Here is a 72,089-nt window from a genome sequence, read left to right as displayed (position 1 = left end):
AAAAATTTCCTTACTATTACCCATCATCATACTGAATTTGTTGAAAAAGGGACACATTCAAGTCAGTATGAGTCCTTGTGCAGTACTAGCTTTGCTAACACCTAAGAAGGATGGTAGTTGGAGAATGTGTGTCGGCAGTAGGGCTATTAACAAAATTACTATTGGATACAAATTCCCCATTCCTAGGCTGGACGACATGCTAGATCAGCTTAATGGAGCTGTGCTTTTCTCAAAAATTGATCTTAGTAGTGGATACCATCAGATCAGAATCTGCCCCGGAGATAAATGGAAGACAACCTTCAAGACTAGAGATGGCCTGTTCGAATGGTTAGTCATGCCCTTTGGACTAACCAACGCACCAGCACATTCATGAGGCTGATGAACCAGGTACTGCGTTCCTTTACTAGTAAATTTGTTGTGGTATATTTTGATGATATTTTAATTTACAACAAATCTATCACTGAGCATATGTGACATATTAGGGAGGTCTTAAAAGCATTAAGGGAAAATAAATTATATGCTAATTTGAAGAAATGCACTTTTATGAGTGATAATTTATTATTCCTGGGATTCATTGTGAGCAAGGAAGGAATTAAAGTAGATGAAGAAAAGGTGAAAGCCATTAGGGAGTGGCCGACCCCATCAAATGTCACAGATGTGAGATGCTTCCATGGGTTAGCAACTTTCTACATGCGATTTATTAAACATTTTAGCAATATTGTAGCTCCCATCACTGAATGTTTGAAAAAGGGAAAATTTCAATGGGAAGAAGAACAAGAGCAAAGTTTTGCTCTCATAAAAGAAAAGTTATGTACTGCTCCTGTCCTTGCTTTACCAGATTTTGATAAATTATTTGAAGTTGAATGTGACGCCAGTGGAGTTGGCATAGGGGTTGTGTTGTCCCAAGAAAAGAGACCAATTGCTTTCTTCAGTGAAAAATTATGTGAAGCCAGGAGAAAGTGGTCCACTTATGACAAAGAGTTCTATGTTGTGGTAAGAGCCTTGAAAACATGGGAACACTATTTAATTGCAAAGGAATTTGTTCTTTACACTGACCACCAGGCCCTAAAGTATCTCAGGGGGCAAAAACAATTAAGGAGTGATTTGCATGCTAGATGGTCTGCTTTTCTTGACAAATTCCCATACAAAATTGTGTACAAGGCTGGACAACAGAATAAAGTGGCCGATGCCCTTAGCAGACGCGTAGCCCTCATCAAGACCCTCAGTATTGAGATTGTGGGTTTTGAGTGCCTAAAAGACCTATACGCCCAGGATGAGGACTTCCAACAAGTGTGGGAGAAATGTGTGAATCAACAGCCAACAGATGATTTCTACATTTATGATGGGTTTCTTATGAAAGGGGAACAACCGTGCATCCCTTGCACCTCCCTTCGCGAAAAGATCATCAGGGATCTGCATGGGGGTGGATTAGCAGGACACCTGGGAAGGGATAAGACAATTGAAGCAGTTAAGGGGTGTTATTACTGGCCAAAATTAAGAAGGGATGTGTCCACCATTGTGAGTAGATGTTATATTTGTCAGACAACTAAGGGACAAACCCAAAATACTGGTCTCTACATGCCCCTACCCGTTCCTACTGCTATTTGGGAAGACCTGTCCATGGATTTTGTGCTAGGCTTGCCAAAAACCCAAAGAATCATGGACTCCGTCTTCGTGGTGGTTGACAGGTTCTCTAAAATGACTCACTTCCTCCCATGCAAGAAAACAAAAGATGCATCAACGACAACCAAATTATTTTTCAGGGAGATTGTCCATCTTCATGGGGTACCCAAGACTATTACATCAGATCGAGACACAAGGTTCTTAAGTCACTTTTGGATGACTCTGTGGAGGTTATTTGACTCATCACTAAATTTCAGCAGCACAGCCCATCCGCAGACAGACAGACAGACGGAGGTGGTAAACCGGGCCCTTGGTAATTTGATTCGTAGTATATGTCGGGAGAGACCGAAACAATGGGATTTTGTCATTGCACAGGCTGAGTTCACCTATAATAATGTAGTACACAGCTCTACAGGTAGATCTCCATTCTCCATTGTCTACATGAAGGTTCCAAATCATGCACTGGACCTAGTAAAGCTACCCAGAGTACCCGGTGTCAGTGCCTCTACAGAACAGATGGCGGACCAGATCCAATCCGTCCAAGAAGCTGTGAAGCAGAAGCTAGAACAAACCAATGCCAAGTACAAGTTGGCAGTAGACAAACATCGTCGACACCAAGTATTTGACGTCGGTGACGAAGTTATGGTATTCTTGAGGAAGGAAAGGATTCTAGTAGGAAAATACAAGTTGTAGCCTCGGAAGTACGATCCTTACAAGATCGTGAAGAAAATCAACGATAATGCATATGTCGTGGACCTACCAGATCATATGGGTATCTTTAAGACATTCAATGTTGCTGACCTTCATCGCTACCTGCCAAAGATTGACACTTGCATATCCTAGTCACGACTCGGGGTCGAGTTCTTCCCAAGTGGGGGAGAATGATGGAGGCCCATCCCAAGTTCCACCTCACCATAAGGGCGGCAGCTCATAGGATAAGGATAAGGGCAAGGATAATTCAAGAAAGGATTCAAGATTCATCAAGAATTCCAGAGATCAAGATAATCCAAAATTCCAAAGATCAAGATAATCCAAGATTTCCATGATTCATGGGAAAGATCCAAGAAGATCGGACGGTGAAGATCAAGGCAAAGAGTTCGATCCTATCAAGACCAACATCGGATGTTTGATATCTATCTTAGTTGTTCTTTCCTAGTTCTTCTACAATTTCCAGATGTACTATAAATATTGCTCTTTCCAAGCTAATAGATACCTCAGATTTACACTTCAATTTTTGCCACCTTTTCTCTTTCCTCTAGAGATTTTCGTTTTTGCTTCGCTAGAAGCTTGTGTCCGCCCGGTGCTTGCATAGCCAGTCCGGTTTATTGCTTCCACGCTGCGTCATCGGGGGTCATTCGGGATATGCTAAGACCTTGGCAAGACTGCGCACCTGTTTCTATTGGCCTACAATGACTAAGGATACTAAGGCATTCGTGGCTAAATGCCCAATCTGTCTTGAGAACAAGTATGAAACCACAACCCCTAAAGGATTACTGCAACCTCTTCCCATTCCATCTCAGGTCTGGGAAGACATAGTAATGGATTTTATTCAAGGGCTGCCTCCTTCTCAAGGTAAGACTGCAATCTGGGTGGTGGTAGACCGCCTCACAATATATGCCCATTTTGTGCTCTTCCTTCCTCTATTTCCGCATCACAGCTGGCTGAACTGTTTGTGCAAGAGATTTCTAGACTTCATAGGTTCCCTAGATCAATTGTGAGTGATAGAGACAAGACCTTAGTTTGTTCTGGCGGGAGCTTTTCAAATTACAAGGCACCTCACTCAAGTTCAGTAGTGCTTACCATCCTCAAACGAATGGCCAAACTGAGGTTTTGAATCGTTGCTTGGAAACATATTTATGCTGCTTCGTGAGTGATCAACCAAAATTATGGCTTAAATTTCTTCCTTGGGCAGAGAACTGGTACAACACATCAATTCACTCCTCTATTGGCATGACGCCCTTCCAAGATCTGTACGGCAGGAAACCGCCCTCTCTGCTTGATTTTGTATTTGAGAGAATTTCTGTGGTAACATTGAACGAGCAGTTAGAGCAGCACAACACTATACTCCTACAATTGAAGGAACACTTGCAGCGCACAAGGCTTTGCATGAAAAATCAGCTTGATAAGCATTGGCATGACAAGGAGTTCCCTGTAGGTGCATGGGTCTATGTCAAACTCCAACCTTATAGGCAGTCTTCGGTGGCTACTCGAGCTTCTCAGAAACTTTCCAAACGTTATTTTGGTCCCTTCTTGATAATAGAGAGAATTGGCCCTGTGGCATATCGGTTACAATTACCTGCTTTAGCAAGAATTCACCCAGTATTTCATATCTCTGTGCTTAAATGGTGCCCTGATCCTGCCATTGCTACCTCTATGCCTCTTCCACCATTGCCGGATGATGCTTATCCCCTTTATACTCCCGAAGAAGTCTTGGATTTCCGTCACATCAGGATCAACCATCACTGGCAGCCCCAAGTCTTGATCAAGTAGGCCACTTTGCCCTTGGAAGAAGCAACCTGGGAACCACTACATCACTTCCGCAAGCATTTTCCAAGTTTTGAACTTGAGGACAAGGTCCAACTGGTAGGAGATGGCAGTGATGGAAATGAAGAGGCTGGTCAGCCAATACTGCAACTATTGAATAGTGCTTCAAACTTTGAGTTAGTGGACCATGTTTACCCACTTTCTAGTTTAATTGCTTATTTTTATCTAAGATTAGTTTTGTTGTAAGTCTATTTATTTGGACCCCTGACGTTGCTTTTTATGCGAATAGAATTGGTAGTGGCTTTGTTTTCAACATAAAAGATTTCAATTTCCCAACAATTTCTTTGGTATCAGAGACAGTGTTGGGTCTTTATTTGGGAAAAGGGTAAAGTAAGAGAGAAAAAGAGTGAGAGAATCCCAATTGAGTGAAACATAGTGAGGCAAACATAAAACTGAGAAGAGAGAAATTCCGCCATGGCAAGCAATGGAACCAATTCATCAGCTCTTCCCCTAATTCCAGTCTTTAAAGGGGAAAATTATCACTTCTAGAGTCTCAAAATGAAGACCATGTTCAAGTCTCAAGAGTTGTGGGACTTGGTGGAGATGGGATTTGAAGACACAAATCCGGCCGAGCCCGATCAATGGTTGCGAGAAACCCGTAAGAAGGATGCAAAGGCTCTGTTCCTCATTCAACAAGCCCTTGATGAAGAAAATTTTCCAAGAATTGCAGCAGCTAGCACCTCCACTCAAGCATGGGAGATTCTAAACCAAGAATTTTTGGGCGACAAGAAGGTAATTACTGTAAAATTACAGACCCTTTGTTGTGATTTTGAAACATTGACCATGAAAGAAAAAGAATCTGTGCAAGTATTTTTATCTAAGGTGTCTGGGGTTGTTAATCATATGAAGTCATATGGTGAGAGTGTTAGTAATGAAACTGTTGTGAGTAATGTTTTGAGGAGCTTAACCTCAAAATTCGATCATGTAGTTGCTGCAATTGAAGAGTCTAAGGACTTGCCTACTTATACTTTTGATGAATTAATGAGTTCTCTGTTAGCCCATGAAGTTAGGCTAAGTAGATCCTATGAAAAGGTTGAGGAGAAGGCTTTTCATGTTAAGGGGGAATCTTCTTACAAGGGAAAGTCAGAAAATTTAGGTGGTCGGGGACAGAGCAGAGGTGGTTTTTGTGGTCGAGGTCGCGGTGGCGGTAGAGGAAGAGGACAATTTGGTGATCAACGCCAACACAAAAGCACCATCCAATGCCGATATTGCAAGAAATTGGATTACAAAGAAGTAGATTGTTGGACCAAGCAGAGAGATGTGCAGAAACAAACCAATTTTATAGAGAAAGTTGAAGAGGAGAGCAAGCTATTCATGGCTCATTCTCCTATTGATAATGCTTCTAATGGAGTGTGGTTTCTGGGTAGTGGATGCTCCAACTATATGTCCGAAACAAAGTCTCCTTTTAAAGAACTTGACGAGTCACAAAAAATCGAAGTTCGACTCGAAGACAACAAGCAGATGCAAGTTGAAGAGAAAGGTACAATTGCCATCAAAACCTCACAACGTAATGTAAAACTCCTCCATGATGTGCAATATGTTCCTAATTTAGCTCATAATTTGTTGAGTGTTGGGCAATTGATGGATGGTGGATACTCTATTTTGTTTGATGATGGTTGTTGTTTTGTCCACGATAAGAAAACAGGGCATATAATATTTAGCATTCCTATGGCACAAAATAAAATGTTTCCGTTAGAAGTCTCTGAAGTAAGAAATTGTGCCTTGATTGCTAGAGCTAGTGATGCAAAAATATGGCATTTGCGTTATGGGCATTTAAATGTAAAAGGGCTGAAATTGTTGGCTAAAAAAAATATGGTTGTTGGGTTGCCGAAAATTGATGGTCTTGATTTTTGTGAAGGTTGTGTCTATGGGAAACAAAGTAGAAATTCATTTTCTATAGACAAGTCATGGAGGGCTTCTGATTGTCTTGAATTGGTACATGCTGATATGTGTGGTCCAATGAGTATTGAATCATTTGGTGGAAGCAGATATTTTTTGTTATTTACTGATGATTATAGCCGCATGAGTTGGGTGTATTTCTTGAAATTCAAATCAGAAACTTTTGAAACTTTCAAGAAATTCAAAGCATTAGTGGAGAAGCAAAGTGGGCGTTGTATAAAGGTGCTCTGTTCCGATAGGGGTGGTGCATTTACCTCTAATGAATTTAATGTTTTCTGTGAGGAAAATGGCATTCACAGGGAGTTGACGACACCATACACACCGGAGCAAAATGGTGTGGCTGAGCAGAAGAATCGAACGATGGTTGAAATGGCAAGAAGCATGATGAAAGCAAGTGGTGTTCCTAATCAGTTATGGGCAGAAGCAACGGCAACAACAGTATACCTTCTCAATATCTCACCTACAAAGGCTGTCATGAACCGGACCCCATATGAAACTTGGAAGGGCAGGAAGCCGCGGGTAAGCCACTTAAAAATTTTTGGTTGTATAGCCTATGCCTTGGTTACTTCTCCAACCTACAACAAACTTGATGAAAAATAAAAAAAAAAACATTTTTGTTGGCTATCCCTCAATCCAAAGCATATAGGTTGTATAACCCTATGAGTGGCAAAGTAATTATAAGCAGGGATGTTAAGTTCAACGAAGAAGAAACTTGGGCCTGGAACAACGACAATGCAACACCTACAACACCTCAAGTTACAGAAGATGCTAGTATAACCCCTATGATAAAACCTCCAGAACCAACTAGTCCATATGCTGGTAGCAGTAGTTCAACCATTCACTCATCTCCCTCCAGCAACAGTAGCGCATCTACTCCAGCAAGCTTGCAATCCTCATCTTCAAGTTCTTCTAGTGAAACACCTCCAAGAAAATTCCGATCATTGAGGGATATTTATGCTTCATGTAGCTTTGCTTTGTATGTTTCTGACCCCACTTTTTATGATGAAGTTGCAGAAAGTCAAGTTTGGCAGGATGCAATGAAAGAAGAGATGTCGGCTATTAAAAGAAATGAAACTTGGGAGTTGATCAATCTATCGGAAGGCAAGAATGTTATTGGGCTCAAATGGGTGCATAGAACAAAGTATCATATTGACGGTACTATACAGAAACATAAAGCTCGGATGGTGGCGAAAGGGTACTCTCAGCAGCAAGGTGTTGACTTCGAAGAAAACTTTTCTTCAGTTGCTTGCTTTGAAACGGTGAGAACCTTTCTAGCCTTGGCTGCACAATTAAATTGGGTTGTGTACCAGTTTGATGTTAAATCTACCTTTTTGAATGGAGAACTAGATGAAGAGGTGTATGTTTCTCAACTTGAAGGTTTTGTTAGTGGCGATGACAACAAAGTTTATAGGTTAAAGAAGGCTTTATATTGCCTAAAGCAAGCCCCGCGAGCTTGGCATAGCAAGATCGACTCCTACTTTCAGGAGAATGGATTTGAAAGGAGTAAAAATGAGCCAACGCTTTATGTGAAGAAGCGAGGTAACTCTGAATTTTTGGTGGTGTGTCTTTATGTTGATGACAAAATTTATATGGGGTCTTGTGAGTCTCTTGTTGAGGAATTTAAGTCTTGCATGATGAAAAAATTTGAGATGTCAGATTTGGGTTTGTTGCATTATTTTCTTGGTTTGGAGGTGAACCAAAGTGCAGATGGGATTTTTACTTCTCAAAGAAAATATGCTAATGATTTGTTGAAAAGGTTCAATATGTTAAACTGTAAAACAACTCCAACTCCTATGAATGTGAATGAGACACTTGTAGCTAATGATGGCACTGGAATGGCGAGTGCGAGGTATTTTAGAAGTATGGTTGGCGGTTTGAACTACTTGTCTCACACAAGGCCTGATATAGCATTCCCTGTCAACGTTGTTTCTAGATTTATGCATAGCCCAACAATGCATCACCTCGAGGCAGCAAAGAGGATCCTTCGTTATGTTGCTGGAACTATTGATTTTGGAATTTGATACTCAAAAGTATTAGATTTCAAACTTTTGGGTTTTACTGGCAGTGACTGGGCAGGTTGTTTGGATGATAGAAAAAGCACTTCCGGCTATGTTTTCTCCCTTGGTTCGGGTGCTATTTCATGGAGTTCAAAGAAGCAAGAGATCGTGGCCTTGTCATCATCAGAAGTGGAATATGTCACTGCAACGGCATCAGTTTGTCAAGCAGTTTGCCTAAGGAGATTGTTAGTTGATTTTTGCCAAGTTCAAGAAGGTGCAACTCAAGTGTTTTGCGACAACAAGGCAACAATCACTATCATCCAGCTTTCCACAGCAGAACAAAGCACATTGACATCCGCTATCATTTCATCCAAAATCTGGTTGCTGAAGGAACAATAGCAATGAAGCATTGTGGGACCAATGAGCAAGTAGCTGATGTTCGTACCAAGTCATTGTCGCGTGCCAAGCACGAGTACTTCAAACTGCAGATGGGAGTAACAAGTTTTGAAGCAAGGGGGAGTGTGAATAGTGCTTCAAACTTAGTGGATACTTACTGGGTGATTTACTTCCTAATTGTTAGGCATTATTTTGAGTTAGTGGACCATATTTACCCACTTTCTAGTTTAATTGCTTATTTTTAGCTAAGGTTAGCTTTGTTGTAAGTCTATTTATTTGGACCCCTGAAATTGCTTTTTATGCGAATAGAATTGGTAGTGGCTTTGTTTTCAACATAAAAATTTTCAATTTGTCCAACAACAACAACCCAAGAGAGCAATCATCAAACCTGCACGATTCAAAGGATAATCTCTTAGTGGTCTGTCATAAGCCGCTATAGTTTGTTAGGAGTTTGTTGAGATTTGTCCTTTCTGTTAGTTGTAGCTAAATTTGGTTGAGACTCTATTATAAGTAGAGGGTACAACCGTACAAGGGAAGTATGAAAACAAGAAGAAATTTACTCACTCTCTCTTTTCTTCCTCATTTTTTCTGGAGCTCACCTCATGCTCGAAGTGGGGAAAATACTGATCATATCACCTTACCAATGTCGCCCAGTATGCAGAGCCTAGTGGTTGCAACGCTTTTGAGCAGAAGGGTATACTTATGGTGAAATTGTGTCGTGGGCAAGAGCTGAGAGTGAGGTGAGAGTGATAGTTGGGAAGGGGATAGGAAAAGACCATGAAAAGTGATCACTTGCACCCACTGTAACTTTCATGTATTAACTAGATATTCATATTAGTGAAGATTTTATGGGATCACTATCACTTTAACAAAAAAGAGATTGGATTGAGAGTATCCCAACAAGGCTTTTGACATTGATCCCAATACTCAACAGGTTGTATTGGTAGACCCTAATACACTTACGGCGATGAGGTGATAACGAAAGCAGAGCATTGGTGAAGCCAAGACTTATTGAGATATATGCTAAAGAAGATAGTTTCATTTTCATTGTTGAATCTATTGGTGCCATTAAGGCTGAGTTTGGAAGGAGTACAAATGCAAATATGTAGAGTGCAAAACCTTATATTTTGTATGTATTTATACTGTACATATTTGCATTTGTACTGCTTCCAAACTAAGCCTAAAGCTTTATAGATGGTGATCAATGCAATAGAAGTGCTTAAACAAAAATTGGATGTAATCAAGCTATCAGAGGAAACTAAAGACACTAATGATCAGTTTGGTGAATTGAGTGCACACATGTGTGGAGGATGATTGTTTTGATCACTTAAGGCAATATTAGATATAGAATAAACATGTTCAAGGGTTAGGTACCCCAATGGGCCGGCCTGGCCTAGCCAGTTCTAGGTCGGGCTTGGACATGATTTAGGCCTGTGGGTTTGGGCTCAGGCCTAAAGCTTCAAGCCTAATGTTTTCTCAGGCCGGGTTTGGGCTTTGTCTAAAAAGTTCAACCCGAGCCCGAGCCCGACTTGATAATATATATTATGTATTGAAAAACATATTTTATTTAATATATATATATATATATATATATATATATATGATAATTTTTTTCTTTGTTCCTCTTCTCTTTTTTCAAGTAATAGTGAGATATTTTATTATTTTTGAGTTTTGAGGGTTTTTAATATAAATAAAATACTTTTTATTAAATAAGAAAAGAAAAAAAATGTTTTCAAATTTTTGGCTGGAATTAGGCTCAGGCATGGGCTTCGGGCTTTATATAAGGGTTGGGTTTAGACTCAAGACCTAGGTCCGATGGTTCGGCTGGGCTTAGGCTCATGCCTGAATGTATTCTGTTGATACATAAACAAAGCCTGGCCTGGCCCGGCCTGTGAACATGTCTAATATAGAAGAAAAGTTGATATCTTTTTTGTTAAAACTAGGCATTCATATTGAGGATAAAAGTAATGGGATTAAATGACCAAAAAACCCATCTAAATAGAACATTTTCCCTTTCCTTAAAAGAAAAGGAGCTAGATACCATTGTTCAAAGCATCTTATACATTTTGGCTGCCACCATTACCACCTACTATTATATTTTATATTGTTCATGGGTATTGGAGTTTAAACTTCTTCTTATTTATTTGATAGAGTGAGTCCCTTCAAAGCTTTAACTTCCCAAGTTGTAGTTTCGCTATAAGTACAACTATTTTCAATTTTAGAAGAGTAAGAAAAGACTGTTAAAATAATTTAGTTGTTGATGTTAGGGTCTGTTTGGCTAGCTAAAGTGTTTCTTTTATTTCATTTTTTCTTTCTATTATGTCTGTTATTGTACTCAGGGGCACAAGGGTCTTTTACCTTGTTATTTCTTCCGCCCTATATATATTATAATAAAGGTTGGCGCTGCCAGCACTATTACATTGCAAACCCCTTCTCTCTTCTCTTCCTCTTATTTCTGGCCGGCCATACTGTCAAGATAGTATCAGAGCGGGAATGCTGATTAAAGAGAGCAGATCGAACAACCTTTACTGAGAGAACAGATCGAACAGACTTGCTGAACCTAGACTGAGAAAAACAACTCTTCAACTGGTACATATCTCTTGTTTTCTCTTCTTTACCCTCCTTGGTCGTGTACCGAGTGAAAACCAAATGAATCTGGGCTGTTGAATGCTTTCGGATCTGTATACCCCTGTTTTTGTTGGATCGTGTAATCCTGTTCATGTGTTAAGACAACTGTAGGTCAAGGATGACCTGTCATCTCAATAATTCGATTTGATTATAAGTGATAAGGATCTCTCCTGCTGATTAATGACTTTTAGACATTCTGGAATTCTAGTAGGTTGGGACTGTTAAAACTGTACAGGTCTGAAATCTGCCGAATATTACCTCTGTTTTGTCCTGAATTTGGTACTATTTGTGCTCAACTTGGTTTTTTAAACCCAAGTGTGTGGGTGTGGATTGAGTGGAGCATTGTTTTGTGGAGTAAGGAAGGGTCCTAAGTCCGGTGTTTGGGACTGATTATCTGTTTGACCATGTCGTCTGAGAATTCTGCTACTTCAGAGATTTCAGGGAGCGACAATGGAGTGAGTGGGGGAATGGATATGAGCTTTCCCATGGCTGTTATTCCCTTTGATGGTCTGAATTACCTTGAGTGGTCTAGGGGAATAAAACTCTACATCACTGCTAGGGGGAAAATAGGATACATCAATGGGAGAGTGAAGGAACCGAAGTATGGAAGTGCTGAATATGATAGGTGGAACCAAGAGAATAGTATGGTGATGTCTTGGCTCTTGGTTTCAATGCTGCCACAAGTAAGGAAGACTTTTATGTGAGCTGAAACTGCTTGTGAGATATGGGAACAAGCAAAGTCCACATATTCAGAGTAGAGACACTATGCCAAGATATATCAATTGCAAACTGAATCCTCTACTTGCAAGCAGGGGGAGAGGAGTCTCTCGATGTACTATTATGATTTGACATCAATATGGAAAGAACTTGATCACTGCCTGAATGTGAATTGAAAGTGTGATGAAGATGCAAAGGCATATAAGTCACTTGTATCTCAGCAACGAGTTCTTGCCTTCCTCCTAGGGCTGAATCCTTCGTATGAGTCCATCAGGGTGCAGATCTTGGGTAGTAAAGACTTGCCATCAGTTCAGGAGGTGTATGCCTTGGTGCAGTCAGAAGAAAGTAGAAGAAGTGTGATGAATGGTGTAGAAGGGGAGTCAGTTGCCCTAACTGTCCGGGGAAATTCAGATACAAATGTCAGAGGTGGTTTTAAAAAGGGTGACACTCAGAAAAAAAATAGATGATAAGAGCAAACTTTGGTGCACTCACTACCAGAAGACACGACACACGAGAGATACATGTTGGGATCTCCATGAAAAACCTAAATGGGCACAGGATTTGGGTAAGAAGTCAACACCTGATCAGGGCAAGAATCTCGGCCAATAGAATCAAAAAAGGTATAACTCAGCTAATATGGCATCGACAGAGACTAGTCCTTTGGTAACTCAGGAGAGGCATCTCAGTTTTGACCCTAAGGAAGATATTATCAACTCCTTTCGTGAGCATTTGGAATTGTATGGTAGGACTCTCCGCCAGATGGATTCTGGTCATACTCCCTCTACCTCGTTTGCATTTACATCAGGTAATGCTGCCATAGCCTTCCATGTGTCATCTCATACTACTGATTCTCCTTGGATTATTGACTCCGGAGCCTCAAACCACATGACCGGTAAGTCAAATTTGTTACAGACATATAACCTTATCTCTGGGAGAGATAAGGTAAGACTACCTGATGGTTCTTTTTCTACCATAGCTGGCCGAGGTACCATACCTCTCCCACTTGGCCTTACCCTTCCTAATGTACTGTATGTTCTGAAATTACCTATTAATTTGCTGTCCATTAATACTCTAACTCACTCCTTGAATTGCTCAGTCACTTTTTTTTTCCATCTTCATGTGTGTTTCAGGATTTGGCCTCGGGGAAGATGATTGGTAGAGAAAGCATGGTGGATGGTCTCTACGTGTTGGAGAATAATGTTGGTCTTGTGGCGACAGAGTCCATGATTTCGTCAAGTGAGAGTCATGCCTATTTATGGCATAGTCGTCTAGGTCATCTTTCTTTTGAGTCGTTAAAAGTTATGTTTCCAAAGTTGTTTGAGTCCTTGTCGGTGAGTCAGTTATAGTGTCAAACTTGTCAATTGAATAAGCATTGTAGAAGTTCTTTACCTTTGAGAAATAAAAGATTTGAATTTCCATTTCATATTGTTTATTCTGATGTTTGGGGCCCTGTTACTCTACCTACTGAGGCTGGCTATAAGTATTTCATTACCTTGATTGATGATTATTCTAGATACACTTGGGTCTACCCTATGCGATCTTGAGATGAAGTGCCACAAATTGTGAAAGATTTTCAACACATGGTGTTCACTCAGTTCCAAACGGAAATCCATATCTTCCAGTCGGACAATGCGAAGGAATATTTCCATAGTGATCTCACAGAGTTTTTTGCTTCGAGTGGGTCACTTCAGCGAAGCTTTTGTGTCAGGACACCGCAACAAAATGGTGTGGCTGAACGGAAGAACCGCCACCTTCTCGAAGTCGTTCGTGGCTTATTAATTCATATGAATGTGCCAAAACGGTTTTGGATGGATGTAGTCTTGTGTGCTACATATATCATCAATCGCATTCCCTCTCAGCTACTAGAGTATAAGGCCCAACATCAGCTTTTGTTCCCTACAGCCCCGTTGTCCACCATTCTGATGCATGATTTTTAGTGTTGTTGCTTTGTCTATAACCTGTCCCCTACTCGTGGTAAGCTTGATCCTCGGGCTATTCTTTGTGTTTTTCTTTGTTACTCATTATCTCAAAAGGGGTATCGCTGCTATGATCCCATTTCTCGCAAGTACTATGTTTCCATTGATGTCTCATTCTTTGAGAATCAACTTTTCTTCTCGGTTTCTCCTCAGGGGGAGAGTAGGGTTGAGGAGAAATAGGCGACGACTCAAACTCAACTACCTCCTTTACCCGATCCTCCTTCATTCCGGGTTTTTCATCATCGCCATAAGATCCAGTAGAGTTCAAGAGCCGTGGAACCTAACACTATGCAACCAACATCATCGGATTCACCCAAGGCAGATCCGTCTCATCAGCGAGGTACACTTGCTCCTATTGATATGTCTGTTCCTCTAAATGTTGATTCATCTGTCATCAATGATCTTGATATTCCTATTGCTAAGAGAAAAGGTGTTAGGTCTTGTACCACTGATCATCCTATCTCTAATTTTGTGTCTTATGAGCATGTTTCTCCTTCATACCGTGCCTTCCTATCTTCTGTGGACAGTGTTCCCGTTCCTAAGATTGTGGTAGAAGCTTTGTCTAAACCTGAATGGACAGACACAATGCAAGAAGAAATTGATGCTTTACACAAAAATGGCACTTGGGAGTTGGTAGACCTTCCTGAAGGGAAGGAATCAGTGGGTTACAAGTGGGTGTTCACAGTGAAACACGAGGCTGATGGAACTTTTGAAAGGTACAAGGCTAGACTGGTAGCAAGAGGCTTTACACAAGTATATGGAGTGGACTATGTAGAGACTTTTGCTCCAGTAGCCAAGATGAACTCTATCAGGGTTCTTCTTTCATTGGCAGTAAATCTTGACTGGGAACTTCACCAGTTGGACATCAAAAATGCTTTCTTGAATAGTGACTTGGAAGAGGAAGTGTACATGACCCAACCCCCAGGGTTCTGTGCCAAAGGCAGTGAACAAAAGGTGTGCAGGTTAAAAAAAATCTCTATATGGGTTGAAACAATCACCTCGGGCTTGGTTCAGTAAGTTTCATTTAGCAGTTCAACAGATGGGGTTCAAACAATGCCAATCAGATCATACTCTATTTGTGAAAAGAGGTGAAGGTAAAATTGCAACTCTTATTGTGTATGTGGATGACATAGTGATCACAGAAGATTGGGAGGTTGAAATACGGAGACTAAAAAAATTCTTAGCCACTCAATTTGAGGTGAAGGATCTTGGCCCCTTACGTTACTTCCTTGGAATTGAAGTTGCCCGCTCTCACAAGGGCATCTTTATTTCCCAACGAAAATATGTACTAGATCTACTAGAAGATACAGGCAAGTTGGGGATAAAACTAATTGATTCACCAATTGAACCTAATCATCATCGTTAAGGGTTGATGTGGAAACCCATTTAATATATTGCAAAATTTCTTTTGACACAAAGACATGCCACAAAAGGGTAGACTGGCCAAAATTGTGATTACACAATTTTAATCGTTAAGGATTGTAATGGTGGCTCTGGTGATTAGATGGGCACCGTCTTTTCTGGGTGGATGTTGTAGCATGTTTCATGGATTGTAGAATTGGTCTCGAGACTTAGACATGCTAGAAAAGCCATGCCAACCGGAAATACAATTTCACAATTATGACCATTAAGGATCATTATAGTAGTTCTAAAAACTGGTTGCACAATATATTTTATAGCTGAATGTGGTAACCTTTTAATAGATGATGGAATTGGCCTCAAGACCTAGACACATTAGGTGGAGTTGGGCTAGCCAAAACTATGATTTCATGATTTTGATAATTAAAGACCACTATGGTGGTTATGACAGCCAGTTAGGCATCGTATTTTATGGGTGGATAAGGTTACCTGTTTAACAGATGGTGAAATTAGTATTGAGACCTAGACACACCAAGAAGGGTTGAGCCAACTGAAATTGCAATTTCACAGTTTCAAACATTAAAGATCATTATGGTAGTTTCAAGGGTCAGATGGGCATCGTCTTTTAGGGGTGGATGTAGAAAACTATTTAACGTATGACAAATCTGGTTTCGATACTTGGACATGCTGAACAAGGCCTAAGCAGCTAAAATTATGTTTTTGTAGTTTTAACTATTAAAGACCACTATGGTGGTTCTACTGGTTAGATGGTCAACATTATTACGAGTGGATGTGGAAACCCATTTAATAGATTGTTGAATTAGACTTAACACTTGGAGACATTAAGCAGGGTCAGGTTGGCCAAAATTGCGATTTCACAAATTTGACTGTTAAGAACTATTATGAGGGTTCTAATGACTGGTTGGGCACTGTATATTATGGTTGGATTTATCTGACAAATTAATTAAATCAGACCAACGAATATGAGAATCCAATTGGACCCAAATACAAAAATATATTATACACTCTTTCCATGTCAATTTAAGATTAAAAAAGTTATCATCACACTCCTCGAAAGTTGTTAGGATTTCTCCTAGGTGCTTCAATCTCAATATAAGCTTATCGTGCTTGATGTAGATGCACACCAGTCTAACTATGCTCACCCTGGACCAAACCCATAGATCATCAAATGCTAAATAACTCATAATAAGTCTCTCTCTCTCTCTCTCATTTGGTGATCTTGAGTGACCAGTACTGTCTCTTAATTAGCTTCTCACCAGAGGATGCATATATTGATAACTGGGCTCCCTAGGCAAGTACTTCCTTCTTTTCTGAAAAGCATGTATCAGCTACAACTCTTGATGATTTAAGTGTTGCAACTCCTCTTAGACCTGGTAGTGGTAGCACCAATGTTGCTCAGGTAAGCAACAGCTATATATAACAAATCATGTTGCTTTGGTTATTATTAATTTGGGGAAAATTAAAAGAACAACTGTGTACTACTCGCATGCATTAATTCAAAGGAGATGATCATCAGTTCCTTTAAGCATTGCCCATATGTCAATCAACAGAGCCTGAACCTGAACTACTACTGATTATTGTACCGTGACTACCCTAATTTCAAAACTTCAAATAGTTGGCCTTTTGACATCTTGTGTGCATGCAAGCATTCTATTGGTTCTAGTAGTGATTGATGTGAATATCTCAAAGCATAACTATGTCAGACTCAACACACTTAAAAACAATTAAATCCAAATGTCCCAACTTAGGAAATACCAAAAACAAAACATATAATTGCCTCTTCAGAGAAGTTACTAATTGACCATTTGCACAATAATAGTTAAGTAGGATTGGCTTCATGCTGTGCTTATCTAAAGGTACCCTCCAAAGCTAAACAACTTTCTGGCTTTGATCATTCTAGAAAAGAAAATGTAGCTCAACAATGGTATAACATTGTCTTCTTTTCACTTTTAACAAAATAATTGGAGTCTACCTCAAATTCAGGATTGCAGCAATTCAGAATTCAGTCATTCCAAATCAGGACTGCATAACTTCAAAATAGAGCTACTGCCTCAATGGGTCAACTCTCCAAATCATTAATCATATGAGCAAAGTGATGGAGAACAACTAGACTACTCCCCACCATTAGGCTTCACTAAACATATCAGTAACCTTCAGAGCAAATTTCAGTATAGATTGTACAAGAACTCATGATGACTTCTAGATACAGCCCTGTTTTTAGTTTCTGTTGCTTCTTTTGCATAAATTAACATCTAACAACCAATGGAGATGTTAGAGGATCGCAGAACTTGTCTGTTGTCCATCTAATGATACTAAAGCAGAGAACCAGTCAGTCATAAATTGCTTCCAAGATTGTAACACTAAGTGTGCTAGGCACTTTGGCAGGCTCGGGTTACGGTTTTGTTAAACTTAAATGGGCCACGCCAGATGCAGTATTCCAATCTGCATTAGAAATAAAATTGAATTAAATAAAAGCATCCAATGATAGCTTTTACCATTGGATGGATTTAATTATGCTCAATTTCTAATTAAATGAGAGAGAGAGAGTTTTATACTTGGTAATTAAATGACATGAATTGTCTAATAATCTTTGTACTTGTCATATATATTAAGAATAATGGAGATAATTTTTCAATACGGCAGTGGTTGAAGTATGACCGAACTTTGAAGAAATCATTGAAGTTTGATATCTGAAGCCAATCACATGCTTCACCATTGTTGGGCATTTGGTCTTTTTCTCTCTAACCCATATGAGTTCAGCACAGTTTCAGCTTAATTACAACCGGATCAGAAATTTTATTAGGTTATAATCCTAATCATTTTAACCAGGATACGAACCTCCATGAGCTTGACTTGTTTATAAAGAAATTATCTGAAATCTCTCTTGAAATTCTGCCAAGGTCTAAAAATTCCCAATGCATCTTTTACATACCTCCAAGTTTTTGTTATTTGGGTTCAGCATCCCATTTTTTTTAGTTGGGTTGGGGGGGGGGGGTTTCCTTTTACTTATTTGGGTCACCTTATTGGGGACATGACTACCAGCTGCATTACTAGCCACCTGGATGTATGTTCTGTAGAGGATTATTTACAAAGTCATCAAAAGGCAACACAAGTCATTGAGAAGGCTATTTTGGCTTGCTAATGGTATAATACATCTGTTGTTATCTTGGTAATTTGTGTGTGCATGAGAGTAAGAGAGAGAACAAACCTGTGACATAACAACTATTTTTTAGCATGTTCTCATTTCCAAACACATTATTGCAAGAAACCAAAAATAATGAGACTCCAAAAATCATAATAAAAGGACTATTGAACACTCCAGAAAAGCAACATAAAATGATAGGATTAAGTAAAGAAAATTACACCAGTATATTCTACTCGTGTTCTACTAAAAAATCAAGGTTCAAAGTATTGACATGTATCGGCTCATATCAGCCGATACGTATTGTGCCAATGGGTTCCTGATATGCCCCTCCAACAACACAAGTTCTAGTTTCATGTCTTTAGATAAATGAGTAAATAGTGTCAGATTTGGGTGACCTTGGCATTGTTGGATTTAGAATTATGGGCTCTACACACCTATGGTGTTGTATTTATGATTTGATGTTAGATAAGGTTCAGGTTTAAAATGATCCTAATCGATCGATTGGAATCAATTCTGGCTTTAGTTCTTAAGATGGAGTAAACTGTGTTGGATTTGGGTGATCTTGGAGTCATTGGATTTGGAATTTTGGGATCTATGTGCATATGGTGTTGGATATATGATTTGGCATGGTTCAGGATCAAAATGATCCCAATTAAATAATTGAAATCAGTTCTGTCTTCGGGTCTTAAGATGGAGGGGTAAACAATATTGGATTTAGATGATCTTAGTGTCATCAGATTTAGATTTTTTGGGACCTATGCACATATGGTGTTGGATCCTAAAGGTCCAAGCTTTTGTGAAATTCCAAAAGTGCCCCATGTCGGCTAAGAGGTTAGCTGAATCATGCTTGAAGCTTGAGGCACTATAGAAATACTAAAGTGCATAAAAATGGGGTATCTATAGAACTATTGTAGAAGAATGTTGCATGCCAGGATTCGGGTTTTAAGATGATGGGGTAAACGATGTCGGATTTGGGTGATCTTAATGTAACCGGATTTGGATTGTTGGGCTCTACGTACCTATGATGTTGAATTTTTTATTTGACATGAGATAAGGTTCAAGACCAAAATGATCCCAATTGGATGATTGAAATCATTTCTGACTTCGAGTCTTAAGAAAGAGCAAAAGGTGTTAGATTTGTGTGATCTTGGTGTCATTGGATTTGGATTTTTGGGCTCTATATTCAAATCAAAATGGTGTTGATTGGATGATCAGAATTGATTTTAGCTTCGGGTCTTAAGATGAAGGGGTAAACAGTGTTGGATTTGGGTGTCATCGGATTTGGATTTTTGGGCTTTATGTGGTATTGGATTTCTGATTTGATGTGAGATAAGGTTCAAGATCAAAATGATCTCAATCAAATAATTGAAATCAATTCCGGCTTCAGGTCTTAAGATGAAGGGTAAACAATATCGGATTTGGGTGATCTTAGTGTCATAGGACTTAGATTTTTGGTCTCTACGTACCTATGATTTCGAATCATAGAGGTCCAAACCTTTATAGATTTCCAAAAATGCCCATGGGTCAGTTAAGAGGTTAGCTGAAGTATGCTTAAAGCTTAAAGCATTATAGAAAGACTAAAGGGCACAAAAATGTGGTGCCTATAGAATTAGTATAGGAGAATATTGCACATCAAGCTGCTCTTAGATGGAACACGCGGTCGATGGATTGAATGCAAATAAGAAGATTTTGACATTGATAGTTTCAAACTCAACTAGTAAGAGTAGAAACTTATTGAACTTCTATTGGTCTGTCCCCATTTTAACATTTGCTACAGTGACAAGGGTGAATCATAAAAGGAGGAGGAAAAAGAAAGAAAGAAAGGAAGGTACATATTCAACAATGGTGACTAGTTTAGTTGCAACAACGGTTGGCAATGGAAAAATATGGGACAAGAGAGAGAGAGAGGGAGAGAGACGGTGGTCAGGTGAATTGCAATGGCAAAGAACAAAGGAGGAGGGGTAGAAGAAAGAAAGAAAAGAAAAGAAAATGAAGAAAAAAAAAGAGGATAGAGGATAAAGAGAAAACTGGGTAAGACCTCGATTGTTATTGTTGGGTTTGACGTTTACTACTGCTAGGGAAGAGAGTGAAGAACATTTATTCTCCCCAATTAATGTCAATGAAAAACTTTAGGATGATTTTATATTAAGGAAAAGGTCATTTTAGTAAATTTTGAAGTTCTTAGGGGTACTTTGGTAATTTCATAGGGTAAAAGGGGAATGGGATGTATAATGTCTCAAGAGATTAGGCTAATGAAATTGCCCCAAATGGAATCTTCTTAGTTCAGATGGTAATTGGGGGTATTTTGGGTAAAATTTGACATGGTGGGATTTTTAAGTGTTCCAAATCTAATGGAAGGGTTTGATTGATTCAGATGTGCTTGGATAAAAGGGTTTAGAGGATAAATGAATCAGCTAATGAGAATTCTTGAAAAAAATCTTTATTTGATGGAGGGGCTAATAGCTGAGTTTGAGGTTGAAATTTGAATGGGTGAGTTTTATGGGTTTTAAATTGACTAGTGGGATTTGATTGGTCTAGAAGTGTTATGATTAAGGGGTATGGAGTATAGGTGTTTTGGCCCATGAGAAGACTCAAAATGGATTATTTGTTTGATGGAGGGGTGGATGGAGGTATTTGAGGTTGAAATTGGTGGTTAGGTGTCTTGAGAGGTCTAGATGTCATTAATGGTGCCTAATGAGTCCAGAGTTCGGTTAGGTGAGTAGATTTGAGTTTTGACCAATGAGGAGTACTGAAATGGAATTTAGGTCTGATGGTAATTTAAATGTTGGAGATCAAAAGTGAGATTTTGTGTACTGGTGTTTAGAGATATCAAGGATCTAATGTAAAAAATGGCTCAGAGTATTAAGGGTTAAGTTGTGTTTGCCAATTATATAGGAATCTTGAAATGGAATCTAAGTTGATTTAAGGGTTGAATGAGGGAGTTTTTGTGTGAAATTTGGTAAGGTGGTAAAGGGAGAGCTTTTGGGATGAAAGGTAGGGCTTAATTGGTTCAATGACATGTGGTTGGGCAATTTTAAGTCTTGAAGGAGCCAGTTAATCAAAAACATTGAAATTGAATCTTTAATGGTATTTTTGGATTTTGGATCGGGTGGTTGGATTTTGAATCTAGGGGATTTTGGGCTAATGTTGGGACTTTTAGTTTTTTTTTAGGGAAATAAGGTGGTTTGGAGTTTTGGGGGTATTTTGATGAGTTTTTTGACAAATGTTTTTGTTTTTGAGATAATTTTCGTTTTTTTTAGGTTTCTCAAGAGAGTGTAAAGGGGAATAAGGCAAAAATTGGGTGATGATAATAGGGTAGGTTGCATTTCCAAAAATCTAGAGTTGACCCTTACAAGCGAGGTTCTAGGTTTTTCCTTTAAATCAATCCTAATCACCCACACTCACCCCTATTTCTTATACATGCTTAAATTTGAAAGAAATGTGGTGACATGTCCCACATATGTGGGGCTTGTGAATTCTCAAGTGGGGCCCATCGTTTGCCATGTGAGGCCCATTAGTTTTCATGTTGGGTCACCAATTTCTCATATGAGGCTCACCAATTCATATGTGGGACCCATTAGTTCTTATGTAGAGGCTCACAAATTAAGTTCAAATTTCTTATGTGAGACCCACCAATGTAGCTTTGGATTTAAATACATAATACATCCAAACAAGTAAAACAAATGAGAAATATTTTGACCAACTTTTGAACCAAATGCATTTCTCAAAATTCATTTATTTATTTTATAGAGTTTTTGTTTTCTTGATTAATTAAATCAAACAACATTCTTTATTTCTTCTAAATTGTTTCTTTCCTTCTTATTTTTTTTATTAGAATCAATTTTTGTTTCCAAAAAGAAATATTAGGGCATGACAAAACTTGGAAATGGACCAAACTGACCTTAAAGGTATTGTTTAAAAGAATTTTTTCCCAATAGGATATGTTCAAAAGAAATGAAAAAAAAAAGTAAAGGGGAGTTTTAGATAATATAATATATAGGGTAAAAGACTTAAAAACTCACACACACCGAGTTCTTAGAAATTGATTTAAAGATACAGTGTAGTTTTAAAATGGACTTAAACATACCTTGTAACTCTTTTATCCTTCATTTTCTTCCAAATTTTTAAAAGGTAGTAAAAGAATTGTTGAAAGCAAATTGCTTTACATGCATGGCATCTATTTGAGTTGGGTTGTTGGTGGTTGAGTTCAGAATTATTTCTGCTCTTCTGAAATAAATCCGTGTTCTAACCAAAGTAGGAGAAAACAAAGTAGAAGAAATGCTGAAAGTAAGTTGATTCGTATTCAAATCAACTTGAACACAAATTTGTGTTCAAATTTATTTGGCAGTGTATTCCAATCCAGAATACAAGGATTGGAGGATTACACAAACAAACAAACAATGATATTCCAAATCCAAACAATGATATTCCAAATCCAAATAGGGCATAGAGGGTTGGATGGGGGCTACCTTGTCTTCATGTAGTCATCATGTTTCAGTTTGATGAGTCAGTCAATCAGTTTAGTCCTACAAATTTATTTTAGGTGATGAAAGTGAGGTGATTTATTTTAACAACTCTTTTGGTCTTACAAATTTATTTTAGCAATTCATTTGGCTGCATTTGGAAATGATGCAAATAAGTGTGAATGCAAATATTTAGAGTGTAAATCGGTCCATATAAATTGCAAAGTTGGGTTAGTTTTGCACTGACAAATTTATCTTCTTACCAAACAAACTTTTAGTTGTAATGGATGCAAACACGAATTCTAATAAAGCGTATGCCTTTTTTTTAATCAAAAGCCCACTTGAATGCAAATTTACTTCTTTTTTATTGATGTACTCTTACATCTTATTATCAATGTAAACATGCATTGGTCTATCATTTGTCAATGCATAAATGTAATATTACCAAACACAGGCAAAAGTGAACCAGAGTGCAAATTTACCCTGAACCGGGATTTACACTCCATTTGCATCGTTTCCAAATGTAGCCTTTCGGTTTATTGTAATACTTATTATTCGTTTGAGCTAAGTTTGGTGGTTTCACCTTGGTTAAATACTCTTATATTGACTGTTCGACCTATTGGGAAATTTATATGGAAAACTATATTACAATAGGGATTTCTAGGCCATGGCACCCCTAGGTCCCCTTGGGCTCCACCCCTGATTTAGAAACTATCATTAAAAGTAAGTTAGGAAAAGGACTCAAACTTCTCATAGACCATAATTACAAAAACACTCATAGATAACTTTTAGTTTTTTTTTTCTTTTTAATTTTGAAGGGCTTAGTAAAACACTTCAAACACTTAACAAAGGTCCTGTAATCGATATAGTGCAACTACTCTTGATAGGCAAGGAGTATCCTTCAATGCAAGAGCAGTTTACACTTTCAAACCTCAACAAAACAATTGATAAATCTAATGGTAGTGCAAAGTATTATGTTTTCAAGTGTACGACAATATCATTGTGATGTTGACACATAATTAGTATGATGCCTTATGATTTTCATTGGCACTCTTTGGGGATAAGGGAAGGAAAATGTGAAAGGTCATCTTTCAGCACCCGATTTTTGCTCGATACCTCTCCAAAATTCCCTAGGAAATCAAATCTTAACTCAAATATGTTGTTAAATATACAAGATTCCCTTTCGATGATCACGATTACACCACATTACTATTAGACAGTTATGCCCTTAGCTCCAATTAGATTGATGTACCTTTTAACATTTATTGTAAATGAATAAAGTACATAATTGATTCATGTCATTGTGGTGTGTTTCTGTGTAATACCCTTAAACTGGACACTTATGAAAATCGTGTTAGTTTAGAATCTTCACAACCGTTGGATAGATTTAGGGAGATTTATCCTACTAAAGCTGACATTGATGTACCACCAAGTTGTTTGGGGTGGCTTGTCTCAGCTGCCAAGGTGAGACCTGAGGTACATGCAGTGTGAGTTTTCTTGAAACCTTGAACCGGACCAAAATTCCGGTATTGCCCTGGACCTTGGAGATAGATGGGCAAAACTGTTGTTACACCTCACCCCTAGACTCGATTATGGTTCTGCACTAGGTGCCGGATCGGGCTGTCTTTGACTTGCTAATCAGTGAGATCCTTAGAGGGGTCAAAACCTGGGTATGTTGGGACAGTCTGAGAATTCCTCTGAGTGGGTGATCATAGTGACAGGATCAGCCCCTTTGTTAGACAAAGTGAACGATCGGGGATGCACTCTCTCTGATGGAAACCTAAATTGCCGGTAGTTGATTTCAACCGTTGAAATTTGTTTTGCAAAATATTATGGTTTCAAAATGTTTGCAAAATGTTTTAATTCACAGGATCCATGTGAGTAGAGAGTGCAGCACTGTTCCTTGCAGTTGAGGGAGAGGTCCTTTCTTGTCGGGCAGTGTTTGATCATTATGGGCTGAGAGGTTAAGTGTAAGACCATTGAGGGTAATACCTGATGGGCTAATCTTGCATCTACCCACAGTCCTTGGGTTTTCATAAGGTGGCTGGACCCAAGGACCATCTAGTGTAAATGTTGGGCCATTAAGAGCCCATGGTAATGGACTCAGGGGTTCACTGTCTCGTACAGTGACCTCGGCCAGGCCTTGTAACAAAGACTGGGCTGAACCCATGTGCCTAATGTGTAAATCAATGTTTGGGTTCCACGCCATACAAGGATAGCCAACTGGGCAGTAGGTTAAGAGGGTAAGTGAGCACATAAACTTAATGGTCCTAAAGCCCAATTCGAGCTGGGTTAATTAGATTAATTAAATAGGGGCAAATTTGGGTTTGGATCAGTAGATAAAGATAAGAGGATAAGTATTATCCACTTAAAGAGTACATATCCAAATAAAGATTTGGATCAGGAAACTCCTAATTTGGTTAGGATAAAACTGATCTTAAACTACAGATAAGATAAGGGATTATCCTTATCACTTAAAGAGTCCAGAACCAAATAAAGATTTGGATCAGGAAACTCGTAATTAGATTAGGAGGTTATCTCTTTAAGGCTATAAATAAGAGAGTAGGGCGGACATGCAAAAGACACAACAAACATTACAACAGTTTGTAGTGTTCTTCCCTGTTCTTGTAGCCCCTACCCAGTTCGATCTCCACTTGTGGGAGAGATCAAGAGTTGTTTTTGATATTGCTTCTTGGTAGAAGAATCAATCTGAAGTCGTGGTCACCATCCCTCTACCCCATTCTTGCTGAAGAGTCGTCCCGTTGATTCTGCTTCACCTCACACTGTGTCATCTTCAGTGGAAGCAGTTTTTGGTTTTCTCCTTGGGCTTGAACACCTTCATTAGGAGTTACTGTTACTCTGTATCAGGTATATCCCTCTCCTCCCTATTGGTTTCAGATCTGGTACGATTTGGTTCAAGATTGATCATTGAAAATGTAGTTTTCTAAAATAGGGAATGCGATTCCTAGATGAGAGAGAAATTTTTTGAAATTTCGCCCAACCTTCCTGTAAGGTTCGGCCATCCATATGATGGATCTCTCATCCCTTCAGTGGTATCAGAGCCAGGTTTCAAATCTTGAACCAAATTAAACTAGATCTGGATCTACGCAAATGGGCAGGAGTCTTTCTACCCGATTTGCGCAATTAATGTTTTTCTGGGAAATCGGTTCCTAGTTTTTGGGAGAATGGTCTAAAATTAAATCTTTATTAATCTGATTTATATATAGGAATTTTCTATATATTTTTCTTGGATTTTGGGTTGTTCGTATGGTAGAGTTGGCGCAAGAAATCTGTGCACCTACTGATTTATTCTATTCATTCTTGGTCTTAATTAATTTTATTTTATTTTTATTTTTAGACGGAATGTAAAGGAATTCGAATCTGATGTAATATTAATAGAAAAATGAGGTTTTCTATTTTTATTTCATTCGAAGATGAAGCAGAAAGCGCAAAGGAGAGAATTTCGCAGGTTCCGGTTCAGCGATCTACGATTTGCAGTTTTGGAAACTGCACACTACGAACTAATCTTTGTTTTGCAGGGTTGCAGTCTTACGAACAACCCTCTTACTGATTCTTGATTGTCATGTACCAGTTGTTTAATTTCAGATCATCTTCTTGAATTGAATCTTGAATTGAACATCAAACCCTAGACCCATTCGAACCAGATTGGACCAAACTGGTTGGACCGAATCTATGGTTTGATGGGGGCTGTTCTTAGCCCTAAAATTTCCTATATGGGTTGAGGGATTGATGGTTAATTGCAAGATACAATTTGGCCCACATCTGTAAAACCCAACTTTAATCTGTTAAAACTACTTTAGCCCAATTCAACATAATGCTATATGGGCTGAACTGCTCTTTGTAGTTCAACCCATATATCTAGATAATATTAATTGGTAATATTATGAAATTAATTGGGCTTTACATATGGGTGGGGATGCACCATAAAATTTAGCTATCTATCTGCTAATGCAGTTGGCTGGATTGCTTCATGAGATGATAGGGGCGTCATAAACCGATGTGGGAGAGGCCTATCCTAAAATGGAAGACTCTCTCATGGTACCTTGGTGTTCATGAACACGATGGGTGGGCACTTACTAGATAGAAAGGTTTAACCTAAAATGGCTATGAACCTTATCTAACAGAGGCAAAAGGGAAAGCTTGTAAGATAGTGGATGAGATCCTTCATAGAAGGTGGTGGGGTTTTGTAGCTGAAATAGTTGGCTCCATGCACCCTATGTGGTTTTCCACATTTCCAGAGACACAACTGTCTCTGTCACTGAGGTTGGAGGAAATCTCAGAGATGCCCAAAATGGAAATGGAACATAGATTAAAAGTCATATCTATGTGATGACATGAATCAATTAGGTTGTGGACTTACAAATCTGCCTTGCCTTTACTACAAATGGCAAACGGAAACTTCACCAAATTGTTGGATGATAACAAACTCAAGGGCCCTAATTATGCTGACTGGTTCTGAAACCTTATGTTGGTTTTAACGTTTGAGAAATTGGACAAAATTGCTAAGATCCCTGCTCCGGATCGTTCGGGTGACAAGGCTTCTGAGGCCCGAAGAAGAGAGTACCAAGAATGGGAAGAGAAAAACTCTCTTGCCCGATTTTATATTATAGCCTCTTTGGATAATCCGATACAATGACAATTCGATAAGATCGAAGTGTCCAAGGATATATTGGATAGTCTGAAGACTATGTATGAAGAGTAGAACCGTTCTACTCGACAGAAGGTCTTAAAATTGCTTATGACCGCACAGATGATCGAGAACCAACAAGTTCATGACCATTGTCTAAAGATGATGGGTTACATCAATGAACTAGAGGCTCTCGGGTCAGGGCTAGATCATGACACTAAAATTGATGTTGTCCTCAATTCCTTACCTCCGTCCTTCAATCAGTTTATCATGAATTACAACATGAATAAGCTAAATGTTAACCATCAGGAACTCAGCAATATGTTGCAAAGGGCTGAAGAACTGATTAAGAAGGATAAGACGATAGCTATGCTTGTTAAAGGTGGCAAATCGGGCAAGAAAAAGTGGAAGGCTAAAAGGAAGGCTCAGAAGAAGGGTAGCAAAACTAAAAAGCAGAAGAAAGATAGAGCATCGGATGCCTGTCACTTCTGCAAACAATCCGGCCATTGGAAGAGGAATTGTCCTCAATATCTGGAGTCTAAGAAGCAAGGTAATTTCAATATCTGGGGCTTCAACTCATGTGTGTAACTCACTGCAGGGGTTCAAGATAAGCAGAAGACTGAGTGATGGAGAAGTGACACTCTACTTGGGGACTTCTGCAATAGTTGAAGCTATGACCATAGGAACTGTAGAACTAGTTTTCAGAGAAGGAACAACTGTACTTAAAGATTGTCTTTTCGTACCTAGTTTAAGAAGAAATTTGATTTCTGTCTCAAAATTGTGCATGGATGGTCATTGTATCTTATTTAGTAATATGATTACTATTAAACAGAATAAAAAATTCCTCACATATGTAGAACTTGAGAATGGTTTCTATGTTCTCCATCCTTCTCTAGAAACAAACATTACTGAAACTATGTCAGAAATAATCCCCAAGAAGAGGATTCGTGATACAGTTAATCCCACGTGCCTATGGCATTACCGACTTGGCCACATTAACATAGATCGTATCACAATGTTGGTAAATGATGGTCATTTGGATTTTCTAACCGTAGAAGATCTTCCAACCTGTGAACCTTGCCTTCAGGGTAAGATGACGAAACGGCCATTTACGGGAAAGCCTGAAAGATCTACAAGCACACTTGACCTTATACATATTGATGTATATGGTCCCCTGAATGTTAGGACACGTAACCAGCATGTTTATTTTATAACCTCTACCGATGATTACTCATAGTATGGTTATGTGTACCTAATGAGACATAAGTCTAATCTTTTGAAAAGTTCAAAGAATTCAGACAAGAAGTCGAGAAACAATTAGGGAGAGAAATTAAGACCCTTCGATCAAATCGAGGCGGCGAGTATCTCTCTGACGAATTCAGGGACTACTTGAAGGACAATGGGATAGTATCACAACTAGCTCCTCCTGCTACACCACAGTTAAATGGTGTGTCAAAAAGGAGGAACCGGACTTTATTGGATATGGTCCAATCACTTCTCGTACAGTCGGAACTACTCACATCCTTTTGCGGTTACGCATTAGAGACTGCGATATACGTGCTGAACCGGGTTCCAACCAAATCTGTTCTGAAGACTCCCTATGAGCTTTAGACCGGTAAGAAACCAAGTTTGAGACACTTAAAAATTTGGGGTTGTCTGACACATGTTAAAAGAACTAGTGCTGAAAATTTGGAATCCAAGACTAGTCGTTGCCTATTTATAGGCTACCCCAAAGGTTCTGTGGGTTACTTGTTCTATGATCCAAAAGAGCAAAAGGTATTTTGCAGTCGAAATTCCCATTTCTTAGAAGAAGATTACATCTTAGATAATCATCATCAAGAAGTTGTTCTTGATGAGGAGACCCCAGGGGTAGTGGGAGATGTCCCACCAGCTCAAGAAAATTGTTAAACAGTTGTATGCCCTTAGCTTCAATCAGAATTGTGTACATTATGAATTTATTGTAAATGAATAAATTACACATTTGATTCATGTTCTTGTGGTGTGTTTCTGTGTAATACCCTTAAACTGGACACTTAATGAGACTTGTGTTAGTTTAGAATGTTCACAGCCATTGGATAAGTCTGGGGAGATTTATCCTGCCAAGGCTGACACTAGTGTGCGGCCAACTGTTGTGGTGGCTTGTCTCAGCTACCAGGGTAAGACCCGAAGCACATGTAGTGTAGGATTAATAGAACCTTTGAACCGGACCAGATTTCCAGTATTGCCCGGGACCTTGAAGATAGATGGGCAAAACTGGAAAGTTACACCTAACCCCTAGACTCGATTATGATATTACACTAGATGTCGGATTGGGCTGTCTTTGATGTACCAATCAGTGAGATCCGTAGTGGGGGTCAAAACCTGGGTATGTTGGGACAGTCCGAGAATTCATCTGAGTGGGTGATCATAGTGACAGGATCAGCCCCTTTGTCGGACAAAGGTAATGATCGGGGATGCACTCTCTCTGATGGAAACCAAGACTGCCGGCAGCCGATTTCAATTGTTGAGATTTTGTTTTGCAAAACATATTTATATAAAGATATATATATATATATATATATATATATATATATATACATATGTTATGGTTTCGAAATGATTTGCAAAAAGGTTTTATTCCCGGGATCCATGTAAGCGGAGAGTGCAACACTGCTCATTGCAGTCGAGGGAGAGGTCCTCCCTTGTCGGGTAGTGTTTGATCATTATGGGCTGAGAGGTTAAGTGTAAGACCATTGAGGATAATACCTGATGGGCTAATCTTGCATCTGCCCACAGTCCCAGGGTGTTACAAGGTGGCTTTCCCCGGGACCACTTAGGATTAGTGTTGGGCCCATAGAGCCTATAAGATGGGTTTCAAGGGGTGCACAGTCCATAACAGTGTATTCGGCCAGGCCTTGTAACAAAGGCTGGGCTGAACCCATGTGGCTGATGTGTAGATCAATGTTTGGGTCCCACGCCATACAAGGAAGCCCAACTGGGCAGTAGTTTGGAAGGCTAAGTGAGTACATAACCTTAAATGAGCCTTAAGCACATTTCGAAATGGGCTGATTTGATCAGTCAATTAAATGGGGCGAATTCTGATATGGATCAGCTGATAGGATTGGGCCTAGACCCTATCCACTTAGAGAGTTGAAGATCTAATTGAGATTTAGATTTGGAAGCCTCCTAATTAGATTAGGAGATGGCTGATTTGTTCTGCAGATAAGATAAGGGTTATCCCTTATCACTTAAAGGGACTTCTAATCCAAATATGATTTGGATTAGCAACTCCTAATGGGATTAGGAGTTGATCCCTTTAAGATTATGAAAGAAGAAAGGGGCGGCAACTCTTAGTGATTGATGTTCAATTCTCTTAAGAGCTGAAATCACAAGAAGAGAGAATTCTGCACCCTGCGAATACGCTCTTGCCGCCTCCTTCTTGCTGCCGCCATTACCTTCAGTTCGATCTCCAGTTCTTGGGAGAAATCAAGATCTGATCTTGATTCTAATCTTTTGGGAAAAGATTGGTTGGAGCTGTACTCACAAGCCATCCAATTGATTCTTGCGAAGGGTCAAGTTCTTTTGGAAGAACATTGTTGATTCTGCTCCATCCTGCACTGCGCCATCTTCAATGGGAGCGGATTTTGGATCCTTCCTTGGGCGTGAACACCTCCATTGGGAGATACTATTTCTCCATATCAGGTACATCCTCCCTCCTACTCCTTTTGGTTCAGATCTGGTTTGGTTCATGGTTTAAGATTGATCCTTGAAAATACGTTTTCTAAAATGGGGAATTCGATTCCCTGCAAAGATGGGAGAAATTTTTTTGAAATTTTCCCAGTCCATTCCGCAATACTTGGGTGTCCATGTGATGGATATCCCATCCCTTCAGTGGTATCAGAACCATGTTTCAAATCTTGAATCAATTTAATTCTGATCTGAACCTAAGCAAATAGGCAGAAGGTGTTCTACCCGATTTGCGCAGATATGGGTTTTGGGAAATTTGTTCCCAAAATTAATGGGTGAATAATCTGAAATTAATTTTATATAAATCTGATTATTGTTTAGAATAGTTCTTTATGATTTTCTTGATTTATGGGCTGTTCGTACAAGAGGAGATCGAATTCTTGGTTTGCGTAGGGAACCTGCACGATTTGCAGTTTCTTGATTTATTCATTACATTTGGTCTGTAAATAATTTTTTTTTTATTTTTAGACTCAATGTATTAGGTATTCGATCTGATGTAAATATAATAGAAATTTGGTTTTCTATTTATTTTATTTTTTTTGGATCGAAGATGGTGGCGCAAGGAAGGAGATTTCGCAGATGCGACATTCGCTACCTGCGATTTGCAATTTATGAAACTGCATTCTGTGATCTAACCTCTGTTTTGCAAGATGGATTGTATGAACAACCCTGGATTGAATGATTCTTGTTTTCTTTTATCAGTTCTTTAATTTTAGATTATTTTCTTGAATTAAAGATTTAATTAAAAATCAAACCCTAGACCCATTCGAACCAAGATTGGCTCAAATTGTTTGGACCAAATCTGGGGTTCGATTAAGGCTATATATCTGCCCTAATTTTTGTTCAATGGGCCTAAGGATTGATAATTAATTGGATATTTAATTCGGCCCACCCTGTAAGGCCCAGTTTTAAATTATAAAAACTGCCAAAAGCCCACTTCAAAAGAACAAGCTATATGGGCCGAACTGGGTAACCCTAATTCAGCCCATATACCTAGATGATATTAATTGTTAATATTATGGATTAAAATGGGCTTTTACAGATAATTAATTGATTGGATCAATTCCTCCCTGCATGTGATGTATGGATGTGTGATGTGCTACGTTCATGGGCCATAAGTGCTTGGCCCATGCAGATTCGATAGTGGCTCTTGTGCACACAATGGCTGAATGCACATCATTGCCATGGTGTCCCTCCTGGTCATTGGATGACCTCCCTCAATGGTGGGCCCCACACCTCCTGAAGAGGTTACGTGCAGAACCCTAGCCGATTTAGGCCCACCAAAATCTGGCTTTATGAAAGTCAGTGGGAGCCATTTTGGTTTGACCTAAAATAAATTAGGGCGTAATTCTTGTTCCCTCCAGTAAATATGAGTGCACGTGATAGGGAGATTCATGTGATGAACTCTCTAAAGGCCTTCCATCATTAGCATGAGTTTGGGTCCTTCAGTAATGAGGAAATGCACCAGAAAATGGGCTATCCATTTGTTGTTGGGCTTGTCTAAGTGTTTCATAAGATGATAGGGGCATCATAGACCGATGTGGGAGGGCTTCACTAGAAAATGGGAACTCTCTCACGGTACCTTGGCATTCACGAATATTATGGGTGAGTACTCACTGGACAGAAAGGTTTACCTGAAAACGGCTCTGAACCTTGTCTGACAAAGGCCAAAGGGAAAACTCATATGATGAGTGGATATGATCCTTCACAGAAAGGTGGTGGGGTTTTGCAGCTAAAACAGTTGGCTCCATGCACCCTACGTGGTTTCCCACATTTCCAGAGACAAGTCGCTGTCTCCATCCCTGAGCAGGAGGGAAAACTCAGAGATGAACAAATGGGAATGGAACATAGATTAAAATCCATGTCTATGATTTGAACATGAATCAAGTAAGGTTGTGGACTGATATTTGTTGTTTTATTAGAAAATGGCAAACGAACAATTTGCAAAGCTTCTTGATGACAACAAGCTTAAGGGCCCAAACTATGCCGACTGGTACCGTAACCTAATGTTGGTTTTAACATCTGAAAAATTGGACAAGATAGTCAAGTCTCCTGCCCCGGAACATCCGGGTGATAGGGCTTCTGAAGCCCGTAGGAGAGAATTCCAAGATTGGGAGGATAAAAACTCCCTAGCCCGCTGCTATGTCGTTGCTTCTTTGGACAACTCAATACAGAGGTAGTTCGATCAGATCAAACTCGCTAAGGACATATTGGACAGTCTGAAAACAATGTACGAAGAGCAAAACCATTCTACTCGGCAGAAGGTCTTGAAAATGTTCATGACCGCTCAGATGTCCAAGGGGCAGAAAGTTCACGACCATTGTCTTCGGATGATGCGATACATTAACGAGCTGGAAGCCCTTGGATCCGGGCTAGATCTTGGCACTCAAGTAGATGTCATTCTGAACTCCTTGCCCTCTTCCTTTAATGGGTTCATATTAAACTACAATATGAACAAGTTGAATGTTAGCGTCCAAGAGCTGAGCAATATGTTGCAAAGGGCCGAGGACTTACTTAAGAAGGATGAGCCTGTGGTGATGCTTGTTGAAGCTAACAAAACGGGCAAGAAAAAGAGGAAGGCAAAGAAGCCTCAGAAGAAGACTACCAAGCCCAAGAACCAGAAGAAGGATAGGACAGCAGATGCATGCCACTTCTGCAAACAAACCGGCCACTAGAAGATGAACTGTCCTCAGTACCTGGAATCCAAGAAAGGTAATTTCGAATCTTGTGTCATAGAAACTAACTTATTGGTGGCTTCTGCGTCCTGGTGTATTGACTCTGGGGCTTCAACTCATGCGTGTAACTCACTGCAGGGGTTCAAGGTAAGCAGAAGGCTGAATGATGGAGAAGTGATGCTCTACTTGGGGACTTCTGCAAGCATTGCAGCTACGGCAATAGGCACCGTAGAATTAAAATTTAGAGAAGGAAATATTGTACTTAAAGATTGTCTTTTTGTGCAAAATCTAAGAAGAAATTTGATTTCTGTCTCAAAACTATGTGCGGATGGATATTCTGTCTTTTTCAGTAATACGATTACTATTAAAAGAAACAATAAATTCATCGCATATGGGGAACTGGAGAACGGTCTCTATGTTCTTCATCCTTCTCTAGACACTAACATAGCCGAAACTACGTCGGCCAAAATCCCCAAGAAAAGAAAACGTGATACAGTTAATCCCACGTACTTGTGGCATTACCGACTTGGCCATATCGGTATTGACCGAATCACAAGACTGGTAAAGGATGGTCCTTTGGATTTTCTAACTGTAAAAGATCTTCCCACTTGTGAGCCTTGCCTTCAGGGTAAGATGACAAAGAGGCCATTTAACGGTAAGCCTGAAAGATGTACAGGCACGCTTGACCTTATACATACTGATGTATGTGGTCCCCTGAGTGTTAGGACCCATAACCAACACGTGTATTTCATTACATTCACTGATGACTATTCTCGGTATGGTTATGTGTACCTAATGAGACATAAGTCTGAATCTTTTGAAAAGTTCAAAGAGTTCAGACAAGAGGTCGAGAAACAGTTAGGGAGAGAAATTAAGTCCCTTTGATTAGATCGAGGCGGCGAATATCTCTCTGACGAATTCAGGGACTACTTAAAGGTAAACGGGATAGTATCATAGTTAGCTCCTCCTGCTACACCACAACTTAACGGTGTTTCAGAAATGAGGAATAGGACCCTATTAGATATGGTCCGGTCAATTCTCACCCATTCAGAGTTACCCACATCCTTTTGGGGATACGCATTAGAGACTACGATATACGTGCTGAACCGGGTTCCAACCAAATCGGTTCCTAAGACTCCCTATGAGCTTTGGACCAGAAAGAAACCAAGTGTACGATACTTGAAGATTTGGGGTTGTCCGGCTCACATTAAAAGAACGAATCCGGACAAATTGGAATCCAAGACCAGCCGTTGCCTATTCGTAGGCTACCCAAAGGGCTTAGTGGGCTACCTATTCTATGATCCAAGTGAGCAGAAGGTGTTCTGCAGTTGGAATGCATAATTCTTGGAAAATGACTACATCCTGGACAATCTTCGTCAAGAAGATGTTCTTGATGAGGAGAGCTCAGATGCAGTGGGAGGTGTCTCACAAGTTCCAGGTAGTGACCAACCTAGAAGATCTACCCGGGTGTCCAGGCCACCGGTCCGTTTTTGTTACGATCAGGATAGTTACCTGGTCAAAACCTTGACTAGTGAAGAGGATCCCGTAACTTATACGGAAGCAATGTTGGACATAGACTCCCTTAAATGGGTAGATGCCACGAGAGCTGAGATGGACTCAATGGAGACCAATGGAGTCTGGACTCTAGTGGATCTGCCCTCTGGGGTAAAAGCAATTGGTTGCAAATGGATCTACAAGAGGAAGAAGGGCCCCGATGGCAGGGTTGAGACCTACAAAGCTCGTCCGGTGGAAAAAGGATACACTCAGAAAGAAGGCATCGATTATGAGGAAACCTTTTTGCCCGTGGCCATGCTTAAATCCATTAGGATCCTGCTAGCTGTAGCAGCTTACTATGACTATGAGATTTGGCAGATGGATGTCAAAACTGCGTTCCTGAATGGAGATCTTACTGAAGATATCTATATGCAGCAACCGCAAGGCTTTGTAGCTGCGGGTCAGGAACACATGGTCTGTAAGTTGAATAGATCCATATATGGACTCAAGCAAGCTTTTAGAAGTTGGAACACCCGATTTGACTCTACGGTCAAAAAGTTTGATTTTGAGCAAAATTCGGATGAACCCTGTGTTTACAGGAAGACCAGTGGTGACATGGTTACGTTTCTGGTTCTGTATGTAGATGACATTCTGCTCATTGGGAATGATGTGAGAATGTTAACTACGATAAAAGTATGGCTATCACAGCAATTCTCCATGAAAGACCTTGGAGAAGCCTCTGATATACTGGGTCTTCAACTCTATAGAGATAGATCGAAGTGGATAATAGGATTATCCCAATCTGCTTATATTGACAAAATAGTCAAGAGATACAGCATGGAAAACTCCAAGAAAGGAATTGTTCCTTTCAGGCATGGAGTCAATCTCTCCAAGAAGATGTCTCCAAAGACCTCTGAGGAGATCGAGAGCATGAAAGACGTTCCCTATGCCTCAGCCGTAGGGAGCATCATGTATGCCATGCTGTGCACTCGTTCTGACATCGCCTACGAAGTGAGTGTAGTAAGCAGATTCCAAGCCATCCCAGGGCAGGAGCATTGGACTGGAGTGTAGTAAGCAAACAAAAGAGTTTTGTCTGGTATTTGATGGTAGTTCACTACAGATCCAAGGGTATACAGATGCGGATTTCTAGTCGGATCCGGATGATAGAAAGTCTACATCTGGATATGTTTTCATGATAGGATCATGTGCTGTTTGCTGGAAAAGCAACAAATAGGGGTCCACAACAGACTCCACAACCGAGGCCGAATACATTGCTGCAAGTGAAGCTGCCAAGGAAGCCGTGTGGATGAAGAAGTTCGTTCACGAATTGGGAGTAGTTTCGTCCAACACATCACCCATCCCATTGTTGTGTGACAACAATGGAGCGATTGCTCAGGCTAAGGAGCCACGAGTCCACTCGAAGTCGAAGCACATCGAGAGGAAGTACCACGTACTCCGGGAGATTGTTAGTAGAGGGGATATCTTGATTCAGAAGGTAGCATCAGCGGAGAATGTAGCAGACCCATTGACTAAGCCACTGACACAGAAAGTGTTCGAGAAACACGTGGAAAGTATGGGACTCCGGCTTATACCAGATTGGACCTAAGTGCAAGTGGGAGTTGTTAGACAGTTGTATGCCCTTAGCTTCAATCAGAATTATGTACATTATGAATTTATTGTAAATGAATAAATACACATTTGATTCATGTTCCTGTGGTGTGTTTCTGTGTAATACCCTTAAACTGGACACTTAATGAGACTTGTGTTAGTTTAGAATGTTCACAGCCATTGGGTAAGTCTGGGGAGATTTATCCTGCCAAGGCTGACACTAGTGTGTGGCCAACTGTTGGGGTGGCTTGTCTCAGCTACCAGGGTGAGACCCGAAGCACATACAGTGTAGGATTAATAGAACCTTTGAACCGGACCAGATTTCCAGTATTGCCCTGGACCTTGGAGATAGATGGGCAAAACTGGAAAGTTACACCTAACCCCTAGACTCGATTATGATACTACACTAGATGTCAGATTGGGCTATCTTTGATGTACCAATTAGTGAGATCCTTAGTGGGGGTCAAAACCTGTGTATGTTGGGACAGTCCGAGAATTCATCTGAGTGGGTGATCATAGTGACAGGATCAGCCCCTTTGTCGGACAAAGGTAATGATCGGGGATGCACTCTCTTTGATGGAAACCAAGACTGCCGGCAGCCGATTTCAATTGTTGAGATCTTGTTTTGCAAAATATATTTACATAAAGATATATATATATATGTTATGGTTTCGAAATAATTTGCAAAAAGGTTTTAATTCCCGGGATCCATGTAAGCGGAGAGTGCAACACTGTTCCTTGTAGTCGAGGGAGAGGTCCTCCCTTGTCGGGTAGTGTTTGATCATTATGGGCTGAGAGGTTAAGTGTAAGACCATTGAGGATAATACCTGATGGGCTAATCTTGCACCTGCCCACAGTCCCAGGGTGTTACAAGGTGGCTTTCCCCGGGACCACTTAGGGTAAGTGTTGGGCCCATAGAGCCCATAAGATGGGTTTCTGGGGGTGCTCTGTCCATAATAGTGTATTCAGCCAGGCCTTGTAACAAAGGCTGGGCTGAACCCATGTGGCTGATGTGTAGATCAATGTTTGGGTCCCACGCCATACAAGGAAGCCCAACTAGGTAGTAGTTTGGAAGGCTAAGTGAGTACATAACCTTAAATGGGCCTTAAGCACATTTCGAACTGGGCTGATTTGATCAGTCAATTAAAGGGGGCGAATTCTGATATGGATCAGCTGATAGGATTGGGCCTAGACCCTATCCACTTAGAGAGTCGAAGATCTAAATGAGATTTAGATCTGGAAGCCTCCTAATTAGATTAGGAGATGGTTGATTTGATCTACAGATAAGATAAGGGTAATCCCTTATCACTTAAAGGGACTTCTAATCCAAATATGATTTGGATTAGCAACTCCTAATGGGATTAGGAGCTGATCCCTTTAAGATTATGAAAGAAGAAAGGGGCGGCAATTGTTAGTGATTGATGTTCAATTCTCTTAAGAGCTGAAATCACAAGAAGAGAGAATTTTGCACCCTGCGAATACTCTCTTGCCGCTTTCTTCCTGCCGTCGCCATTACCTTCAGTGATCTCCAGTTCTTGGGAGAAATCAAGATTTGATCTTGATTCCAATCTTTTGGGAAAAGATTGGTTGGAGCTATACTCACAAGCCATCCAGTTGATTCTTGCGAAGGGTCAAGTTCTTTTGGAAGAACATTGCTGATTCTACTCCATCTTGCACTGCACCATCTTCAGTGGGAGCAGATTTTGGATCCTTCCTTGGACATGAACACCTCCATTGGGAGATACTGTTTCTCCGTATCAGGTACATCCTCCTTCCTACTTCTTTTGGTTCAGATTTGGTTTGGTTCATGGTTCAAGATTGATCCTTGAAAATATGTTTTCTAAAATAGGGAATTCGATTCCCTACAAAGATGGGAGAAATTTTTTTGAAATTCGCCCAGTTCATTCCGCAAGACTTGGGCGTCCATGTGATGGATATCCCATCCCTTCAAAAATTACCAACCTAAAAGATCTACCTGGGTTCCTAGGCCTCCAGTTCGTTACGATTATGACCAAGAAAGTTACTTGGTGGAAGCCACGACCAGTGAGGAGGATTTCATGACTAATACGGAAGCAAAGTTGGACATAGATTCATTGAATTGGGTAGATGCCATAAGAGCTGAGATGGACTCAATGGAGACCAATAGAGTCTGAACTCTGGTAGATCCGCCCCCTGGGGTAAGAGCAATTGGTTGCAAATGGTATTTATAAGAGGAAGAAGGGCCCCGATGGTAAGGTTGAGACCTACAAGGCTCGTCTTGTGGCGAAAGGGTACACTCAGAAAGAGGGAATCGATTATAATGAAACTTTTTCGCCCGTGGCCATGCTTAAATCCATTAGGATTCTGCTAGCTGTAGCAGCGTACCATGACTACGAGATTTGGCAGATGGATGTCAAAACCACGTTCCTGAATAGAGATTTTACTAAAGATATCTATATGCAGCAACTGCAAGGTTTCATAGCTGCAGGTCAGGAACACATGGTATGCAAACTTAATCGATCCATATATGGATTTCAGCAAGCTTCTAGGAGTTGGAACATCCGGTTTGACTCTAGTGTCAAACAGTTTGACTTTGAGCAAAATCCAGATGAGCCTTGTGTTTACAGGAAGACCAGTGGGGATATGGTTATGTTCTTGGTTCTGTATGTAGATGACATTCTACTCATTGGGAATGATGTAGGAATGTTGACTACGGTGAAAGTGTGGCTTTCACAGCAATTCTCCATGAAAGATCTTGGAGAAGCCTCCTACATACTAGGTCTTCGACTCTATAGAGATAGATTGAAGAGGATAATAGGATTATCCTAGTCTGCTTACATTAACAAAATAGTCAAGAGACACAGCATGGAGAAATCTAAGAAAGGAAATGTTCTTTTCAGGCATGAAGTCACTCTCTCCAAGGGTATGCCTCCCAAGAACCCCGATGAGATTGAGGACATGAAAGAGGCTCCCTATGCCTTAGCCGTAGGGAGCATCAAGCATGTCATCCTATGCACTCGTTCTGACATTTCTCAAGTAGTGAGTGTGGTAAGCAGATACCAATCTAACCCAGGGTAGGAGCATTGGACCATTGTGAAAAATATACTAAAATACCTTCGAAGGACAAAAGAGTTTTGTCTGGTATTCGATGGTAGTTCACTACAGATCCAGGGGTATACGGATGTCGATTTCCAGTCAGATCCAGATGATAGAAAGTCTACATCTGGTTATATCTTCACGAAAGGATTGTGTGTTGTTAGCTAGAAAAGCAGCAAACAGGGGTCCACCGTAGATTCCATAACCGAGGTCGAGTACATTTCCGTAAGTGAAGCTGCCAAGGAAGCCATTTGGATGAAGAAGTTTATTCAGGAATTAGGAGTAGTTCCATCTAGCAAATCACCCATTCCATTATTGTGTGACAACATTGGAGCCATTCACTCGAAGTTGAAGCACATTGAGAGGAAGTACCATGTACTGCGGGAGATAATTGGAAGAGGGAACATCCTGATTCAAAAGGTAGCATTAGCGGAAAATGTAGCAGACCCATTAACTAAGCCACTGACACAGAAAGTGTTTGAGAAACACGTTGAAAATATGGGACTCCGATTTGTACACGATTGGACCTAAGTGCAAGTGGGAGCTGTTAGACAGTTATGCCCTTAGCTCCAATCAGATTGATGTACCTTTTGACATTTATTGTAAATGAATAAGGTACATAATTGATTTATGTCATCGTGGAGTGTTTCTGTGTAATACCCTTAAACTGGACACTTATGAGACTCGTGTTAGTTTAGAATCTTCACAGCCGTTGGATAGATCTAGGGAGATTTATCCTGCCAAGGCTGACACTGATGTACCACCAAGTTGTTTGGGGTGGCTTGTCTTAGCTGTCAGGGTGAGACCTGAGGTACATGCAGTGTGGGTTTTCTTGTAACCCTGAACCGGACCAAAATTATAATATTGCCCTAGACCTTGGAGATAGATGGGCAAAACTAGAATGTTACACTTGACCCCTAGAATCGATTATGGTACTGCACTAGGTGTAGGATCGGGCTTTCTTTGATATGCCAATCAGTGAGATCCTTTGTGGGGGTCAAAACATGGGTATGTTGGGACAGTCCAAGAATTCATCTGATTGGGTGATCATAGTGATAAGATCAGCCCCTTTGTCGGACAAAGTGAATGATCGGGGATGCACTCTCTCTGATGGAAACCTAAACTGCCGGAAGTTGATTTCAACCATTGAAATTTGTTTTGCAAAATATATTTATATAAAGATATAATATATATATATATATATATATATATATATTATGGTTTCAAAATGTTTGCAAAAGGTTAATTCTCGGGATCCATGTGAGTAGAGAGTACAACACTGTTCCTTGCAATCGAGAGAGAGGTCCTCTCTTGTCGGGAAGTGTTTGATCATTATGGGCTGAGAAGTTAAGTGTAAGACCATTGAGAGTAATACCTGATGGCTAATCTTGCATCTGCCCATAGTCTTTGGGTTTTCATAAGGTGGCTGCACCCAAGGACCATTTAGTGTAAATGTTGGGCCAACTCAGGGGTTTACTGTCTCCTACAGTGAATTCAGCCAGGCCTTGTAGCAAAGGTTGTACTGAACCCATGTGGTTGATGTGTAGATCAATGTTTGGGTCCCACGTCATACAAGGAGAGCCAACTGGGCAATAGGTTAAGAGGGTAAGTGAGCACATAAACTTAATGGGCCAAAAGCCCAATTCAAATTGGGTTAATTAATTAAATAGGGGCAAATCTTGGTTTGGATCAGCAGATAAAGATAAGAGGGTAAGTATTATCCACTTAAAGAGTCCAGATCCAAATAAACATTTGGATCAAGAAACTCTTAATTTGATTAGGATTAAGCTGATCTTAAACTACAGATAAGATAAGGGATTATCCTTATCACTAAAAGAGTCCAGATCCAAATAAAGATTTGGATTAGGAAACTCGTAATCAGATTAGGAGGTTGTCTCTTTAAGGCTATAAATAAGAGAGCAGGGTGGACATGCAAAAGACACAACAAACATTACAACAGTTTGTAAAGTTCTTCCTTGTTCTTGCAGCCCCTACCCAGTTCGATCTTCACTTGTGGGAGTGATCAAGAATTGTTCTTTATATTACTTCTTGGTAGAAGAAGGAATCTGAGGTCGTGCTTACCAACCCTCTACCCCATTCTTGATGAAGAATTCGGTTCTTGATGAAGAGCCATCCTGCTGATTCTACTTCACCTCAGACTGTGTCATTTTCAGTGGAAGCAGTTTTTGTTTTTCTCCTTGGGCATGAACACCATCATTAGGAGTTACTGTTACTCTGTATCAAGTATATCCCTCTCCTCCTTTTTGCTTTCAGATCTGGTCTGGTTTGATTCAAGATTGATCATTGAAAATGTAGTTTTCTAAAATAGGGAGTGTGATTCCCAGATGGGAGAGAGAAATTTTTTGAAATTTCGCCCAACCTTCCTGCAGCGTTCAGCTATCCATACGATGGATCTCTCATCCCTTCAATCACCACACCTGTGATACAATCAGATTCCATTACATTAAACAAAACCTTGAAACAACAAATCACACCAAAATTTACACCTAAATTACTTGATCTTGCTATTCATCCATCAAAGATTTTATTTCAATGAATCCAATACTACAACACTTTTCAAACCTAAAACTTGTTATCCATACATCCTTAAAACTATCAAACCCTCCCAACAATCCCATAACCTAAATTCCTATCACTCCACCAAGTTTTAACCTAAAATTTCATCATTTACCCATCAATCAAACCAAGATTCCATTTTGAGACTCCTCATTGGCTAAAATACCTACTACCCAGATTCCTATGATTCTAACATATATAAAGTCATTAAACACTCCCATCAGAGCCCAAATACACTAAGATACCCATCCATTCTAACACATATTTTAAATCGACCATTCTCATTGGTCATAGCTTTCCTAAGCCAAGATCTCCATCACAACACCTTCCTTGAGACCTTCAAATCATGTCCTCATCTTTCTAGAAATCCTGACCAACCTTCCATCAAATTGTAGACCTAGAATCCTCATTTTTCCCTTCCTACAAAAAAGATTTTGGGTCGACCTCCCTTATTGTCCACTACTTTCAAATTCAAGATCCACATCACGGTACAACCCTGAAGACCCTCAAATCTTACCATTACCAGCTTTCTAGGCCTCCCAATTGGCCATGCACCAAAATTCAGATGCAAAAACACTCGTTTTATACCTTATATAAAAGGATTCCAAATTGTGCCTTTTCATTGGCCTCAATCATCCAAATTGAATATCTGCATCATGACACACCTCCTAAGACAATCAAACCCCATTGTAACCTTTTTGGACACCTTATAACCCCCACTACAAGTTTCATTGCAAAATCCCCTCATTTACCCCTCAATGAAGATTTAATTTTGAGCCATCTCATTGGTAAGACCACCCATACCCCAAATTCCCTAGCCTAAACACATTTGGATCAAATAAACCTTGCTAATTCATCCAGGCCCCTTATAAAAACCACTCTATCAAATTGTAACTCAAAATTCCTTCATTTGTCCACCTATCAGACGAAGATTTCATTTCACACATTTTTATGCATTGGATTTCTCGTACTTCAAATTTACTCGATCCGAACACATTTGAACCAATCAATAAAATCTTGACTATTCATCCAAGACATTCAGAAATCCAATCCTATAAAATTTCAACTCAAAATTCCTCGATCTGCCCATTCATTGGACGGAGATCCCATTTCGGGCTTTCTCGTGCATCGGATTGCTTATACCACAAACTCCATTATCCCAAACATATCTAAATTGATAAAACCCTACGAATTCATCCATGCCCCTTAGAAACCCCACCCTATGAAATTTCAACTCAAATTTTTTTTTAATGTGCTCATCCATCGAAAGAAAATTCTTTCTGCATTCTTCCACGCGTCAAATTGCTCGTACATCAAATTCCCTTGATCCAAGCACTGTTGGACTAATTTGACCCCACCAATCGACCTAAAATTCCCGAAAGCCTACCCAATCAAGTTTTGTCAAAAAATACCCTTATTTTCCCGTTCAACTAGAAAAATTCCATTTTGGTCAATCTCATTACCTATATACACAAAACCACTATATACTCAAGCCATCTCAACCCTTCACACTTTAATCCAAAAATGACCACCATTAAATGAGAATCTTGGTTTTACCCTCTCAACCCAAAAACAAGAAAATGCCCCTAAACATCCAAAAATTATGAAAATGCCCAGATGACCTAATATACAACCTAAAATAAGATTTTCATTTAAGAGGGGGCCCATCTCCTTCGATCCAAGAAACCGAGTAACCTAGTGATGTCTCCTTCTTGCCTGACCTCTTTTCACTCTCTCATTCCCTCATTTCTCTCTCTTCCTATTTATCATTGTCTCTATCTCTTCACCAACATGAGAATCCGTTGTTCACCTCCTTCCACCCCTCAGCATTGAACCTAGGTAACGATAAAACCAAAATAGGCGATCTACACTTCTACCATCCACCTTTCTTCTCTCTACTAGAGTTTGAAGGAGAGAAAATAGGGTCAATCATCCTGATATGCCTGAAGAGATTGTCTTGATGTATATAGACAGTGAGTTGTACAATTACAAATTTAAAATTTGAAAATATATTGTTACAACAAATTATATGATAATGATAAGAGTCATGATAAGAGACAATCGATAAACCTTATCCTTTTGAGTCCTTATCCACGAGACTTGGCTGTTAAATACATGGTGGGTTGGCCATGCATGGACCATTGTCAACCCAGCCCATGCATGTACTGGTTATTATATTCCCTTACATCCCCCCTCAAACGAGACGGGGATTGCATTACCATAAGTTTGGATTGAAGGCATTCAAATCATGTGGGAGACAATGGTTTGGAGAGAATATTGACAATTTGATCCACATTTTGAATATGAGAAACAATGACAGAGCAATCTGCCACTTTCTCCCTAAGGAAGTGAACGTCCAGTTCAATGTACTTGGCTTTGGAGTGAAGGACGAGGTTAAGAGAGATGTGTGGCACTTAAGTTGTCACACCATAGAGTGGGCAGCCTGGAGAGAGACACCAAATTCAATAAGAAGCATCTCCAGCCAGGTCAACTCCACTGTAGTCGAGGCAAGGCTACAATACTTTAACTCTATGCTAGAGCGTGGTACAGTGGACTACTTTCGGGAACCCAGGAAATGAGATTACCACTAAAGAATATGCAGAAGCCACCTTCAAATTTTCTATCAACTAGACAACTCCTCCAATTTGCATCTGAATAAGCTTCAAGAAAAATATGTAGAACAATTCTAAATATAATTCAGATTTATAAATATTTAATTTCAGATCAATCACCCAAAATCTGGGAACAAATTTCCCAGAAAATGCTAATCTGCGCAAATCGGGTAGAATGCCTTCTGCCCATTTGCGTATTCCAGATCTGGTTAATTTTGGTTCAAGATTTGAACCTGGCTCTGATACCACTGCAGGGATGAGAGATCCATCATATGGATGGCTGAACCCTGTAGGAAGGTTGGGCAAAATTTCAAAAACTTATCTCTCTCCCATGTGGGAATCACATTCCCTATTTTAGAAAACTGCATTTTCAATGATCAATCTTGAACCCAAACCAAACCAGATCTGAAAGCAAAAGGGAGTGGAGGGATATACCTGATACGAAGTAGTAATAACCTCCAATGAAGGTGTTCACGCCCAAGGAAAAATCCAAAGACTGCTTCCACCGAAGATGACACGGTGCAAGCTGAAGCAGAATCAGTAGGATGGTTCTTCAGCAAGAACCGAATTCTTCAGCCAGAATCTGATGGGGGGCTAGTGAGCACGACTTCAGATCACCTTTTCTGCCAAAAGGTAATATCAAGAACCCTTCTTGATCGCTCCCACAGGTGGAGATCGAACTGGTATGGCGGCAAAAGCAGGAGAGAATGAGACAGTGCAGTCAAACTATGTTGTCTCTCTTTGGAATTCAGCAATCTGTTAGATGATCTGGAGGTTCGCCTTGCTCTTCTATTTATAGCCTTAAAGAGAGGTTCTCCTAATCTCATTAGGAGTTTCCTAATTTAAATCTTTTATTTGGATCTAGACTCTCTTTAAGAGATAAGGATAATCCCTTATCTTATCTGCAGATAAAGATCAACCTTCCTAATCTAATTAGGAGTTTCCTGATCCAAACCTTTATTTGGATGTGGACTCTTTGAGTGGATAGGGATAATCCCTTATCCTATCTTCTGATCTAAATCCCAGAACCACCCTCTTTTAATTAATCTCATTAAGCCAGTTCGAATTGGGCTTTAGGCCCATTAAGTCCATCTGCTCACTTAGCCTCCTAACTACTGCCCAGTTGGTTATCCTTGTATGGCATGGGACTCAAACATTGATCTACACATCAGCCACATGGGTTCAGCACAGCCTTTGTTACAAGGCCTGACCAAATTCACTATAGGAGACAGTGAACCCCTGAGTCCATCACCATGGGCTCTTAATGGGCCCAACATTTACACTAAATGGTCATTGGGTCAACCCACTTTATAAAAAACCCAAGGATTGTGGGCAGATGCAAGATTAGCCTATTAGGTATTACCCTCAATAGTATTACACTTAACCTCTCAGCCCATAATGAGCAAACACTACCCGACAAGAGAGAACCTCTACCTCGGCTGCAAGGTACAGTGTTGCACTCTCTACTCACATGGATCCCGGTAATTAAAACATTTTGCAAATATTTTGAAACCATAATATATATGTATATCTCTATATAAATATATTTTGCAAAACAGATTTCAACGGTTAAAATCAATTGCCGGCAGTTTAGGTTTCCATCAGAGAGAGTGCATCCCCGATCATTCACTTTGTCTGACAAAGGGGTTGATCCAGTCACTATGATCACCCACTCAGATGAATTATCGGACCGTCCCAACATACCTAGGTTTTGACCCCCTCTAAGGATCTCACTAATTGGTATATCAAAGACAACCCAATCCAACACCTAGTGTAGTATCATAATCGAGTCTAGGGGTCAGGTGTAACATTCCAATTTTGCCCATCTATCTCCAAGGTCCAGGGCAATACTGGAATTCTGGTCTGGTTCAGGGTTTCAAGAAAACCCACACTGCATGTACCTCAGGTCTCACCCTAGCAGTTGAGACAAGCCACCCCAACCAACTTGGCGGCACATCAGTGTCAGCCTTGGCAGAATAAATCTCCCCAAATCTATCCAACGACTGTGAAGATTCTAAACTAACACGAGTCTTATATGTGTCCAGTTTAAGGGTATTACACAGAAACACACCATAATAACATGAATTAAATATGTACTTTATTCATTTACATTAAATGTCATAATGTACATCATTCTGATTGGAGCTAAGGGCATATACTGTCTAACAAATGACATACACATTTTTTTCAAAATAATTGGAACTTGCGTCTCACACTCACACCAACCTCATGGAAAATCCCACTGTGCATTGAGAACGTCTCCCCATGAATAAGAACATACAAGGATTAGAATTTTAGAAATATCTAACATGCAACATGCAACATGCCATGCACATTTTTTTTTAAAACACATGACATAAATGAATATGAATTGGGATTTGCTTCTCGCACTGACACCAACCTCATAGAAAATCCCACCGTACATTGGGAACATCTCCCCATGAATAACAACATACAAGGATCAGAATTTTAGAAATGTCTCACAAGTCATAAGGAACATGCCATACACTTTTTTTTTCAAAACACATGACATAAATGAGAGCGCTCCTCACGCCGAACTCATAGAACATCCCACCGCGTATTAGGGAGCCCAGATTTCCTACAAACTTTTCCTACCCACTCTCTACCCGCCTTGAATTGGAGTCACACATCTCTTAATTCATAATAGGGCATGTGTTTAGCCTTTCCTACTACCTTTAGGAAACAGCCAAATTATAGTATTCCAAACTACCACCATGGTCCATAGAGAGTTGGACCCAGTTTATAGAATTATTTATTACTCACTTTGCTACAAGTTAGAGGTTCAAGAATGAGGCACTAGAAATATGCGACCTTGATCTCGTCGTCGAGTTGGCCACAACAGTTCGAGGTTTCAAGGACAAGCATTTTGGATTCTCCCTGACTAAGACACTTCCATGCAACATGAAGGAATTTCTAAAACAGGCAACGAAGTACATGAATGTTGTGAAAGCATTCCAAATGAAGGAGTGCAAGCGAGATGGAGACGAGAAAGAAGGAAGAAAAAATACCAAGGGTGAGAAGGGTGAAGGGTTATCAACACAATCTCAAGCTCCTCCTCGATAGTTCAAATCGTACACATTCTTAAACACCCCTCGAGGTCAGATCCTAATGTAGGTCCAGATCGAGGAGTTTCTAAAATGGCCACCTCAACTAAAGGGGAACCCAGCCAAAAGAAACCAGAAGAAGCATTGCAAGTTCCATCGCACAGTCAGTCATGACACAAAGGACTGTAACAACCTAAAGAATAAGATTGAAGAATTGGTCCTGAGAGGATATTTGAAACAATTCCTGAAAGACAACCGGGCCTCAGATAAGTTGAAAGCAGCAACAAATGATAGGCAAACTCTTGGTCGAGATGGCAAGTATCATAAATGTCATTGCAAGCAACTTGACGATAGCAAGATGCAGCTAGGCCACGAGAAGAGCCTCAATCCGAGAGTTGCAAACTAACCCAGGGAGCCGACCTAAAAAGAACCCAAAGACCAACGAGCCCATAGTCTTCACTGATGATGACTTGCAGGATGTTCAGTTCCCTCATGACGATTTCTTGGTTGTCTACATGACGGTGGCCAATTACTTGGTAAAGAGAATTTTAATTTATTTAGGAAGTTCAACTGATATCATGTTTGTTGCAACATTTGAACAAATGAATCTAGACAAGAAGAAACTAGCCCCGACCGACATACATTTAGTCGGTTTCTTAGGGGACATAGTCAAACCTATTGAGAAAATCTGCAACCTGATAACAATAGGGGTCGCGCCAAGATAGGCTAGTGTGATGAAAATGTTTTTAGTAGTAGACTCACCCTCACCATACAACATCATATTCGGAAGACCCTTGCTCATGCCCTCCACACCGTGGTCTCGACCTTAGGAATGCAAACAGATTGGATTGGATTTGAATCAGGGTATATCTAAATCCAGTCCGACATTGTTCATGTCGGATCCAATCCCGTTGGATCTTATAGACCTTGATTTGAATTTGAATCCTATCAATAAGTTGGATCTTCAGATCTGATCTGATTTGACTTGTTTTCTTTAAAAATTAATAATTATTAAAATAGAAATAAAATATACCCATTTAAATAAAGAGAAAACAAAAAAACAAGTATCTTTTAAATTATTTTCATCATATATATACATGTTTTTTATAAAAAGTAAATAATATAACAAATTTATAAAAATACAATATAAATAATATATTTATAAATAAATAAATAACATATATCAAATCAAATAGGGGTGATCCAAATATGATATGATTTTTTATTACAGCATATTATCCTATCCAAAGGTATGAACAAGGGTGATTCAAATTCGACCAAATAGGATTGGATCTTGGATTAGATCAGATCATAGTTCCCTACTGAGAATAGCATGGGAACAGTCTGGGGCAACCAGCTCAACTCTAAACAATGTTACATGGTGGCACTAAAGGGTAAGCAACCTGCCAAAGAGGAGAAGCCGAAGAGATAGATGAAGAAGCCAACACCAATAGCCATGGATTTGGACCGACCGACAGAGGAGGCCGCCAACCAAGCTCAACCCGTCGAGCAAACTATATCAATACACATCTTGACAATAGAACTAGAAAAGACAATCCAGATCGGTTCTCTCCTCCCTCCAGATTTGCGAGACAAGCTTGTAAGGTTTCTTTGTTTGAATTCTAATGTATTTGCTTGGTCCACGACTGACATGCTTGGGATCGACCCTTCAATCATAACTCATAGGCTTAACATCAACCCCAATGTTAGACATGTAGTGCAGAAAAGTAGGAAGTTCACTCCTAAACGCTTGCAGTAGATCGAGGAAGAGGTCAGGAAGATGTTGGATGCTGACTTCATCAAATAAGTGAAGTATCCAGACTAGGTTAGTAGTGTTGTACTCGTAAAAACGGTGAACGAGAAGTGGCAAATTTGTATAGACTACACTGACTTAAACAGAGACTGCCTTAAAGATTGCTTCCCATTTCCTTAAATAGATTGCCTTGTTGACGCAACTTCGGGGTATGAACTACTTAGCTTCATGGATGCGTTCTTTGGATATTCTCTAGATACAACCAGATTTTGATGGACCCATATGATGAAGAAAAAACCTCTTTTGTAACTTAATTGGGATTATTTTGTTATAAAATGATGCCCTTTGGATTAAAAAATGTTGGGGCTACTTACCAAAGACATAAATAGAATGTTCAAAGAGCTAATAGGAAAGAATGTTGAAGTGTAAGTCAATGATATGGTGGCTGAAAGTCGAGTTACGAGTAACCACATAAACGACTTAAATGAAATATTTGGGGTATTAATTGAGTGTCAACTTCAACTCAACCCAAATAAGTGTGTCTCCGGTGTCACCTCGGGAAATTCCTAGGGTTCATGGTAACTCGGTGTGGCATTGAAGCTAATCCCAAGAAGGTCCAGGCCATATTAGACATGCAACCTCGGAGATCTGTCAAAGAAGTCTATTGGTTAAGCAGCCGAGTTACAACCCTTGGACAGTTCAATTTCAAGCTCGGAGGTCTATGCCTACCATTTTTCAAGGACATAAAAAAAAGGACTTTGAGTGAACACAAGAGTGTCAAAATGCCTTTGAAGAATTGAAGCAATACCTCAGCTCACTTCCCTTGATGACGACCCCCGAACAAGGAGAAGTGTTGTTGCTTTACCTGTCCACTGGCGACGAAGTCATAAGCTCGGTGCTCGTAAGAGAGGAGGATAAGGTCCAGCGTCCCATATACTTTGTGAGATGAGATGCTGAGACCAGATACCCAAATATTGAAAAGTTGGCCTATTCCTTAATCATCTCAGCTCGAAAACTTCAACCATACTTTCAAACGCACACCATAACTATCCTCACCAACCAGCTGCTTCGACAAGTACTAACGAAACCCAAAGTCTTGAGAAGGCTGGTCAAATGGTCAGTTGAACTCAGTGAATTCAACATAAGATACGAGCCCTAACCTATGATCAAGGTACAAGCACTGGTCGACTTCATTGCTGAATGCACTTTCACACCGGAGCAACCCACTCTAAAAGAAGCACCTTCCAATCTAGCACTTGTTCCCAATCTTGATCTATCGACGACCTGGGTCTTGCATGTAGACAGGTCATCTAATCAAAAGGACAGTGGAGTCGGTCTCATTTTGCTTGGGCTCAAAGAAGCTAAGTTAGAATATGCACTACACTTTGGGTTCAAGGCATCAAATAATGTAGTGGAATACAAAGCGTTGATTGTTGGGTTAAACTTGGCCAAGGTGGTTGGAGCAACGAAGATCATAGTGTACAGCGACTCCTAGCTTGTCATCAATCAGGTGACAAGGTGCTACGAAGCTCAGGAGCCTGGTATGGCCAAGTATTTAGCAATGGTGCGAGGATTAGTTTCCACTTCAAAGAATTCCTTATTTTTCAAATTCCCAAGTCAAAAAATGCCCAAGCTGATGCATTGTCAAGACTAGTTAGCTCGGTGGACGTCAACTCTCGAAGAGTTGTGCATGTGGAGGATTTACAACAACCTAGCATCTTGGATACCGTTGGTGTCGAGGTCTCTCCCGTGTTAGCACCCTAACTAATCTAGATGGACCTGATACTGAACTATTTGCAAACAGGTGTCATACCATAAGATTAGTTGGAAGCCAAAAGAGTATTAAGGAAATCAGCTCGGTACGTTATTATGAGGGACCAACTATACAAAAAGCCATTCACATTGCCCTACCTCAAGTGCCTCAAGCCTTTTGAAACCGAGCATGTACTCTAAGACATCCATGCAGGGGTGTGCAGTGCACACCAGGGGGCAGGTCACTGGCCCAAAAAGCACTTCAATAGGGATATTATTGGCCAACCATGAAGGCCGATGCACTTCGTTTTGTTAATAAGTGTGATCACTGCCAATACCATGCAAATATTCCTCACCTACCCGCAGCTGACCTTCAGTACCTCATTGGCCCTGACCATTTGTGCAATGAGGGATCGACCTACCAGGACCCTTCCCTCCGACTACCAAACAACGCAAGCAGCTCGTGGTCATGATTGACTATTTTACAAAGTGGGTAGAATTTGAGCCTCTAGCCATCATTACTTCTCAGAATATACAATTTTGTGTGGAAGAATATCATCTACTAGTTCAGACTACCTCGAGTGCTAGTCTCAAATAACGAGAAATAGTTCAACGACATTGAATTCTCGAATTGGTGTAAATATATGGGCATCTGTCAGTGGTTCACCACGGTTAATCATCCTCAAACCAATGCCAAAGTGACCAACCACACTTTTCTCCAAGGACTAAAGACATGGCTAGACAGAGCTAAGGGATGTTGGGTGGAAGAACTCACCAGTGTGCTATGGGCACACAGAACCATAAGTAGGATAGCCACCGAGGAGACACCCTTCAACTTGACATATGGAATAGAAGTTGTGATCCCGGCCAAGATTGAAGTACCAACATTGTAGACCGAAGCTCACAAGGAGGACCTTAATGAGGACGAGCTCTGGAACTATTTGTACCCAATTAAAGAAGTGAGAGATCAGGCCCATGTACGAACTGCATCTTACCAACAACAAGTAACCCAGTACTACAATGTTCCAGTCCGTAAGAGGAGTTTCTAAGTCAGCAACCTCGTCCTTAAGAAGAGTGATCATACTAGAGCCGAGAGTAGGGAAGCTCAGTTCAAACTGGGATGGGCCATACAAGGTCGTCTAAGTATTAGGACCGACGACTTACATGTTGCAAACTTTGGGAGGAGGGGATGTACTTCGTGCCTAGATTTCCATGAACTTAAGGGTGTATTATGTTTCAGATTGCTTGAAATTAAAATAAAATTCTAAGTTCCTTAAGTTCCATAATCCATTACTCATTGTAACTCAACTTGGAACAAACCGAGGTGAGAACTTTGCACACATAACTTGATGCCATGTCAAAAGGATTCTTAAAAGACAAAGGCATCGAGAAGCAAACTCAATCCCTAGAGGGATGACTTGAGCCAATGATCGGATTAGCTCAGAAAAGGAGGGCTAACAGTAAGGGTTTGTAACTCAACCGTGGCGGAATAACGTGAGCAAGTGACTTAAGTCAAGAAACTCAATTAATAACCACATAAATAAAAAAGGAGAGCATTTCTATTATTGATCAAAGAAGGTTGGTACATAGAAGTTCAAAAAGACAAAAGAAGCAAGTAACAAAAGGTCCACATCATAAAAACCAAGCACAATAGCTTGGGGAGTACACCAAAAAGAGAAAATATCAACTGGTCACTAGAGGAGGCAGATTGCTGAAAGCCTAATCACTTGTAGGAGTCGTCAAGTCAGATTTAGTGGTCGTGGTTTCCTCCTCAGCATCACTGTCCATGTCAGGCACCAAGAAGAACTCATCTAGAGCCTCCAAAATCTTGAACTAGCCAATGGGGTTGTCCAGGATCCTGGTGGAAAGGAGCTTGCATAGCCTGAAACCCTTCATCACATAGGGCTTCGCAAACTCGACCTTCTCCAACTATACTCCCTGGAGAGCTTGAAGTCAGCAACCATTTTCTCCTGAGTTGCTACAAGCAATTCCTCTCTTTCTTCCTTAGCTTTTCCAACCGGGCTTTTAGCTCCTCCTAAGCCTTCAACAATCCAGCCTTTATCGCATTCTCCCTCTCCTCTCGGTCCTTGAGTTCGTCTAACAACACACAGCGTTCAAACTCAAACGCCTTAAGCTTTTGGGATAACTTGGTAATAGTTGTCCAATGATTGGCGACGATCGTTTCATGCTCAGCCTTGAGAGCTTCAAAGATGGACACCACCTGATCCTTCTCTTTCAACGCCTTGTTAGCTCAACAAGATAACCTTCTTCTATCTGAGCTAAGTTATCAACTCGGTCCTACAGCCTCTGAGCTCGTTCGCACACCCCTTGGCCCATAGCATTGGCCTAGAACATCGAGGAAAGATAAGGGACACCGTAAAGCAGCACGAAGAAGCAAAAGGGTAGGAAGTTGTCACCTTACCTTCATAATATATTTGAAGAGGCGAGTCTCCATAACATCAAAGGGCAAACTTTTAATCTCCGCCCAAGAAGAAGGCAGCACTGACCCCCTGCTCAGCTCGCAAGCAATGGCACGATTCTGCACATTATCATTTTGGCAAACCAACTACATAGCAGTCCAAATCAACGCCCGTTCAAAGGGCTGAACGAAAGGTCCCATTTGTGTAGTAGTTGAGGGAACAGAGGAGATCAGTGTCCGAAAAGTCACTGGAGGTGGAGGCATTGGAGTGTCCTTAGCCCCGACTGCGCTTCCATCCCGAAGGGTTATTCAGTTACCTTGGCCTAAAGAACCTCATCATTAATGGAAATGACCTCAAGGGCAGATGAGGTAACTCACACCTCGACATCATGAGAAGGCTCGGCTTCTATGGTCTTCCTCTTCTTCAGCCTTGGCTTCCTGCTAGTGTAAAATCTTCCTAGCGTCAAGTCCATAGCTCTCTTGGAAAAAGAAAAAGCACCATATGAGACAGTATAGTTAGTATTCAGCTCAGAGAAAGCAAAAATACATGTCAAGGATAGAACTCTAATCAAACCGAAGATAAACTACCTTGACACTTTGGGCTCAAGCCAACTCGTAGGAGTGTGTCCTCAATCAGGAAATCATCAATCTTCAGCTCGAGACGAGCAACCTCCTACAATTGGCTCGATTCCTCCAAGGTCACGTATTGACCGTTAGGGTCACCAATAGCCAAGCCCCGGTGATTAATGAACCTCTAGAAACTATCTTGGACGATGAAGAAGTAGTTTGACTTTCAGTTTGAGACCTTGTTTGGGAGGCCTTCGAGGAACTTCTTATTGGTCTCGAAGGTAAAATAACAGAATTTTTTGTCATCAGGGGTGTGGTTAAGACCACAGAGAACCAAGAAAGCCCTTATATTAATGGAAACTTTGTGTGCATGCCTCACCGATGCAACACCGATTATAAGTCTAATGGTGTAAGGGGAAAGCTGCCCTAAAGTGATTAAGAAGCAATTAAGAAGGTTGATAACTAGACGAGGAAGGGGAAACCTCAACCTCACAATGAAGTGTTGCTCGAACACACAAACCTCGTTATGACTATGGTGCTAGGGGGCCTCGCTGGGAATGGAAAGCCTAAAACGGAACTCGTCGGGACCCCCATAAAGAAGATGAATCCTCTACAGGTCGACTAAGGTACATTGGCTAGGGGTGAAGGGTTCATTGGGGCTAATTTCGATCTTGTTAGAGACCAGGTGAACTCCCCCAACTCTCTACGAGCTTAGGAGGCTGATTTCACAACCTCCCTCTCTACCAACTCAATCTCTGCAAACTCGTTGTCTATGGAGTTCAACATAGAACTAACAGAATAAAGGAAAAAAAAAAGGAACTCATAAAGAGAAGACTCACGCAGGACAAACTGAAGAAGAAAGACGAAATGAGAAGAAACTAGCAGACAGACATTTGGGAACAATCTCTCCAACCTCAAGTAGGGTACCACTTCAAAGACAAATGTGCAAAATGGACCCCCCATGGGATCCATATTTATAGGCAAAGGAAGCAAACAACAAATATCTACAATCAAACCAAACCAGCGGCCAAGATTCACGATGATTAAACTCCTCAAGGAACCAAATTAGTTAAGCACACTTTTAAAGTTTGAATTAGGTTAATAAACAACCTCTGGCCCATGCGTGCGAGCAACGCACCTGTTAGAGTCCTCCCAAGTGGTGTTCCCAAACGGATCAAAAGGGATCAAACAAAGACAGGCAACCAAACACCCAACAAAGAATATTTCCAAAATGAAGACTTCCTTTACTTGAGCCGAACCACCTCGACCTCAAAAGTGGAGGGCAAGGGATGAGAGTAAAACCAACCTCTAAATAACTAAACACATGGCAGTCACAAAAAAAGCCACAACCTGGCATGCAGACCAAACCTCGACGACCTATCACGATCTCAGGATGACAGGAATCACCTCGGGATCATAAACCCACCTCGTCATGTCATGCGTAGCTTGAGGAACGAGCTCCTGCGAAGTCTTGACCAGACGACGACCTCAAAGGACTACTGACATGTAGCCTGAGGAGGCAGTTCTTGGCGAGATGAGATGCCATAGAAGACGAGTACCGAACTCCACCATGTATCCGGAAGGTGGCTACTTGGCAGAAACCCATGCAACAGAACTGTCAACACGTAAGACAACCCCATCAGCTAGTGGGCCCTAGGCCCACACCATGCATTTGTGATGTGGCCAACAGGTCAACCGAGCATGATTACACCCGAGCACTAGGTGGCTTAATTGCCTGCCAAGTGGTCCTGACCGAGCCCTAGGTGTCCTGACCGAGTTCCGTGTGACCTGACCGAGCTCCAGGAGTTCAAGGCCAAATATCAAGTGTCTCGAACAGTTGTCTTGTGCCTACTCAACATGTATTCTCCTAGCATGCATCTGAAGCCTATATAAAGGTTAGATTAGCATTCAATTCACACTTTTTGATTCACTGAATTCTCACCTACCCCCTTCGAACAGCTCAGCAACTAACTTGACCATCGGTACAAACCCGGGATATCACCTCGGGCCCTCTAACCTCATCTTCCCTCTTTGCAGGTGAACTCTGAACTACTCTGAGGACCTTGCCAACTTTGATCTGCATCACTATGATTGTTTCTTTGGGAACCACCTCACCAAATTAAGACAAATCGAGATTATGCGGGTTTATTAATCCCAATTTAAATGACTACTTACTACTTAGCAAGATAGAAAAACTTACTTATGTTCAACAAGCTAGTTGTTTCATCAGTAGCCTCAAGGACTCTATCGAAATATAGGCTTAGAGACCCATCTCTCTCTCTCTCTCTCTCTATCGCTCTCTCGCTCTCTCTCCGATAATGGGCTAAGCTTGTCTTTATGAGGCCCATCTCTTCAATAGTGGGCCTAGTCTTCATAACCAAGCCAAGGCTACCTACCATCAAGAGGATGACACCCACTGAGCTTTAAGAAAGGGACGATAAAGGGGTAATGAAAAAGATATGGAGGTCTCAACAATCACACTCCACGCCATGACTGGAACTCAAATGCCGGTAACAATGTTGATAAACTTGGGCAATACTCTTAACTTCCTGAGTGAAAAGATTGATTGCGACCAAGGCTGGCATTGAGGTAACTCCCGATGGAAGGATCGAGGTGATTATAGCTCATGGTTAAAGGTTGATGAGCTAGGGACTCTATTCAGGGGTCATGATGAAGCTTCAAGGAATCTCATCATGGATATTTTTACTTTGTTACCCCTCGAAGGCACAAACGTGGTACGAAGGACTCAATGGTTGTGAATGTAGGATCCATCACTTGAGATTTCACTAAGCTTCAAATGAAGCTTCAATTGCATGGACGAGATATGATATGGAGGGGTCTCAAGGTGGAGGATAAGGTTGTAGGAACAGAAAATTCACCAAGGCATCCATGAAACATGAGCAGGGGGTCTTGTTGCAACTTTATTCACTCACCACCTCTATCTAAGATGACAAGGAATTACAATCACCTGTGACGAGTGACCTAGCATTACACCAACTATTACAAGAGTTTTCAAACATCTTCAAGGAGCAAGAAGAGTTATCCCCTACCAAACTACAAGATCACCAAATCAATCTCATACCGGGCGGTGGACTTGAATGTTGGGCCTTACTGATACCCATATTATCAGAGATCAAAGAGGGAGAAGAAGGTCACCAACATGTTATGTTCAAGATCAATTACGCCCAGCACAAGCCCATATTTATCAATGTTACTTGTCAAGAAGAACAATGGATCATGGCACCTCTATAATGATCAGAGAATTCTTAACCAAATCAACTTTAGGCTCAGTTTGGAAGGGATAAAAATGCAAATATGTAGAGTACAAAACTTTGTATTTTGTATTATTTTGTATGCATTTGCATTGTACATATTTGTATTGGGCAGTATTGGTCCTTTTTTTTTATTTTTTATAAACCGGTTCAGGGGGGCAGTTTAAGGATCCTCCACCCCCTGAACCGGTCAGAACCCCGATACACCCTCTTTAGGGGTGTATCGGGGTGCTCCCGATACGATACGTATCGGCTGATACAGGCCGATACATGTCAATACTTTGAACCTTGACAATTACATTTGAAAAGGTTCTAAACCCCTATTTTATCCCAAATATTCAATTAGATATCCTTGATCTTAATTCTCAATTTTAGATCCTTTCCCATGTACTTTGGATAAAGATCAACAAAAAATTATACTAATAACAAAGGTTCAAAAAATCGACTCGTATCGACCCGCATCAGCCGATACACATCGTATCAAGAGCACCACGATACACCCTTACAGAGGGTATATCGGGGTTTTGACCAGTTCAGGGGGTGAAGGAACCTTAAACCGGTTGGATTTAAAAAAAAAAATACTGATACACCCCTACCGGCGTATCGATATTTAGAACCTTAACTAATAAAAGAAGAATCTATGAAAAAAAAACACATAAAAAAAGAGGGTATCAGACTAACACAAAAAATACAAGACTATGGCCTCCAAAAGACAAAAGTTATTCTTATGGGCTCTAGTCTCACGTGGGCATGGGTACCTATTCTTTACATCCATATACAAGCATGCAAGCATGCATGTTATTTCCAAGTCGTTGTGCACTTTTTTTGTATTACCAAATTTAAGGAATGAGTAAATATTAATGAATCATAGTATAAACTTGATTTGGCTTCTCAAGCGTCCTGGATGCCAGACATTATAGGGAGCTTATACAAAATTATCTACGTCTACAATAACTGAAAAAAAATCCCCCAAAAGGGTTTTACTCCTGGCTTCAAATCCCCAAAGCATATATCAATCAAGGAAGATGAACCAATATCCATGCAATAATAATAACCCAAGTGACATTCTTGGGCAAACAACCCCATAGCGCTTTGGGGTATTGGGCAGTATTGGTCCTTTTTTTTATTTTTTTTCAAAACCGGTTCAGGGGGGCCGACTTAAGGATCTACCCCCTGAATTGGTCAAAACCCCAATACACCCTCTATAAGGGCGTATCAGGGTGCTCTCGATATTGACCGGTACAGGCCAATACATGTCAATACTTTGAACCTTGATATATATATATATATATTAGTGGGAAACCATGCAATGCACAGAATTTATTAAGCAAAAGTTAAATAATAGAAATGGTCATTTACTAAAATACCCCTTATAGTTTCATGGATTTACTAAAATCTACCCTATAGTTAGCATTTTACTAAAACACCACTTATAATTTGCAATGGATTTAATCAATCTTCCATTAGATGACAGTGAAAAATAACAGTGTTGACCCTAATGTTCAATTAAATAAATTTAATCAAAAGAAAATAAAAATAAAAATACCATATTTTCCCTTAATAAGACACGGACAACCACTCTATTGGCTATATTTGGTCAGTTTTATTTTATATACAAAAAAGTGCTAAGAGTATTTTTGGAAAAAAATCATGGGTCTAATGGCAAAATAAACACTCCTTAATAAAAGGTTGATTAAGTAAATAAATTGTAAAATATATGGGATGTTTTAGTAAAATGAAAACTATGAGGTAGATTTAAGTAAATATGTAAAACTATAAGGTGTGTAGGAATGGCAACGGGACGGGGATCAAATTCCCTGTCCCCGACCCCGAATAGGGATTCCTATTAATCCCCGTCCCCGTCCCCGCCCCGCCCCCACCCCGCCAAAGCAATCCCCATCCCCAGCCCCATTGGGTCGGGGAAGTCGGGTCTCCATCGGGGATGGGGAAAATTGCCATCACTAAATGTGTGTTCTAGTAAATGACCCTAATAGAAACACATAAGAGTATACAATTATTTTATATTTTCAACTTTTTGAATAATTAATAATTATTCATATTTTATATACTACTTTTAATAACTTTTTTATAATACAAAAATAACTAATTAATCTCAGTTAGGTTTATTCTTCAAACTGATGAAAATCGACCAACCCGATCAACTCGACTTGAGTTGCTCGTTTTTCTAGTATTTTAGGTCGACTTTGGTTCAAAAATTTCCCAATTCGACCAAGTTGGATCAGTTTCACTTTGGCTATTTGTAAACCGACTAAAATCAAACAACTTAACCATGGATATATATCTAATTTTTAAATCTAACTGACATAAAATCTAATTTATAAATTTATTTTTTAATACATGCACTGTAGTTTTTAAAATTAAATTTAAATTTTTAGTTTAAATCTTTTGAACTAACTGACCAAACCAAAAAATCAACCCAAATTGATACAATTTGAGTGGGTTGGATTTCACAAAAGGTCAATCGGTTTTAGCTAGCCAACTCCCCAACAAAACCATGTCAATTTGATTGGCCAAATAGCTTACGACCGAATTGAACCAATTCACGAGCACTCATAATTTCAGCTAAATTAATAGTCTCATCTCTGATAAATAAAACTAGTTTAATCTCCAATAATTATTGATAATCCAGAAAAACATAATTTAAATTGTTAGTACATAATTTCATGATATATTTTGTAAAAGTATAAAATTATTTTTTATATTTTTAGCAAATATTTTAAAATTATTATAATTTTGTTAAAATATTTAAATAATTCTTAAATTTTTTAATCCAAACTTTTATTTAGATAGATATAGATAAAAAGTAGGGGAGAGGACAAATAGGAATTAGAGATAATTTAGGAGAGAAATAGAAATTATAGATAATTTAGAAGATAAGTAAGAATTAGAGATAATTTTGGAGAAAGTGAGAGATAGTGGAAGAGGTTGTTTAGGAAAAATTTTAGGAGAAGAGAGTATTTAGGTTATTGGGAAAATGCATCTCATTTGGCAGTTTAAAAAATGACATGGAATAAAAAAAACAAAAATTAAAAAAAAAAAGGAAAAAATTTTTTGATCACTTCTAATATATATATATATATTGTTCATTACACGTACTCGGACTGTTTGCTTATGTGCATAGATTTTATTCTTGATGCAATACTTCATCTGCTCGCCAAGAGTCAACTATAGTCAGCCTATTCAACCATAAAGTAACTTTAAACCCTCATTTATTTGTGTTCGTCGGTTATTATTTTTAGTATAATATATGCTTTTGTTTTGAAACATGCATGCTAGTTGCTTTAAGCAGCGAGGAGTCCTTTGGAGTTTTATTTGAATCAATGGTCTGTTGGTATGACTGAAGTTTTCATTGCCAGAAAAGACAGTAATTCCCTATGCTACCATGTCCAGCTTCTCTCTTTCAACAGGTCCCAACATACCATGAATGGTATGACTGATTCTAAAATATACAAACAGACAAAGCAACTTTGCAACGGGTTTAATCCAAAGCATTCTGAAAAAGAAGATGAAATAGGAACATATGAAAGAGACCACTGTGCAGTGAATGAAGCATATCGTTTCTCCTACACAATGTCGTTTTCCCTTGAGGCAGCCTATCTTCAAAATCTAATGCAAGGAGCCATGCAAATACTTCCCACCCTTCACTCGGTCTAGCCATCAGCTGATCATAACAGTTTTGTACGGACTTAGAAGTATGGCGTCTTCTAATATTTTGAAGACTAACAAATTCCTTAGTCACCCAGTCCAACAAGCTGTCTGAAAGGAGTATGGCACCATACCTTTCTTCCATGTATCTGATGCCCAGTGTTACCCTTTTGATGAGGTCTGAATAACATTATTTTTCACATCCCCTAATTTTGGAATATGGAAGACAGCTTTTTTATCATCAGTAAAGGAAGATTTTACCAACTCAATGAGAGAATTTTAATATAATTGGTTGAATTGTTTTTGTTTTTCAAAATTAGTTCCCAACATTTCCTCCCTCTTTTAGTTATCCAAAAGCTAGTTTTCAAAATGTCCAACCACGTTTAACTTAGCCTTGTCTCAGTGTGATAAGCTTACATTTTATGTGTAAAGCTACTGGGACTCAATTATTAGGCTATTTGAGATTTCTATAACACATTAGATGATACCAACGCAGGAGTTTCAGATTACTCCCTGGAAGGTGTTATTAGAGGATGCTCGGTGGTGATTGACACTCCAAAGAAACTTTCCTGTTAGACCACAGGTGTTCCTTCAATAACAAGGAAATGAACTTTGGTATTTGCAGCATTGAAAACCCAAAGGAATCAGGTATTGACGGTTCCTAATATAATCGTGACAGAGATATTCTCTTTGCTTTTTCAGGACCAAGTGGAGTAGGTAATTCAATTAGAGCAGAACTACATGAAGTACTTCAAAGACTGAGGCTAATACAATCATCAAATCTCAGTGACTTATTAGGGGTTTCCAAATCCTTAATAGCCTGGCCTAGGGAGTGACACTGGCAGGGCAACTGGGGTTCAGGCATGACATGCCACATTAGAGAGGCCAGATACCTGACTCAGCTTGCAAACAGATTTTAGATGGGTCCCTAGGTCTGCCAACTCTCTTGAAGACTATCTAGCTCATGGAACAAATATACACTGCTTAGCATAAATTATCTTTTAGAATGAATGTAAAAAGAAACTGGGCGACTTTGGGTAAACGTGGAGTAGCAATGGGCTAGCTCCATTACAGCTTGTATAATAGATATTCATTTTTTTGAAAACTGTTAATGTAAAGTATTTCATTCCAAAAAACTCAAAATGTAAGGATCAAAACTTCATTCTATGAAATTACAAAAATATTTTCCCAGGATATGAAGGTATTGTAATTCTTTCCCTTGAATAAATTATGATTTGCCAACCATGAGTATAACGTATACCCACTACCCTTTTGATAACCTCCTCTACTGAAACGTCTGAACCCTGTTTTCCTTCAAATATATGAGCACTTCTCTCCCCCAACAATGCCCAAAAAACTGCTGCTGGAATAATACTCTATGCCACTCTTACCGCCCTTACTGCCCTTACTAAAACCTTTTAAATCCCAAGCTCCTAAAATGCTCTTAATATCTCCCAGAAAGAACATCTCCAGCCCAAACAATTCTAGCATCTTTATCCATATCCTATATGAAAAATCGCAATGTAACAAGTGATCTTCCATTTCTACATATCTGCTATATGTGACAGCCAACATCATTCACTTATATGACCCTTCTAACCAGATTCTCTCTAGCTAATATTTTGCATAAAACTGCAGTCCACAAAAAAAAAATACAGTTTGGATGGGACATTTCTCTTCCAAATTCTTGAACTTGGAAAATCAGAGATGCATCAAATACAGGGATTTTTTTAGGCCATGGGGGTGTATATGTTTAATCATTAGAACCCTTGTTTATTTACCTAACCCTGAATTCTTGTACTGAAAAAAAAAAAGTTAAAGAAACAAAAAGTGTATCATACAGTTAAACACATGAAAAGTAATTTTCACATTTCACACATATCGACTGGGTAGATTTTTTACCCATGAAAAGATTGTATATTCAATTTGATTGGGTAGATTTTTTACCCAATTATAAATAGATCAAATTCAGATCATGTTGATTGGATAATATTCAAATTTGAATCAAGACAAATGGATATCATTTGCAATCTTTGAAAGAGAAAGGGATGCAAATTGGGCCAGATTATTAGGTCAAGTAGAGGTCAACTTGCCTGACTTCTATATAGCCCCACCCTCCTGTCCTCCCTTTCCCCACTTGGCCTTTTATTATACAACAACTAAAAGAGGTTAAGAAGGGAATACACCTCCCAATCATTTAAATTTCTCCGGAATTTGGGGATCTAAACCCCAGTATATCATTCTGCACTTCCAAATACTCAGCCACTGCCCATTTTCCAACTTCATACTTTATGCCTTTCATGAAATGGGGGTACTTTCTGAACACCCATCTGAATCCCACATTCTGTTATTTGACCCATATTTAGCTGCTATTGCCTTCCTCCACAACCTGTCCAGTTGATTATTGAACCTCAACAACCACTTCAATAGTAGGGCAATTTCACCTACTTCAATTTTCTAATCCCTACTCTACCCATCTTTGCTTTACAAACCTTCTGACTCACCGAATTATATTTTGCCTCAACCATCCACACCAAAATCCCCACATTTTCTTCTCCAATAGGACCAATACAGCAGATTTTTTTTCCGGAATAAGGAATAAGGATAAATAATGCATCGGCAAAGATGCCAACACACGATTAGTCTGACCTATCCCCCTTTTGACATATATTTAGTTTTATGTGAGGCATGTTTCCTTTTCCACAACAGGCTTCCATATAGCTTCAATGTTAAAATTGCCTCCCTAAGGCACACTCAGGTACTTCATTGGAAGTTTCCAAACTTTGCACCCCCATTCTTCACCCCACCCATCTAATTCAGCCAGCTCTCCCACTGCCATTATTTCACTTTTGGAAAATATTTGTCTGACGGCCAGTAACCATCACAGTACAGCCTTGACATTCCACAATTAGTCTTCAGAAGCATCACAAAAAATTAGGGTTTAATTGCAAAAGTAACACCTCAACATCACCCTCAAACATGCTCTTTTAACCATTTTGCTAAGACTCTTATGCAAATGAAAAGGAGAGGAGAGAAGGGATCACCTTGTCTAACGTCCCTTGAGCTCCAGAAATTCAATAAGAACTTCCATTTACCAAAACATAAAGGAGGGATTTTTATTCAATTCTCCCACTTTTCACTAAGGTTGACCCTTCTTAAAGTGTAGTCCAATTGTCCAAAAACTTCCAATTTACATGGTCATATGCCTTCTCCATGTCTACTTCACATAGTAGACCATCTCTTCCAATCCTCCTTGTGTCAATTACTTCACTTGCTACAAGAACATCATCAACAATTAATCTTACCCCTAATGAAGGCTCATTGTGATTCTGATATCAAAGTTTCCATCACTTTAATTTGCCAACAACTTTACTATTAGTTCATACACTCCCACCACAAAGATGATTGGCCTGAAGTCAGCCATTTTGAGGCACCCTTTCTTTTTGGTACTAGGGTAATAAATGTATGATTTGCACCTCTCCAATGCATTCTTTCATGGAATTCCTCAATGACCTTCATTAGCCCCCATTTACAACTCACCATCATATCTTGTTTAGTGTCACCATTAAACCATCTGGGCTTGGAGCCTTGTCTGCTCTAGGTCTTTTATTGCCTCCAATGTGTGTTCATTAGGTCTCTCCACCTCCCTACCTACTCCATAATACCATCAAATTGCAAGTCATCCTTCAGTGGCAATGCATTTTTTATCTACATTTCATCTTGTACGACACTATCACCTCCCCATCTACTTCTAACTTCTGTTTGTAGTCTCCCTCCTTGTACTAGCCATTTTATCGCCCCCCTCCTTAACCATCTACATCTTGATCTTTGACATCATCTAATTTCTTCTTGATAATCATAATCTTGTTTTGTTTGTTCTCTTGTAGCTCTTTCTTCAACATCAATGATTCCATTTTCCTCCACACTGCCTATCTCTACAATCGTATCTAAAAACTTTTCTTCCTGCTAACTCCACTAAACACCTCCTTTTCTCTAATCCTTGGTCTTCTTTAGCTTCCTACTCATTATATGGCTAGTGGATCCAGTGAAAGACATCCCAGAACACCACTCTCCAGTTAATTCCAAAAAACCAGGTCATCCAAACCATATATGCTCAAATCGAAAGGTATTGGACCACCCCCCTTATGCCTCCACAGTCATCCATGGTTGGAGAATGATCAGATAAATCTGAAAATTTCTCCTCTCATTCATTTCAGTGGAAACAACAAACCCATCCAACTTGACTAGGGTAGCCTCTTTCCATTGTTTGACCACATGAACTTAGCTCCTAGATGCAGCAAATCCACCAACTTCCACCTTCTCATGAACTATGCAAACATCCTCATCCCCTTCTATTTCTGTTAACTCCCTTCTTTTTGGGTGAAAATGTTATTGTATTAATATCACCACAGACCACCCATGGTCACCACCATTTGTCACTTATATCACAAAACTCCCAAAATAGACCCCTAGAAACCTTCTTTGTGTGGCCCATACAACACCACTAAGGAGCTAATACCCATTTCCAGTCATCATTCCTTGACTGAAACATCAAAAGACAATGAAAGTTGGCCTACTTGTGTATGAGAAATACCAGAGATGAGGCCCACACCACTAGAATTCTTATGGCTGTTCCATGCACTGGTAAAGCTTTCCGCTTACAGCTTCAACTTCCCCAAACATTTCTAACCACCATTTTATCCATCTTAGTTTCCTAGAGGCATAAAATCCCAAGATTCCATTTCTTCAGAAAAGCATTAGCCACCACTGTTCTTCAACCCAAGTTTAATTCTCAGATTTTTCATGATATCATCCTCAGGGAGTCCATCACAATAGAATCCATACTTTATTCTTTAGTAGAAACTTGCTGGAAGCCTGGAATTGCAGCATTCATTTCCTTCTACCTTCCTTCTTACCTCTACTCAAACTTCCAGCTTTCTCATTCAAGCCCCACACCAATCTAAATAGTTCCTCACTAGTTCTGTGCCCTTTCCTCCCTTTTTCCTCTACTACTTTTCATTCGAACACCAAAATGTTCCCTTGTTTCCACTTCCAACCCTTTCACAGAACACCCAAAACTCGCCTATGCTGAGCAACTTGGACGTCTATCTGTACATTCAACCATTGCCATTTTTTCTCACCTACTCGGCATCGCAAGGAACAAGTATTTATTTTTGTCACATGAGATCCTATCCACAACAACTAGGTCTAAGTATTTAGAAAGTCTTTATTTTTGTTTCTTCTAAAAGTTTAAAGAATTACTAATGCAAAAGCAACAAAATTTTTTTATAGGAAACAAGTAACAATTTCATTAATATAAACAGAAAATATGTACACAATGGGATCCCAAGGAGAGAGGTAGACCCCTTGTTTGGACAACTAATCAGCCAAACTATTTGCACCCCTCAGAACCCAATGTAGTCTTACAATCATATCCCTTGTTAACCATTTAATCTTCTTTATAACATCTCTATGACTCCAAGCTTCTTCCATTTCATCCCTCAACCAGCCTATGACTACTTTAGAGTCCCCTTCAATAACCAGCCTCTATATGTTCAAGCATTTTTCCTTTTGAACCCCTTGTAGGACAACAAGCAATTCAGCTCTTGTTGAGTCTCCAACTACAATCAAACAAGAAAATAAGGCTACTATGTTCCCATCATTGTTCCTAAACACTCCTCCAATTACCAAGGGGCCTAGATTGCCAAAGCTGCTACCACCAAAACCTTAACTTTAAGAAACTCTCTTCAGGCAGTTCCTTGTTGAAGATGTAGCCACTTCCCTCTGGTTCCTTCTCAAATCATCATAAGAGTAGAGTGATAACAAATGTGAAGCTTTTACCCAATGAATCACCCTTACCAAGATAAACTCACTACTGAATCCAAGATTCTTTCTTCCTACTTGAAAATTCTAGCATATCTTTCTTCCCACACCATCTATAAAACAGCAGCCCTCATGCATCTCCACAAAATTCGTCCTCTCTTTCTCAGCCATCTAAAAGCTCCAGCCTCGAACAAACTGACCAAGCTCGTAGGAGTCCACCTGCACCCAAACAGAGTGAAGAACCAATCTCAAATAAAAGAAAAGGAGCAAGAGATAAAGTGAAGAGCATATTCACCATTAGCCTTACAGATTATGCACCAATATGGAGATAAGCAAATGGTCCTTCTCTTTTGCAACATGTCTAGGGAATTGATCTTAGGCTACTTACTAGTCAAAGCCCTACTCCCAATGAATTCTCATATAAACCCTTAATTGAATGTAACATCAGGAAGAACCATTTTGTTTCCCTCTGTTTTTCATATGGAAAAATCGGCATTCATAGTAATGACCCTATACCTATGCAATCCAAATTCCAACAATAGAAACCTTATATAAGCAAACCAACATTCGACCTGTATCATTAAAGGGGAAAAACTATTCCCCAAATTCAGTCCCGTCCAGCCATGATAACAAAAGAAAATAAATAAAGTCATAATGCCAAAGTCAACACATTAGATAGTAAACAGCACTGCATCATGACAAATCTTAAATCGACAGACATAAAACAGCTTACACAGTAATAATCCACAGAAAAGTATCAAATAGAAGTATCTACACACCAATATTTAGAAACCCCCGAAAACCCTATTCCCCACACCCTTCATACAACTTATTTAGGCAGAGAAGTAACAGGAGCAGCAGACGGCTCGGAGGCAGGAATCTTGACATATCCCATCTTCTTAGCTTTAGCAATATCGTCATCAACATCGTCAGAGAAATCCTCACTGTAGTCTTCGGATTCACGGATTTCATACCTGTTTGTGATCAACGACCACGCCAAGTACATTGTAGCAGAAGTCAAAGCCCCACAGCCGACACCGAAAAGCAAAGCAACGACGACGCTGAGAATGTCTTTCGTCCGTTCACGGAGCGAGCTGACACCGAAGGTAGAAAAAGGAACGGGACGGGGAGACACGTCGGACTTTAACATGTCGTTTCCGTACGACCGGACGACGCGGGGACGCGAGAAATCGGGGCGGTCGATGAAGAATTCAGAGGAATGGAAGAAGTTGGGTTTGGGATCGAATTCCCTGATCTCGCTAAAGACAGCAAAGAAACCAGAGGGATTTGGATCCGCAGAGTTAGGGTTTTGCGGGAAGTCAAGGGAATTGGAGGGTTTCAGGGAGGAGATCGTGTAGGATATGAATAGGGTTTTGCAAGGGTGGAAGTGAACACCAGGTCTTGCAGAAGCACCAATAGCCAGAAGCCCTAGAGAGATAAAGGCGATGAAGAGATGGTGTTGAAGAGTTGACGCCATTGAATGCTTGCAAGAACACGAGAAGGGAGAAACGAATATAGAGGAAAGAGACGATCGGAACGTATATAAAGAAAAGGGTCAGCCACGCGTTATAACGCTAAATAGATAATAGATTACGATATTGTGCCGCGGCAGTGGCTTCCCCCACAGAACGCGCCCCAAAAGCGGCCCATATGCACGTCTCAGCGTGCATTGATAACATCTTCCGTATTTGTTATTGGGAGATGTTCCCGATACACGATTAGGATGTATTGTCGGACGTTATTGAGGCGCATTTGTGACTGCGGGGGAGTGACACTTGCTGTGTTTGACATTCCTTATTTTAAGTCTTTAAAATGTTTTTTTATGGGAAAATTTTCGATAGATACCTTATAATTTAGATTGAATGTTAATTTAGTACCCGAATTTTAAAATACAATAATCTAATACCCAAATTTTTAATTTGCAACGATCTAGTACCCGATGTTAATTCACTGTCACTCAGAATACAAAAAGATATAATTACTCACTTGCGGTTTTGAACAATACATGAATTAATTTTTGAAATAACAAAAATGACCCCAACTATAATCCTTTCTTTGCAAGCGGGAACCACTGTTCACCACATCTATTACCTTAAATTCAGAAGAAACCAGTTCCTCACGCCGATGATGTCAAGCGAATGTGACGCTGGAAATGTTGAAATCAACACTCAAATGCAACGTCGGAATTTTCCCTATTTATAATCTCTGACCTGAAGAAAATCTCGACTTATTATATGTAGATTGCCATGTAAAGTTAGGGCTTTTGGTTTTCTGATTGCGTGGAGGAAGAGTAGAGCTTTTGGTTTTTTGATTTTGGGCCGTGGCAACAGAAGCGGGAGAGCAACGATGCTCGTGCGAAGTTCCAGTGGGGTTTGGTGGAGTTGATGCATGGTCATTTGTCGTTGGTTGCGTGGAGGAAGAGCAAAGCTTATGGTTTTCTGGTTTTTTTATTTTGGGCTGCAGCAACAGAAGCAAGAGAGCAACAATGCTCGTGCGGAGTTCCAATGGGGTTTGGAGGAGTTGATACGTGGTCATTTGTCGTTGGTTGCGTGGAGGAAGAGTAGAGCTTCTGGTTTTCTGGTTTCTAATTTTGGGCTGCGGCAACAAAATCAGGAGAGCAGCGATGCTCGTGCAGAGTTCCAGCGGGGTTTGGAGGAGTTGATGCGTGGTCATTTGTCGTTCCTTCAACCTGCATGTGATGAAGTTGGTTGTAGGTGACACCAAAGATGAAGAGAAGTCAAATATGTTTGGAGTAGTGGTGTGGTCGAGGACTAGATTAGGCAGGTCAAACAGTGCATCTTCATCTGTGGATGGAAACATTGATGAGAATTCTCCTCAATTGTCATCCGGCATGATGGTGAGAGCTAGGAAATGAGAAATTGGAAATTTTGGTTGGCTCTACTCACCTTGGTCTTCAGTTTCAACTTTGCAACTTGCTGGTTGCTTGTCGAATGTGGCTGCGGCTGCTTTGGCAGCAGCAGCATGGATGTCTTTGTGCGATAAGTTGGCCGGACAGGGAAGCTCATGAACTAGCTCAAGGAAATTGAGGAAAGCTGAATTGCCTTTGATAGCAAGTCCAGCAAACATCATGGGCTCGGGCAGCCATCTCTAGAGTGGGGAATTTCCCAAGACAGATTCTTGATTTCTTTCTTGGCTCACAGATTTCCGACACCCATTTGCCCCAACTACGCATCCTCACTCCACGATAACTAGGGTGATTCTCATCATTACTGCTTAGTCTTCAACCACCTCTTAGTTTCATTCCAAATTTTCACTTCTTCGACAACTTCCTTCCTTTTGAATTATGTTTGTAAGCAGGGTATGGCTTGGATGGAGGACGGTCTCTTTGAAAGACAGAGAGAGGCCGATGGGTAGAGATAGAGGTTTTTGAGGTTAAGGATGCTGGGATAAGGGATCAAAGTGAGGGAGTACTTGGGTACTGGATGTCGGATGTTGGATGATGATTCCATTTCAATACAAGGAGGACCTCTATTTATGGGGGAGAACCCAAGATCCTAAAAGGTAGGAGATAAAAGTATTTGAAACATATTGGGGAAGAGAATATTGGATGCACTGTCAATTATTAAGTGCGCTACTAGGTTTCACCACGTGTCTCATGAGAATCTTCCCGATGATTGGCTTACCTTCTCCTCAAGATTCCTCATTACTCACGTGTGCTACTACCTTTTGTGCGGTTTAACTTAATTGACGTGGCATTGATGACATCACCGTTTAGCGGACAGCGCCTTGTTGACTCTACATGGCATCTTGGTGTGTCTTTTGCGGTTGTGGGTTCCACGTGTCTCTGGGCACACGCGGGCCTCACCCACCCTTGGTCTGGGTCGTAAGTGGAGCTGTAAACGGTGGGTTTATCACAGTTTTGTGATACGGGTTGTGAGTTCATCGCAGGGTTTGTAGTGTGTTGCGGGTTCATCACAGCACGAGGGTTGACTGCAGGTTGTTCACATGCAACCTTGTGGTGTTAGTTTTGATATTTGATGTTCTCTGAGGGTCTGAGCGAACACTATATACCTACATTAGCCCCCCTGTTTATCGATAAGTGGGAGCTTATCGATAAGCACCTTGTGTTTGTGGTTGCTTTGTGCATTGGGTCTGGGGATTTTCCTGTTTTGTGGCTTTGTGTGGATCCTGTACGCCTTATGTTTGTGGTGGTGATGTCTTTCGTTCCGTGGCTTACCCCCCTTGTCTTTTGGCAATTTGTTTCCTATTGATGGTCAATGCCATGCTTCATTATTGTGTTTTAGCCCCCCTGACCATCGACGGGAAGGGAATTAGCAAAAGGCATTTGGAGTTTCTTTTGTCGGTCATTTTCGTTCTACTCGTGCGTAAACTCGTGTGCATTTTTAGCCCTTTGTCTATTTGCGGGGAGGTAAATAGTAAATGACACTGTGGGTCATCTTCGTCAGTTATTTTCCTTCCGCTCAGGGGTAAGCTCATTTTTAGCTTGTGAGTTTTAGCCCCCTTGGCTGTTGGGGGGGACATCTGTTTCGTTGTCGCCTTTTTTGGTTGTTGTTGTCAGCGGGAAAGGGAGGGGTTGGCGTCATTAATGGTTTGGCGGAGATGGAGCC

General features: G+C 40.1%; 1 long non-coding RNA gene across 1 annotated transcript; it reads right to left on the bottom strand.

The window, feature by feature from the left end:
• Positions 1–53,292: 53,292 nt before the first annotated feature.
• On the bottom strand, positions 53,293–58,246 carry LOC104611803 (uncharacterized). Its single transcript, XR_016085855.1, has 2 exons — positions 54,761–58,246; positions 53,293–54,651 (listed from the first exon to the last, which is right to left on the bottom strand). It is a non-coding gene; the product is annotated as an uncharacterized LOC104611803 (long non-coding RNA).
• Between the last annotated feature and the right edge of the window lie 13,843 nt (positions 58,247–72,089).

Source organism: Nelumbo nucifera, chromosome 4 (assembly GCF_055504915.1).
Source record: "Nelumbo nucifera cultivar China Antique chromosome 4, China Antique-T2T, whole genome shotgun sequence".
Lineage (NCBI taxonomy): Eukaryota > Viridiplantae > Streptophyta > Magnoliopsida > Proteales > Nelumbonaceae > Nelumbo > Nelumbo nucifera.
The sequence above is the reverse complement of the archived record's forward strand: the minus strand, read 5'-3'. Positions and strand labels throughout refer to the sequence as shown.